General features: G+C 43.0%; 3 protein-coding genes, 1 long non-coding RNA gene and 4 other non-coding genes across 11 annotated transcripts; 2 read left to right on the top strand and 6 right to left on the bottom strand.

Annotated features, from left to right (window-relative positions):
* Positions 1-10516: 10516 nt before the first annotated feature.
* Positions 10517-11460, bottom strand: LOC139364112 (inactive ribonuclease-like protein 9). Its single transcript, XM_071099426.1, has one exon. It carries the CDS (start codon positions 11449-11451, stop codon positions 10837-10839), a length of 615 nt encoding a protein of 204 aa, XP_070955527.1. The 5' UTR covers positions 11452-11460; the 3' UTR covers positions 10517-10836.
* A 26241-nt stretch (positions 11461-37701) lies between these two features.
* Positions 37702-64606, bottom strand: LOC105496542 (ribonuclease A family member 11 (inactive)). Of its 3 annotated transcripts, XM_071100525.1 has the most exons (3): positions 64467-64511; positions 64143-64232; positions 37702-39320 (listed from the first exon to the last, which is right to left on the bottom strand). In XM_071100525.1, the coding sequence occupies exon 3, from the start codon at positions 39296-39298 to the stop codon at positions 38699-38701; it is 600 nt and encodes a 199-aa protein (XP_070956626.1). In that variant the 5' UTR covers positions 39299-39320; positions 64143-64232; positions 64467-64511; the 3' UTR covers positions 37702-38698. The 3 variants fall into 3 exon arrangements, with proteins under 3 accessions (XP_070956626.1, XP_011765348.2, XP_011765349.2); XM_011767046.3 differs by lacking the exon at positions 64143-64232 and having other exon boundaries at positions 64467-64606; XM_011767047.3 differs by lacking the exons at positions 64143-64232; positions 64467-64511 and adding an exon at positions 45010-45114.
* LOC139364354 (ribonuclease A family member 12 (inactive)) lies at positions 45129-64606 on the bottom strand. Of its 2 annotated transcripts, XM_071100526.1 has the most exons (3): positions 64467-64500; positions 64143-64232; positions 45129-45611 (listed from the first exon to the last, which is right to left on the bottom strand). In XM_071100526.1, the coding sequence occupies exons 2-3, from the start codon at positions 64162-64164 to the stop codon at positions 45130-45132; spliced, it is 504 nt and encodes a 167-aa protein (XP_070956627.1). In that variant the 5' UTR covers positions 64165-64232; positions 64467-64500; the 3' UTR covers position 45129. The 2 variants fall into 2 exon arrangements, with proteins under 2 accessions (XP_070956627.1, XP_070956628.1); XM_071100527.1 differs by lacking the exon at positions 64143-64232 and having other exon boundaries at positions 64467-64606.
* LOC139364355 (uncharacterized) lies at positions 45443-63169 on the top strand. The gene is made up of 3 exons (XR_011626039.1): positions 45443-45578; positions 57760-57944; positions 60920-63169. It is a non-coding gene; the product is annotated as an uncharacterized lncRNA (long non-coding RNA).
* On the bottom strand, positions 64256-64327 carry TRNAP-AGG (transfer RNA proline (anticodon AGG)). The gene has a single exon. It is a non-coding gene; the product is annotated as a tRNA-Pro (tRNA).
* A 419-nt stretch (positions 64607-65025) lies between the features above and the next one.
* On the top strand, positions 65026-65107 carry TRNAL-AAG (transfer RNA leucine (anticodon AAG)). The gene has a single exon. It is a non-coding gene; the product is annotated as a tRNA-Leu (tRNA).
* Positions 65108-68620: 3513 nt separating this feature from the next.
* TRNAP-AGG (transfer RNA proline (anticodon AGG)) lies at positions 68621-68692 on the bottom strand. The gene has a single exon. It is a non-coding gene; the product is annotated as a tRNA-Pro (tRNA).
* A 322-nt stretch (positions 68693-69014) lies between these two features.
* On the bottom strand, positions 69015-69087 carry TRNAT-UGU (transfer RNA threonine (anticodon UGU)). Its single transcript has one exon. It is a non-coding gene; the product is annotated as a tRNA-Thr (tRNA).
* Between the last annotated feature and the right edge of the window lie 1959 nt (positions 69088-71046).

The following is a 71046-nucleotide window of genomic DNA, read 5'->3' as shown; positions in this document are numbered from 1 at the left end:
CAATAAGAGAAGGCGGTCACAGGAATTTTTTCTGGCCCAAAAGTATTATAATAATCTTGAAAACAATCTCCTACTCTACGCCATCTTTTAATATCAATAGTTCCTTCCTGTGGGAACCAAGGGCAGGTGTCTTTTACAAAGTCAAAAAATTTAAACAAATCATTACCTTTAACCTTTACTCCTCATGTCTTTAAAGCCTCTTTTCATTGTCCTACATAGATTTGATGTTGACTTAATTCTTGTCCCATTTCGGGCGCGTTACTTACCTTCGACCTTGACGCAGCAGGTTCCTGCGGTGATCGGAGGAGTTTAGTTTCACCTTGACAGTCGACCGTTCTTTCGCGTCCTCTTCCTCACAGAATCCCTCGTTTCCGGGCCCCACGTTGAGGTGCCACGTGTCCCATCCTGCGGGATCATCAATGTAGACTCTAGAAGAGGGAGTGGGAACTCGGGGGGACAAGAGACACGAGAAATGGAGACAAGACAGTAAACTGATCAAGTCTTGTTTATTGCTGGCAGCATAATGCGGAGGTTGGGCCAGGGCGATGACGGTGGCCCTACGGTGGGCGTGGCCACGTAGGTTTCGGTTTCTTCGGTCGGAGGTCATGTTGCACCTGCACCGTCGGTTGGTAATTTTCCCAGGCGCGGAATGGCGCCTGCGCTGTAAGTTCATCATCTTCCCGGGCACGGGAAGATGGGTGGTGAAGAAGCCATAAGTATGCCATTTTGTAGTGGCGTATGAGATATCAGTACAGGGAAGAAAGTAAATCTAGGGAGGAGGCATAGAGTAGAAACTTATAGAGCTCAGGCATCAGTTGTCAATTATTATTGCTATGGCCGGGCCACGTGGCTCCAGACAATATTGAACCTCTTTCATCATGGAAAGGGAAAAGGTTTGTCCTCACTGGGATAGACAATTACTCCCTATATGGATTTGCCTATCCTGCATGCAATGCTTCTGCCAAGACTGCCATCTGTGGACTCCAAGAATGCCTTATTCACTGTCATGGCATTCCACACAGCATTGCCTATGACCAAGGCAATCACTTCATGGCTGAAACAGTGTGGCAGTGGGCTTATTCTCATGGATTTCACTGGTCTTACAATGTTCCCCATATCCTGAAGCATCTTGATTGATAGAATGGCGGAATGGCCTTTTGAAGTCACAATTACAATGCCAACTAGGTGACAATACTTTGGAGGGCTGGGGCAAAGTTCTCCAGAAGGCCATGTATGCTTTGAATCAGTTTCCAAAATATGGTACTGTTTCTCCCATAGCCAGGATTCACGGGTCCAGGAATCAACAGGTGGAAGTGGAAGTGGCACCATTCACCATCAACCATAGTGATTCACTAGCAAAATATTTGCTTCCTGTTCCCACAACATTACATTCCGTTGGCCTAGACGTCTTAGTTCCAGAGGGAGGAACACTGTCACCAGGAGACACACAATGATTCCATTAAAGTGGAAGTTAAGATTGGCTTTGGGCTCCTCCTATCTTTAAGCCTAAGAAGGCTAAGAAGGGAGTTATAGTGTTGACTGGGGTGGTTGACTCCGGCTATCAAGATGAAATCGGTCTACTACTCCACAACAGAGGTAAGGAAAGAGTATACATGGAATACAGGAGATTCATTAGGAAGTCTCTTAGTATTACCATGCCCTGTGATTAAGGTCAATGAAAAATCACAACAGCACAATTCAGGCAGGACTACAAATGGCCCAGACTCCTCAGGAATGAAGGTTTGGGTCACTCCACCAGGAAAAAAAACCACGACCTGCTGAGGTGCTTGCTGAAGGCAAAGGGAATAGAGAATGGGTAGTAGAAGGTCATCAATACCAGCTAAGACCACGTGACCAGCTGCAGAAACGAGGACTGAAACTGTCATGAGTATTTCCTCCTTCTTTTGTTAGATGCATGTTTGTGCATGTATGCACTATTACTAGGAAAATATCTTCATTTTATTTCCTTTTCCGTTATCATGTGACATAAGATTGATTGACTTCATATCAGCATGTAAGTATTGTTAACTTTATGTAATAGTATTTAGATTGGGGATTGGTGCGTTTCCGGTTGTACGAAGGATAGTTGTATTATGTCAGGCGTAATTATAACCTTATTATTGTCTTCATTTGAAGATTATGTGTGTTCTCAGGAGATGTGTATGGGTTCAAGTTGACAAGGGGTGGACTTGTGACGGTTAATACTGAGTGCCAACTTGATTGGATTGAAGGATGCAAAGTATTGATCCTGGGTGTTGTCAAAGGAAAATGACTTTTGAGTCAGTGGGCTGTAGGGGGGCAGACTCACCCTTAATCTGGTGGTCACAATCTAATCAGCAGACAGAAAAATGTGAAAAGGAGAGACTGGCCTAGGCTCCCAGCCTACATCTTTCTCCCATGCTGGATGCTTCCTGCCCTCGGGCATCAGACTCCAGGCTCTTCAGTTTTGAGATTCAGACTGGCTTTCCTTGCTGCTCAAGCTTGCAGACAGCCTATTGTGGGATCTTGTGATCATGTTAGTTAATACTTAATAAACCGTTAATTGTCTGTGACACATTAAAAAAAATACAGACGGCTAGGTCTTACCCACACATAGTGAATTAAATCTCCAGGAGTGGGCCTGAGCTTTGGCATTTTTGTTAAAAGTTTTACAGGAGACTCTGGTTAATGAGGCGAAGTTGAGAACCAGTGAACCAAGCCTTTGCAGTCAGGTTTCAGCAGCCACTCTCAGCAGAAATTGTTGGCAATGGATTCTGTACTTCTGTTGCAGTTGACTGGGATAAGACCTTGCAAAAGTAGCCAAGACTCTATGTCTCACTAGCAGCCTTACATAGAGCTGCACAGACTAGGAGGCAGTAGAGTAGTGAGTGTGTTCCCAGAATTCCTGCAGAGGTCTAGAGTGGGTCTAGGCAGATGCTTAAAGCTGAATAACAAACAATAAGAAAAAAAAATTTCAGCCAGGCATGGTGGCTCATGCCTGTAATCCCAGCACTTTGGGAGACCAAGGTGGGTGGGTCACCTGAGGTCAGGAGTTTCAGACCAGCCTGACGAACGTGGTGAAACCCCATCTCCATTAAATTCAAAAAATTAGCCAGGCGTGGTGGCACATGCCCATAATCCCAACTACGTGGAAGGCTGAGGCAAGAGAATCACTTGAACCCAGGAAGTGGAGGTTGCAGTGAGCCAAGATTGTGTCACTATAGTCCAGCCTGGGCAACAAGAGTGAAACTTCGTGTAAAAAAAAAAAAAAAAAATTTTATTAGGTAAGATGAAATGTTTGACAGACTGGTAATTGTTTCCCAGGATACATATTCTTCCTTCTAGAACCAGACTGAATTTCCCAAACTCCCTACCTTAAACATGTCCATGTCACTATGCTCTGGCCAGGTTGATGTGAGTTGAAAAAATGTGAGCAAATTCTTAGCTATGTCTTCTTTAGAGAAATGTGGTTTTCCTCTACTTTACTTTTTCTTATTCCCATGCACTGAAAGGCAGATAGATCTGTGGTGAGCTGGCTTCAACCAACCAGACCAAGATACACTTCAGAACTGGGAAATGGTAGAATCACGACCTTGATAAACCCCAGTTCCTCAATGATCACATGGAGAAAAGCCAGCTTCCCACCATGACAGATTGCCTTTCCCTGGATTGTTATGTAAGGGAGAAATAAACTTCTTTTTTTTTTTTTTTTTTTGAGACAGAATTTCCCAGGCTGGAGTGCAGTGGCATGATCTTGGCTGACTTACAACCTCTGCCTCCTAGTTTCAAGTGATTCTCCTGCCTCAGCCTTCTGACTAGCTGGAACTACAGGCACACACCACCATGCCCAGCTAATTTTTGTATATTTAGTAGAGACGGGGTTTCACCATGTTGGCCAGGCTGGTCTTGAACTCCTGACCCCAGGTGATCCACGCGCCATGGCCTCCCAAAGTACTGAGATTACAGGCGTGAGCCACTGGGCCTGCTGATAAATAAACTCCTCTTTATTTCAACTACTGTGTTTTGGAATCATTGTTGCATTAATTTTTTCTACATCTTAATTACTACAAGCTACGGGACAAGTAGTCTCAGATCTTCACTTACTTGTTGAACTTCTTTCAATAGAAACTTCTCCAAATGCTGGGCTCAAAATTTCAACAAATGATTCACTAATATGCTTTCGATGTCCAGTTTTCTAAAGATGCAACCTATATCTTAAGTTGGAATAGATTACGGCAACTATTAAGTTTTCCGTGCCCCACCAAAAATTAACAAGTGGGCATGTGTGCTATTGGAACACAGGCCTAGGACTTTCTTTCTCCCTCTGCCCTCCCCTGTGACCTCCACATTCTCCGTTCAGAAAGGGGCAGGAGGTGTGAAAGCGCAGACATTGGGTAACACTTACTATTGCCTTAGTTCCCATGTACTAGCAGTGCCCCTTTACTGACCTTACTCTTCTTCCTGTCATAAACATCTCTTTAGAGGTCTTTTCATGTCCTACCCTTGGTCATCTTCCATCCTGTTTCTCAAGCAGGGTAAAATCCCTCATTTTCTTACTCTCATTTTCTCTTGAAATTCCTCCCTTTCATATTCTTAATGTTCCCTCCTCCTTAGAAGCCCACTTTCTATTTTGACGTTTGCTGCACAGGTTGCTAGACCAATATGGAAAATCCAAAAATGTGCTGCTCTTCCCTTTGTTGATCTCTAACCTGAACAATGAACACAATGCATGCTGTGGAATATGTGTAAAAATTAGTTCATCAAAATGTTTATACAATTGAAAATTCTATATTATATGTAATGTATTCATTCATTTTAAAATACTTATTGAATATCAAGTGGCAGACACTAGGCATTGAAGATAGAAAAGAATGAGAGAATGCCAAAATATTATGCGTTTCACTATGGAAATACTCCGGCATTATTACACTAGGTTATATATTGAAGTGATGAGTCGCTGGTACCCACTTGTAATGAACATATTTTAAAAACAGAAGGAAGAAAATCTTTGACAGTGGAATAACATCAAATATTTGATTTTCTGAATTAAGTAAGGCACCATGTTGTATATATACCCATCACTGCGAATATTCTTGTTCACTTGAAGTTATAATCTAGTGGTTGGAAAACATGTAAGTGTCATCATTCTATCTTATGGGACATGCCCCTGAATTTAAAATCTCACTTGGTTAAAGACTAATTTACCTTCAGTTCGATAGGACTCGAGGCACGCTCCAGAGGCTCCAGCTTGCTGCAGGTATCTCCTTTGATCTTTTAAGAAGAACTTGATATTGATGACTAGCTCTTGTAACCTTTCAACTATGGAAAATTAGGTGGAATATTTCTTCTTGTACTCAATGCAAATGATGCAACGAATGCATCAAATGTGATGAGGAGGGGATGGGCCATTGCTTCCTTGTGTTTCCAAAAATATGACAGTTCACAGATGTCATGATCTTATGTCAGAGACATGTGAGAAAGATCCATCTTAGAGAGAGAAAGAAAAGAAAGATTTGCATAAAATACGTGATTTCATTTTTTATCCTTGTTTGTTGTGAGACCGGAAAAACAGGAAACAGTGGACAGAGAATATGACCCCCTTACTTGTGACACAAGAAGTAATGATGAAAACTCAAAGGGTGTATAAAAAAACTTCAAAAATTTTATATCATAAAGAAGATACAGCGTGAGGTATTGTGACTGCTACATATATATATACACACACATATATATACACATATATATACACACATATATATATATGAATAAAAGTTATTGGCTCTGAATTTATCAGGAATATGAATTCAACCTTGTACCAAAATATTACAGGGCAAATGAATAGGATTCAATTTAGTGTCATCGATTTTCAAGGAGCAGCACAGGGACAGTTACTAGCTTTGGTTTTATTCTTTTCCTAATGTCATCTAAGAATATTGTGCTAGAATAGAAAGGTGTGAATGGTTAAATTAGGTGTCAGCTTGATTGTGTTGAAGGATGCCTAGATGGCTGGAGAAGCATTGTTTCTGGGGATGGCTGTGGAGGTGTTTCCAGAGGAGATTGGCAGGTGAGGCAGTTTCCAGAGGAGACTGGCAGATAAGACTGAGAGAGGAAGACCTGCCCTCAATGTGGGCAGGCACCATCCAATTGGCTGCTTGCTCCCCACAACCTCCCCACCCTGTGGCAGCTCTGAGACCTTCAGCCTCAGACAAGCTTCTCTAACAGCCTGGCTTGCTACCAGCTTCTATGATTCTCTAGCTTGCATATGGCCCGTCAGCCTATTGTGGGACTTCGCTTTTAATCATGTGAGCCCATTCTCCCTAATAAATTCCCTTGCATATATCTATCCTATTCATTCTGTTCCCCTGGAGAATCCTGTCAACTAAAGAAAAAAAAATCCAACTTTTAAAAAATTAACGTTAGTTTTATACAGAAGTCTTACTGAGGTCTGCAGACTGGGAGGCCTATAGCTCAGCATCAGCTCTTTAGAGTTGCTCTATCAGAAGGCTCCAATGCAGTATTTTAGTTCACAATTTATAGGAGGTAAAGATTCAATATATGCAAAATCACATCAAAGTTGCTCAGAAGTTACATTAAAGCAGAATCACATCAAGATTTGGATGTAAGAGTACAGCTGGTTATAGATTACAGAAGTATAATCACTAACCTGGTCAGACCTTATTTTATGAGTAAGAAAACACAAGGACTGGTGTCATTTTCATTGAAATGCCTAAGTGAATAAGGTACCATCCAACTTTTAGAAATCTCCATGACACCTTCTGAAATCCAACCTTTTGTACATGAGCTGAAGAAATTCTGCACATGGGCTAGCCTGGCTATGTTCTACAGTCCATAGGAATATAGTGAGTTAGGTAAACAGATATGGAGCATGGGGACCGTGTGCTCTATTCTGAAGTATCTTCAAACATTCTTCTCAAAGAGCTGCAGGTTGTCATAGAGTGAGGGGCTTTGTGAAATTACGCTGGCGTGCAGAAATGAGCCAACACGGCATTTACTACTTTCTCTCGCAACTTCCACTAACACAAGGGGATAGGAACGACTGGGCTGTCCGTTCATTGGACTAGACTTTTCTCCTATTTATTTATTCAATAACAGCATGTACATTAGAAATGTTCAAAGAGAATACCAGTTGGGTTTATTTTGGTTAGGAAACAAAATGCTGTGTTGATAGTTTCTCTTACTCTTGGGAATGCTTTGCCTACATTCTTTCACTGAGTAAGTATAATTTAAAATTAATATTGCATCACCACTTCATTGAAATTCCTATTATATATATATAAAAGAAGTATTGAGGGTTTCAAGAAACTGGAACCGTAGGGCACTGCTGATTGGAATGTAAAATGGTTCAGTCACTGTGGAAAACAGTATAGTAGTTTCTTAAAAAAAAAAAAAATAGAATTACCATATGATCCAGCAATTCCACTTACGCATACATACACCAAAAAAAAAAAGAAAGCAAGGACTCAAACAGATATTTGTATGTTGTCAATGTTCATAGCAGCAACATTTACAGTAGCCAAATGGTGAAAACAACTTAAGCATTCTCAGTGGATGAATGGATAAAAAAATGTGTTATATACATACAAGGGAATATTATTGAGCCTTTAAAAAGAAGAAAATTACGACACATGAGTAAAACCTGGAGACATCAGGCCAAGTGAAATAAGCAAGTCATAAAAAGACAAATGCTGTATGAGTCTACTTATATGAGGTATCCCCGGAGCAGTCAAATTCATAGAGACAGAAAGGAGAATGGTGGTTGCCAGAACCTGGTGGAAAGGTTGAAAGGGGAATTATTATTTAAATGAGCAGAGAGTTTTAGTTTTGCAAGATGAAAAAAGTTCTGGAGATGGATCATGGTGATGGTTGCACAACAATGTGAATATACCTAATGCTATTGAGCTGCACACTTAACATGATTAAAGTGGCCAGTTTATGTCAGGTATATTTTACTACAATTGAAATAATTAATGGGATATCATCTCAAGGAATGCTAGCATAAATAATAAATTGTCATGTGAGTCAAACTCATGTACGATGTTCAATTTAATAATGAAGTTTGATATTATTGAGGATACAGTGTTAATATATGTTGGACAATAACTATTTGAAATATTACAATCAGTGAAGCTGAAATTACGGTTTGGACTTATCATAGGGAATCTGGTGGATACGGGCCAGGATCTTGGTTTATTGTGCAATATTAGACTACAGGGGAAATCTGTGCAAATGAGCCTTATTCTATTTCTACGATTCTAATTCTAAAATGCATTTGGATCAGATTTTCTATTCTGGAGAAAGAAAAGTTCATCGTGATTGTTTTCATGTCTTAGTTATTGTACTATACCATATTCTTTCTTTCTTTCTTTCTTTTTTTTAGGGGGGGTGGACAGAGTCTCTCTCTGTCACCCAGACTGGAGTGCAGTGACACAATCATGGCTTACTGCAACCTTTGCCTCCTGGGTTCAAGTGATTCTCCTGTCTCAGCCTCCTGAGTAGCTGGGATTACAGGCATGGGCCACCACGCCTAGCTACTTTTGTATTTTTAGTAGAGACAGGGTTTCGCCATTTTGGCCAGGCTGGTCTTGAACTCCTGACCTCAGGTGATCTGCCCGCCTCAGCCTCCCAAAGTGCTGGAATTACAGGCATGAGCCACTGTGCCTGGCTGTATTCTTATAAATATATTTTATGTTGTATAACCTCCAAGATCAATGAGATGAGCATGACCCAGAGAGACGGTCTGTAGAACACAGCCAGGCTAGCCCATGTGTAGAATTTCTTCAGCTCATGTACAAAAGGTTGAGTTTTAGAAGCTGTCATGGAGATTTCTAAAAGTTGGATGGTACCTTATTCACTCAGACATTTCAGTGAAAAGCCATGTGCCTCCAAATGAAGACTGGTGTTGTATCAGTCATGGTTCTCCAGAGAAAAAGAACCAATAGAGCATATATCGATACACGGAAAGAGATTTATCATGTGGAATTGGCCCACACAATTATTGAGGCTGAGAAACCCCACAATTTGCCAACTGCAAGTTGGGAAGCTGGCGATGGAGTTCCAGTCCAAACCCAAAGGTTCGAGAATCTGGAGAACCAATGTCATAAGTTCTAGTCTGAATATAAAGGCCCAAAAACCAGAAGCACTGATGTCCAAGAGCAGGAGAAAGTGGATGTCTCAGTTCAAGCAGAGAGAGTCCATTTGCCCTTGCTCTGCCTTTTTGTTCCATTTAGGCCCTTAACAGATAGGACGATGCCCACCTGCATGGGTGAGAGAGACCTTTATTCAGTCTATGGATTAAATGCTAACCTTTTCCAGAAACACTCTCACAAACTCAGAAAAAAACGTTTATGTGAGCATCCCCTAACCCAATCAAGTTGACACATAAAATCAACCATCACAAGTGCCTAGAAGCTTGAATTCCTGTGTTCCTCCCTTAGACACTAAAATGGGGTCTAGCAGTCCTTAGTTCTAGGCCCTTACTTACATCAACTTATTGATAAATTAGGAGCTCAGCTCTGAGTGTAAAGACAGGGGTAAGGAATGGGAGGAGACTAACAGACTGGACTTGGGTAAAGCGTGCAAAGAGCAATGGACACCTCCCTACCATCCCCCATCACTACTATTTATCCCTGTTTCAGAAAGTTTTAAGCAATAATAGTAACATGATGTTAAGAAGTTTGAAGAAGGCCAGGCGCGGTGGCTCATGCCTATAATCCCAGCACTTTGGGAGGCCGAGGTGGGTGTATCACCTGAAGTCGGGAGTTCGAGACCAGCCTGACTAACATGGAGAAACCCCATTTCTACTAAAAATACAAAGTTAAGCAGGCGTGGTGGCACATGCCTGTAATCCCAGCTACTAGGGAGGCTGAGGCAGGAGAATCGCTTGAACCTGGGAGGCAGAGGTTGCAGTGAGCCAAGATAGAGCCATTGCACTCTAGCCTGGGCAACAAGAGCGAAACTCCATCTCAAAAAAAAAAAAAGAAAAGAAAGAAAGAAAGTTGAAGAAAAGGAGATAATTTTCTCCTTTTCTTTCATCAGACTGATCCTCCAGCGGCTCCCTTGAGGTGATGTATTCTCAGAGGCAGCCACATCTACTAGAAAGTGAGGAAAATAATTGTAGATAATTGTGACTCTTTCTAAAAGTGAGAAACTGTTTGTAATTTTGTAAACACAAATATCTAAGCTAATTAAAGTAAAGATGTGGGAATTCACACAAATAACACTGGACGACAGAAATGTCCTTTGGGGAATTTGCCTTCCTAAATATAGAAAGGCTTTATCCTGAGCTGCCCACATCGGAATCTACGTATTGCCCTGTAAGAAAGAAAAAGACAAGTGAAAGCGCCACACACACAGCCCTAGAAAGATGTATTACATAAATGGCTGAAAGGGATTTGAGTTCTGTTGGTGCCAAATTGTGTTACAAGGAAGAAAGTTCCAAACTGAGAAACCCCACATCACCATCCCAGAGCCACTGCACTAGATTGAAGCACTTTTTATTCTTTCTGCTGAACTAGAGAATCACATGGATGTGTCTTCGGAACACATTTCAGGCAACCATTTCCTTTTCCTCTTGGTGCCAGTCATCCTTCCACTGCAGGCATCTGTATCCATAACACATTCAAGTCATGCTAACTTATGGGACCTGCATGAGACCACATCTCAGAGCACTGTCTGTGAACCGAGGCTATGGTGCTTTTGTGAGGTGTTGGGAAAGGAAGAAAGGAAAGTGGGTGATTAAAGTGAATGGAAACAAAATTACCATTCTCAACTTTGATCTATAAGGATCGGTATGGAGAGGATTATTCCTCCCACCCTAAGCTCTCAGAGAACACTCTGCTAGGGCGGTATGACAAAGACACCATCCTCATTGAGGAAACTTCTGTGTTTAGGTGGCTCCACGAGATCATTTATAGTATGAGGAATAAGTTTGTGTATTTCATTTTGCCATGCACAGGTGATAAGGACATAGCCCCTCCTATAAAATGACTTATATTTACACCTCGGTATTTTAAAAGCTTCTGTTAAATTACAATACACTCCTTCTACAAGACCCTTGCTCCTGTTGCATTTCCTAACTCCATTCTTACATGGCACAAATCTGTTGTAACAGATTTTTTCCAGCTCGTCATATTGCATAAGGAGAAAGTAATGTTCTGTCACACAACGCTGTTTGTGGTAAATATTTTTTCTCATGATTTCTTCATTACAGTAGTCCCTATGATATAATGGCATTCCAGGTTCAATAATGACACGTCTTTCGACTTTTTCTTTGGTAGGTGGTCTGGTGGGCCCTGTCCTACGAAATTCTTCCAAATACTCTCGAAATTCTTCCATTTTATCTTCTGGGGAATCAAAATCTGTATCCACCACTTGAAACTGCACTGGCTGCAGCAGCTGCTGCAGCAATAGAAGCAGGAGCAGTGGGTGTGTGGTGATCGGAGTTCTCATCATTTTTCCTGTAGACACTAAAAGAGATAAGGAGATATGTTCTATTGTGATAATGTGCTTGCTTCACATTTCCTGTGAGGGGCACATTTATGCCACATATTGCTGTTCTGGGCTCTAAGATTTTGGATCATTTTTAAATCGCCAACTCATAATCGATCTGAATACTTCTAAATTGTTCACAGAAATGACCTTACTAGGCCTGCAGTTCAGCCTAGAGCTGTGGTAAGAGAAGAAAAGGTGAAGGGAGGAGAATGAGAAAGGGAGAGAGATAAAAGTAAGGAGGATGAAAAGGAAACAAGGAAGAAATGGAGCAAGAGAGAGACTAAAGGCCAGGCGCGGTGGCTCACGCCTGTAAACCCAGCACTTTGGGAGGCCGAAACGGGCGGATCACGAGGTCAAGAGATTGAGACCATCCTGGCTAACATGGTGAAACCCCGCCTCTACTAAAAATACAAAAAATTAGCCGGGCGAGGTGGCGGGCGTCTGTCGTTCCAGCTACTAGGGAGGCTGAGGCAGGAGAATGGTGTGAACCCGGGAGGCGGAGCTTGCAGTGAGCGGAGATCGTGCCACTGCACTCCAGCCTGGGCGGCAAAGCAAGACTCCGCCTCAAAAAAAAAAAAGAGAGATTAAAGAGAGAAGGAAGGAGAAAGGAAATCAAGACAGCAGTGAGGAGAAAGGGAGGGAGGCAGAGAGGAGGCTCACATGCTTCTTCCGTCTGAAACAAATGCATCTTTTCCCTTTCCAGGAGTTGAGAACTTGCTCTGAAAAGAGCCACCCTCCCCTTTCAAACATTCCACTTTGATAAGAAATAAACTCCTTAACCGTGTCTTTCTTTCTCCTCTTGCTCTTTTCTGACCATAGATGCCCTTGGGAAAGGGATCAAGGAAGGTTCAATTTTGAGCAGCTGGGATAAAAATACATTCTTGAAGTCACCCTAAACTAAAAACAATGATACACAGTAATAGCTAGCATAATGAGGAGTTAAGTGCCAAGCACTAGACTAAGCACTTTAAGTATATTATCACCATCATCCAAACAACCCTATAATAAATATATTATTTTTAGTATTGTTGTTGTTATAACAATGAATGTTGCAAAAAGAAGGTAAAGTTATTAATATCTCTCTGTGAAGGGAAGTTGCTTAAAATCTTACATTAGATCTGGCAGACTCCTGGTTCAAGCCTATTTTTGTCTAATTTCCACACATCTGTTCTTAGCTGGTATTCTATGGCCTCTATCAGTCTGGTTTCCCTTCCTAAGGCTAGACTGTATCTCCTTCTCCAGGCTGTCAAACACAGTGACTACTGAAATGGCCAATCTTAAAACTGAATTTGAGCCCCTAGAGTGCTTTGACAAATTGGTCCACACTCCATGAAGAACCAACTGTTTTATTGCAGAAGCAATCTCCTGACTTTTCTTACCTTACCAAGCTCTTTGTAAAAGAAGTCCTACTTGGTGGCAACCTGAGTGATTCTCTAACAGTCGTTCCCTGGAGACCTTGATCTATCAGTGATGGAGATGGACAACCTCCTGTTCTAGGCTCGATACTGAGTTTGTTCATATGTGTGTAGAAAGGTTAGAGAATGATGGAATTAAAGAAAGGTGGATGTTGGGGGACACATCAGAAAGTGGAGACAATACGAAAGTTGAGCATAGGAGTGCAAAGAATGGAAAAGAAAAGAAAAAGCTGCGTAAAATAGTGATGTGAGAATGGGCACTCTGGGGTGGCCGTGTGCCATACTGTCCCTCCCCTCCCTGCTTTTCCTCCCATCCCTGCTTTCACACTCTCATCAGTGTCCTCCAGGAAGTCTCTTCAGAAGAGTGATCCCATGGTGACAGGCCAGAGAGCTCAGAACACACTCTCACGAGAACGTGGAGCCTCTGCAACATCTTGATCTGGAGAGAACATGGACAGTACACGTGTGAGAAGCAGAATTCAGGCAGCTGTGGCCCTGCCCTTTCTACTGCCCGAGAACATGCATAGGGCCTGTCCAGAATACTGTCTTGTTCTTTAAATCTGCAACCTTCTTCACTCTTGATTTATGAATTCAATTGTGGTTTCGTTCTTCTCAAAATCCTTTCTCATCTCAAAGTATGTGTATTTTTTTTTGTACTCCATTCTGTTACTCTTACAGATTCTTGGAAATCTTTCAACCACCTGGAATTTATTTTAATGCATAGTAAGAAGTTAGTGTGGTCTTTTTTCACATGATTCATACATAATCTCAGCATCAATTATTTGGGAAAAAAGCTATTGTCGCATCTCTAATTTTATTTATTTATTTATTTATTTATTTATTTATTTATTTATTTGAGACGGACTCTGGCTCTGTCGCCCAGGCTAGAGTGCAGTGGCCGGATGTCAGCTCGCTGCAAGCTCCGACTCCCAGGTTCACGCCATTCTCCTGCCTCAGCCTCCCAAGTAGCTGGGACTACAGGTGCCCGCCACCTCGCCCGGCTACTTTTTTGTATTTTTTTTGTAGAGACGGGGTTTCACCGTGTTAGCCAGGATGGTCTCGATCTCCTGACCTCGTGATCCGCCCGTCTCGGCCTCCCAAAGTGCTGGGATTACAGGCTTGAGCCACTGCGCCCGGCCTCATCTCTAATTTTAAAAGCTACTTTCTATATTTCGTAATTCTGTTTCTGAACACTTTTTTCTGTTTTGATGTGCCATAATATGCTGTTTTACTTATTATAATTTTACTGGTTTTTTTTTTAAGAGTCACAGTCTCACAATGTTGCCTGGGTTGACTCAGAACTCCTGGGTTCAAGGAATCCTCCCACAGCCTACCAAGTAGCTTGGACTACCGGTGCACTCCACTGTGCCTGTACTTATTATCATTTTGTGAAACATTTTGATATCTCATAAAGCAATCTACACTCATTCCTCTTCTTATTCAAATGTTCACTATGGAGACAAACAGAAAGTAGATTATAGGGTGCCTGGGACAGGTGGTAGAAATGAGGATTAACAGTAAATGGGAGAAAGAGAGACAGAGGAGAGAGACAGAGAGAGAGACAGGGTAGCAGTGAGGGAGGGAGGGAGAACACAGAATAAATAGTGTTGAAACAAGATCACTCAGTGTTTCTGAAGTTTTTGCCTGGTAATCTCACACAGCAGAAAATCCTGGCCTACCTGGGGAATATAGGCGTCTTGGTTTTTCCTGGGTTCTCACTAATTGAAATTTCTGTCGATGAATCCAGAAATTTGCATTTTAAACAAATTTAAAGGTGATTCTTAGTTCACTAAAGTTGAAGGAGGAATTTCTTAATATGCATTAAAATGAACTTGTGAAAAAGAAAACATCAGAAAACAGTAGGGAAAATGTTTGGCCTTTTCAGCAAATGTTCTTGGAAGAAGAATGGGATGAGTCGCTTCCTCCTTTGGGCTATTGTGAATCATGTTGCTATGAACATGGGCACACAAATACCTGTTCAAGTCCCTGCTTTTCCTCCCTGTTTTTACACTTGCTTGGAAGGTTTATTGCAACTTAGATTTGCAGACTGAGAAAGGCCTTGGAAAGGTTGTCTATCTAGTTTCTCTTCCTAAAATCTGAGCCCCAGATCAGAACTCTGTATTTAAACACACACATAAGAAGTTTACAGTAAAAAGAAAAGACTGGAATAAGTAATGGGCTTGTAGGTGGACCAATGTATTTCAGAAGGATTATTAAGTGGTATTTTAAATTTTTAAATTTAAAATTAAAATGTAAATTTAAAACTGATTTAAATTAAATTAATTTTTTAAAAAATTTTTGAACACTTTATATAATGAAGCATCAATAAATCATGATCATATAATAATTATATAGCCTTAATCACAAAAGGAAAAACTAAATTAAATCTTTTAAATTGACAATAAATATAATAACTTACAAACTCAGTGCTGATGAAAGTGTGATGAGATGTTTCTGTCAAAAAGAAATTGTTATAATTTTTTGGAAAATTTGAGAAATACAATAAAAAGAATAGCTGATACTTTCCTCTAGCATTTCAATAGCTAGAATTCTAAGTTGCAATAATTTATATTGAAAGACAAACAGCAAATTTTACTTAAAAGGGGAAAAAACTGAAATTTTAAAATACAAATACCCAAAAAGGTGGGAAAGGAAAAGGTTAAAATGAGTCTGATGTATTTATAGAAATGACAATAAACATTGCAACAATAATTATTATTATAAGAGCTAATATTTATTGAGGCACTGAGTATTTTATGTGCATAGAATTGTATATTCTTAGAATGGGCTATTTTCCAGAATTTACAAATTTATTAATCAATAAAATTTTAGATCATCTGAGAAACAAAGAGAATAGAAAAAAGAAAAAAATTAAAAATTTAGAGATATTAAATATTTTGTGATATAATATTATAGTAGTAGGACTCCCTGGTTGACAGTGAGAAAAATTCCAAACAAATTACCTTAAATGCAAGGGGCACTGTATTGACTCACAGAACTTGGAAGTCCAAGAGGTAGGGCAGGAGACAGAAATCAAATTCTTGACTAGACTCTTGTTCCTACTCTCTCCCACTCTACTCTCCTTTGTACATTCACTTTATTCTCGTGTAGGGTCTCTCCATGTAATGAGAGACCCTACGCAGTCATTACATGGAGAGACACTGCCCCTTTGTGGCCTTATATTTAGGGTCACAGTAGGAAGTGCCATTTTCTCACACCTTCACCCAACATGGAAAATAACTTTTCTGATTGGCCGTGCTTCTGCCACATGAATAAATCCAGGGATGTGGGGCACTCTGATTGGCTACCTGAAACACATGTCCTCTTTCAGAAGTAAAGGCAAAACTACACAATTAAAACCCAACAGAATTCCAATTGTCGACAGAAGGGCTGTTCCCTATTACACAAAAAAGGAATAGAGACCGAATCTGAAAGTAATAAACGTGCTTTGCTGTTTAGCTGGGGGAAAATCAAAACTCTCCATCTATAGCATGTTCCCAATTAACAGAAATATAGATTACATGGGAAAGAAAAGAAAAAAAATAGAAAATAAGTTGTTATTTCTGAATGATATATTTCTGGGTAATTTTTTATTCTAATCTTTAAAAGAGACAATTTTACAAATTCAAAAAAATAACAAAATGTCATTGAAGAAGTGAGGTTTTAAGAACTGGATTGGGCATGTTCTTAAATATTAAGTGCTATTTTTCCAGACTCCCACATGTTTATATCAGTAAACTCAATTTTCTTCAGCATCAGGAAAATCTATGCCTTAGTTTGAGTGGTTGAGAAAAGACAGATTATAAAACTTCAAAACTTAGAATTAGACTAACCTTTGTGAATAAATCCCAGGGTGTCTCTTAGTTAAATCCGGTAGAAAAAATATATGTTTTAACAGCTTTAAATTTTCACAAACATTTTGAGGCAATATTTATGTCTCAAACCTTTACACCCATGATTGAACTGAGAATGGTACCTGTCATGCGCGTCCGTGTGAAGAGACCACCAAACAGGCTTTGTGTGAGCAATAAAGCTTTTCATCACCTGGGTGCAGGCAGGCTGAGTTGGAAAAGAGAGTCAGCGAAGGGAGATAAGGGTGGGGCCGTTTTATAGGATTTGGGTAGGTAAAGGAAAATTACAGTCAAAGGGAGGTTGTTCTCTGGCGGGCAGAAGTGGGGGTTACAAGGTGCTCAGTGGAGGAGATTTTTGAGCCAGATTGAGCCAGGAAAAGGACTTTCACAAGATAATATCATAGCTTAAGGCAAGGACCGGCCATTTTCACTTCTTTTGTGGTGGAATGTCATCAGTTAAGGCGGGGCAGGGCATTTGCACTTCTTTTGTGATTCTTCAGTTACCTCAGGCCATCTGGGCGTATAAGTGCAAGTCACAGGGGATGCGATGGCTCAGCTCTGGCTCTGAGGCCTGACATTATTCATAGTTTTTGAGTAAATAAAAGATGTTCTTATTTTAAAAAAAAAAAAAAAGAGCACATTCACAAAGAAAATTACTGAAATACTTGATTACACACACATAAACTGAATCGCATACCACATACATGAGTGCATAGAAAATTTCACCATAAACAAAAAACAATATAAGAATCTCTAAAGACACCAAATATAAGATTCAAAGACCACAAATAGTTTAAAAATACTTTCTAAACATGTGCAGTGTGAATGAGCTTCTCAAACTCAGGTGTAAATAAAATGTTAATTCCTTCTCTAATTCCAACATATCTGTACCGAAACCCCAACTATTGAAGGTGGCAGCAAAATGTAGCTCTCAGTTATTACTCTAGGTGCCTTCCACCTTTCTTACCGAATCAGAGAAGCCCAGGAATCTGCAGTTGTCCTAGTACAAAAAGTTCAGTACCTTATATGTGAGTGCTGATTGGCATTATCAAAGTTTCTCTTTCTGTTATAAATGGCCTAAAGATTGAGCAGAGGTTTTCCTCTGTCTTTCAGGTATCCAAGAATGTAATGCTAATGCTATTAACTTCCACTTGAACCATCAAGGCCCAAAGATATGACAACTTCTTGTGTTGTAGAAACAAAGAAGTTCTCCCTTTCTTTTCCAGTCTTCTACAGCAATAAAAGCTAAATGCCAATCTATAACATATGACAAGGTAGAAAATGTCACTTTAAGAGGGCTGCATAATATAGTTCATATTATGCTCACTGCCAGTCTTTATTCAGATTGTATTCAATGTGAGCCAGTCACTCTAGTCTCTTCCTTCCTTCCTCTGGGTCCTTATGTCTGTGAAGAGAAACTAATAGGTTCCAGTCTGGTATAGCCTCAAGCAACACCTGAGGCTCCCTATACTTTTAGAGAACTAAAATACTTTAGACATGGCTTTGAAAAACAAGAGAGAGCAAGAAAGTTAGCAAAGTGGTAGAGTAGAAGATTCTCTGGCATGACTGCCTACCAAAAAATATAACTAGAAAATACTCAAAGACAAAAATACCACCCTGAATCCCTGAATGCAACAGAACTTGGGGGAGAAGTGGCAAAATCCCCTTGGTCCACAGAATCAAAACAAGCCACCACCAGTAAGAGAAATAGCCATTTTAGACTCTGCCAACCCTTCCCAAGCAGCCAAGCCTTCCCCAACCCTTCCTCTTCCATGGAGCGTTTCTGTGGCCGGCCACTTCTCCCTGACAATCACACAGACAGGCCTGCATGACAGTCACACAGACAGGCCTGCATAGCACTCCACTTATATAGACAAATTTCCACAGAGCTACCTTAACATTGAGCAAATAGTTAAACCTAGGGAAATCGGTGCCCAGACATCAAGGAAATGAAACATATGGTGAGTAGGAGCCTTGCATGAGCTTCTCCCTAACCTGGAGCAAGTCAAAATAATAGGGACAGCCTTATATTCTTAGTGCCAGGACCCATCTCGGGTCCTGAGATGAGTCAAGGTAACAGAGGCAGCTGTTTGAATAGTTTTATTGGAGAGTCTAGGGCAGCTCTCCAGACCAAGCTGTAAAGGAGATAAGATAGAAATAATCACTCTGGTACCACAGTAGACAGGACTTTAAGGCACTGGGGTGCTCACAGCTTAATCAGACTTATCAAGCTTTTTTTGTTTGTTGGTTGGTATTTTTGCCTCTGACCTTCTAGTTGAAACAAAATTAGTTATCAATAGACTTAGACAAATGCTATACTGCATGTAGGCACATAACCCCAATCTATAGAAGAAAATTGCAACACTTTGAGTTGGTCTGATGGAATTATCTCCAGCCTTCTCCCTGTACCCTGTAACAGCAATAAATTCCCTTCTTTTCTAGTTTGTCTGCTTCTTTTTATTGAGCCACAAGAAAAAGCAGCTGAACCTGGCTTATATCCAGGAATGTTTCCTTACACACATGGTTGCTGAGGTGAGAGGAGAGAATTGGAGGTGAACATCCGATCCCACCACTAATCTGGGAGTTTTCATGGGAAGCCCCATTCTGGTCCCTTCCCACAGGAACTATTGGGAGTGCCAGGAGGACCAGACCACCTGGGGTGAATTGAGGTGCTGACTGCAGTGACTGGCACATGAATCATGGTGTCTACTCAGTGCTCCAAACAGTGAGGATACCCCACTGAAGAGATTGGCTGGCATCATAGCACCACAGGGGGCACAATCTGTGGGAAGGCCCAAATTCCTAGCCAGGTTTTTCACAAAGCCCAAGTGCTCACATGGAACCTTTCTCTGGCCTGGAAACAACTAAAAGATCAGGATTAAGTTGCAGTGCTTGCTTATGTCTTTCTCAGACTGGGAAACAATGACTGGACAGTGATTTCTTTCTAGAGCAGTGTTTAAGTTCCAGTGTTCTCTGTAAATCTTCCCCCAACTAGAAAACAACGCCAGGGCAACAAGTTAGTTCTAGTGGAGTGTTTTAATTCTGGTGCTCTCTGTAAGTCTCTCCCAGAACCAGAAGCAACAACAAGCCAGGTCTTTAAAAAGTGCTACATTTTTAGTTAATCTCTTCAGGATTGAGAGAGCATGGAAGAAAAAGATCTAGTTATGTTAATAGAGATTCTTTACAAATGCAGATTTTCCCCCACGAAGGACACTTTGCAGGGCCATTTCAGAGAAACATGTTGTGATGGTTAATACTGAGGGTCAATATGATTGGATTGAAGGATGCAAAGTATTGATGTTGGGTGTGTCTGTGAGGATGTTGCCGAAGAAGATTAACATTTGAGTCAGTGGGCTGGGGAAGGCAGATTCACCCTTAATCTGGTGGGCACAATCTAATCAGCTGCCAGTGAATATAAAACAGCCAGAAAAATGTGAAAATGTGAGACTGGCCTAGCCTCCCAGCCTACATCTTTCTCCCGTGCTGGATGCTTCCTGCCGTTGAACATCAGACTCCAAGTTCTTTGGTTTTGAAACTCCAACTGGCTCTCCTTGCTGCTCAAGCTTGCAGACAGCCTATTGTGGGACCTTGCGATCATGCAAGTTAATACTTAATAAACTCCCCTTTATATATAAGCATCTATCCTATTCATTCTGTCCCTCTAGGGAACTCTGACTAATACAAATTTTGGTACCGGGAGTGGTTCTAGTGGAAGAGAATATTAAGGATCGAATTCTTTTATTGGTTTTGGGGATTCTGGAGTTAGCTGCTTAATATGGTTAGACCCCATAATGCTAAGGACTGTACTTCTAATAGTATGGAAAACACTGATAGGCCTTGGCATTAACTGTTTAGAGACTTATGCAAAATAAATGCACTTGACACTCCTGATTCACCACTCAGGAGAGGCAAGGAGTTTAGTGACTCTATACATAATACCTTTGATTATATGTGGAGAACCAAGGAACTTAATGAAGCTGTTAGTTGTTCCTAAGTTCAGTGAACAAAGTGATGAAAGATAATCATGAACTCAGGGATTCGGTCTCCCAGCTTCAGAAGCAGGTACTGAGCTTCAAATCTGCTAAGATTGCTTTGAGCGAGAGGCTTCTCTCCCGTAGAAAAGGAGCTGAAATTGTGGAAAAACAGACACAGATTTTTATCACACAAGTGATTGACCTGCAACAAAAGGGGCACGCACAGCCTTGCCAGGTATCTACTGTTAAAGTGAGGGCATTGACTGGAATGGGACCCTGCAACTTGGAATGGGGATGTGTGGGAGGACCCTGATGAAGCTGGGGACACTGAGTTTGTAAACTGTGATGAAACTTTTCTGCCAGAATAAACAGCTTTCCCATCCCTAGTAGTGGTAACATCCCCTCCCCAACCCATGCTGCCATCAGCCTTTCCACTTTTGTCTGAGGAGATAAACCCTGTGCTGTCTGAGACAACAGTGATGGCTCCCCATAAGGCAGTTGCCAGACTAAATAATGTGGATTCACCTCAGGAGCCACCCTTAACACTCCTGTCTGCTTCTAGACCTATAACTAGACTAAAGTACCAGAGGGCCCCTAGAGGTGATGTTGAGAGTGTGACCCATGAGGAGGTATGCTATACTTGAAAAGAACTGCTTGAGTTCTCTTATTTTTATAAACAGCCACCTGGAGGGAATGGGAATGGATATTAAGGGTATGGGATAACGGTGGAAAGAAACATAGAGCTGGATCAGGCTGAATTTATTGATTTGGGCCCACTAAGTAGGGACTGTGCATTTAACATTGCAGCTCAGGGTGTTAAAAAGAGTTCTAATAGCTTATTTGCTTGGTTAGCTGAAATACAGATTAAAAGATGGCCCACTGTGAGCAAACTGGAAATGCATGATCTCCCTTGGTTTAACATAGAGGAAGGAATCCAAAGGCTTAGGGAGATTGGGATGGTGGAGTGGATTCATCACTTTAGACCTACTCATCCCAGCTGGGAGGGTCCAGGAGATATACCCTTGATCAATGCCTTGCAAAATAGATTTGTAAGGGCAGCACCTGCATCTTTGAAGAACCCTGTACTTGCTCTTCTCTGTATGTCAGGTCTAACAGTGGGAACCACAGTCACTCAACTACAAAATGTAAATACAGTGGGAATAATTGGATCCTGAGGTGGCAGAAGCCAAGTGGCATCACTCAACCATCAAAGGCACGGTGGGTGTAGCTATCATAAAGGACAGCAGAGACAAAGCAACAATAAGAATAGTCTGACTCATGTAGAGCTCTGGCATTGGCTAATTAATCACAGTGTTCCTAGAAATGAAATTGACAGGAATTTGATTCCTACTTAATTTATATAAGGAGAAAACTTCTAGGTCGAATGGACAAAAGACTAATTTGAATTATAAAAACAGAGAGTCACGGCCCCTAAATCAATTTCCATACATGAGCTAGTTTACAGACCCAGAACTTCTTGAATGAAAGGGAGGCTGGGTCCTTTTGAGGGAGGATTTCACTACATTACTGACAATTTATGCAGTGAATCTTTCTCCCATCCTTCCCCAAGAAGACCTCCAGCCTTCTACCAGCGTAACTGTGCATTGGGAAAGTGCAATGATCAGGCATTTTGGGGACTACTGGACACGGGGTCTGAGCTGATGTTTATTCCAGGAGACCCAAAACATCATTGTGGTCCTCCAGTTAAAGTAGGGGCTTATGGAGGTCAGATAAATAATGGAGTTTTAACTCAGGTCCCACTTACAGTGTGTCCCCAGACTCATCCTAGGGTCATTTCCTTAGTGCCAACACGCATAACTGTCATAGGCATACTTAGCAGCTGGGAGAACCCCCACATTGGCTCCCTGACTGGTAGGGCGAGGACTATTATGGTGGGAAAGGCAAAACGGAAGCCGTTAGAGATACCTCTACCTAGAAAAACAGTAAATCAACAATAATATTGTATCCCTGGAAGGAGGGCAGAGATTAGTGCCACCTTCAAGGAATGGAAAGATGCAGGGATGAGGATTCCCATCACATTCGCATTCAGCTCTCTCATTTGGCCTGTGCAGAAGACAGATGGATCTTGAAGAATGACAGTGGATTATTGTAAGCTTCACCAAGTGGTGACTCCAATTGCAGCTGCTGTACCAGATATGGTTTTCTTTCTTGAGCGAATTAGCACATCTCCTGATACCTGGTATGCAGTCATTGACTTGGTAAATGCCTTTTTCTCCATTCCGGTCCATGAGGCCCACCAGAAGCAATTTGCCTTCAGTTGGCAAGGCCAGCAATATACCTTTACTGTCCTACCTCAGGGGTATATCAACCCTCTGTCTTTATGTCATAATCTTATTCAAAGAGACCTTGCTTGCTTTTCACTTCTGCAAGATATCACACTGCTGGTCCACTACATTGATGACATTATGCTGAATGGATCCAGTGAGCAAGAAGTAGCAAATGCACTGGACTTATTGGTGAGACATTTGCATGCCAGAGGATGGGAAATACATCTGACTAAAATTCAGGGAACTTCTACCTCAGTAAAATTTCTAGGGGTCCAGTGGTGTGGGGCCTGTCAAGACACTCCTAAGGTGAAGGATAAGTTGCTGCATTTGGCCCCTCCTACAACTAAGAAAGAGGCACAATGCCTAGTGGGCCAATTTGGATTTTGGAGGCAGCACATTCCTCATTTGGGTGTGTTACTCCAGCCCATTTGTTGAGTGACCCGAAAGGCTGCCAGTTTCGAGTGGGGTCCAGAACAGGAGAAGGCTCTGAAACAGGTCCAGGCTGCTGTGCAAGCTGCTCTGCCATTTGGGCCATATGACCCAGCAGATCTAATGGTGCTTGAAGTGTCAGTGGTAGATAGGGATGCTGTTTGGAACCTTTGGCAGGTCCCCATACATTAATCACAGTGGAGGACTCTAGGATTTTTGGAGCAAGGCCCTGTCATCTTCTGCAGGTAACTACTCTTCTTTTGAGAGACAGCTCTTGGCCCGTTACTGGGCTTTGGTGGAAACTGAAAGTTTGACTATGGGTCATCAAGTCACCATGAGACCTGAACTGCCTATCATGAACTAGGTGTTTTCTGACCCATCTAGCCACAAAGTGGGTCGTGACAGCAGCATTCCATCATCAAATGGAAGTGGTATATATATGATCGGACTCAAGAAGGTCCTGAAGGCACAAGTAAGTTACATGAGAAAGTGGTGCGAATGCCCATGATCTCCACTCCTGCCACCCTGCCTTCTCTCTCCCAGCCTGCACCAATGGCTTCATGGGGGGGTTCCCTGTGATCAGTTGACAGAGGAAGAGAAGACTAGGACCTAGTTCACAGATGGTTCTGCATGATATGCGGGCACCACCCGGAAGTGGACAACTGCAGCACTATAACCCCCTTCTAGGACATCCCTGAAGGACAGTGGTGAAGGGCAATCTTCCCAGTGGGCAGAACTTAAAGGAGGGCACCTGGTTGTGCACTTTGCATGGAAGGAGAAATGGCCAGATGTGTGATTATATACTGATTCATGGGCTGTAGCCAATGGTTTGGCTGGATGGTCAGGGACTTGGAAGAAGCATGATTGGAAAATTGGTGACAAATTTGGGGAAGAGGCATGTGGATGGACCTCTTTGAGTGATCAAAAGCTATAAAGATATTTGCATCCCATGGGAGTGCTCACCAATGAGTGACCTCAGAAGAGGAGGATGTTAATAATCAAGTGAATAAGATGACCCTTTCTGTGGACACCACTCAGCCTCTTTCCCCAGCCACCCCTGTCATCGCCCAATGGCCCATGAACAAAGTGGCCATGGTGGCAGGGACGGAGGTTATGCATAGGCTCAGCAACATAGACCTCCACTCACCAAGGTTTACCTGGCTACAGTCACTGCTGAGTGTCCAATTTGCTAGCAGCGGAGGTCAACACTGAGCCCTCGATATGGCACCATTCTTCAGGGTGATCAGCCAGCTACCTCGTGACGCGTTGATTATATTAAACCTCTTTCATCATGGAAAGGCCAAAGGTTTGTCCTCACTGGGATAGACAATTACTCCCTATATGGATTTGCCTATCCTGCATGCAATGCTGCTGCCAAGACTGCCATCTGTGGACTCCAAGAATGCCTTATTCACTGTCATGGCATTCCACACAGCATTGCTTCTGACCAAGGCAATCACTTCATGGCTGAAACAGTGTGGCAGTGGGCTTATTCTCATGGATTTCACTGGTCTTACAATGTTCCCCATTATCCTGAAGCATCTTGATTGATAGAATGGTGGCATGGCCTTTTGAAGTCACAATTACAATGCCAACTAGGTGACGATACTTTGGAGGGCTGGGGCAAAGTTCTCCAGAAGGCCATGTATGCTTTGAATCAGCTTCCAAAATATGGTACTGTTTCTCCCATAGCCAGGATTCACGGGTCCAGGAATCAACAGGTGGAAATGGAAGTGGCACCATTCACCATCAACCGTAGTGATTCACTACCAAAATATTTGCTTCCTGTTCCCACAACATTACATTCCGTTGGCCTAGAGGTCTTAGTTCCAGAGGGAGGAACACTGTCACCAGGAGACACACAATGATTCCATTAAAGTGGAAGTTAAGATTGACACCTGGGCTTTGGGCACCTCCTACCTTTAAGCCTAAGAAGGCTAAGAAGAGAGTTATAGTGTTGACTGGGGTGATGGACTCCGGCTATCAAGATGAAATCAGTCTACTACTCCACAACAGAGGTAAGGAAAGAGTATACATGGAATACAGGAGATTCATTAGGAAGTCTCTTAATATTACCATGCCCTGTGATTAAGGTCAATGAAAAATCACAATAGCCCAATTCAGGCAGGACTACAAATGGCCCAGACCCCTCAGGAATGAAGGTTTGGGTTACTCCACCAGGAAAAAAAACTGCGACCTGCTGAGGTGCTTGCTGAAGGCAAAGGGAATAGAGAATGGGTAGTAGAAGGTCATCAATACCAGCTACGACCACGTGACCAGCTGCAGAAACAAGGACTGTAACTGTCATGAGTATTTCCTCCTTCTTTTGTTAAATGCAAGTTTGTGCATGTATACACTATTACTAGGAAAATATCTTCATTTTATTTCCTTTTCCGTTATCATGTGACATAAGATTGATTGACTTCATATCAGCATGTAAGTATTGTTAACTTTATGTAATAGTATTTAGATTGGGGATTGGTGCGTTTCCGGTTGTACAAAGGATAGTTGTATTATGTCAGGCATAATTATAACATTGTTGTCTTTATTTGAAGATTATGTGTGTTCTGAGATGTGTATGGGTTCAAGTTGACAAGGGGTGGACTTGTGACGGTTAATACTGAGTGTCAACTTGATTGGATTGAAGGATGCAAAGTATTGATCCTGGGTGTGGTCAAAGGAAAATGACTTTTGAGTCAGTGGGCTGTAGGGGGGCAGATTCACCCTTAATCTGGTGGTCACAATCTAATCAGCAGACAGAAAAATGTGAAAAGGTGAGACTGGCGTTGGCTCCCAACCTACATCTTTCTCCTGTGCTGGATGCTTCATGCCCTCGGGCATCAGACTCCAAGCTCTTCAGTTTTGAGACTCAGACTGGCTTTCCTTGCTGCTCAAGCTTGCAGACTTGTGGGATCTTGTCTGCAAGATTGTGGGATCTTGTGATCATGTTAGTTAATACTTAATAAACTCCCCTTTATATACATACATCTATCCTATTATGTCCCTCTAGGGAATCTTGACTAATACATGTTTTGGGATAAAATATTTTTGTTTTCTTCCTTGTCTCATAATGTTATGCCAGAGTCAGACTGGAAAGTAAGCCACGATATATACAGTTAAATAAAGCCCATTTAATGAGAAATTATGGTTTGTAGGGCATGACTCCCCAGACCTCTTAAATAGGAATTTGGGTAAGATTAAAAAAAAAAATCAGAGCTTAGTCCTCAAATGAGATATTACCTCTCCCTAGTTAACATGGCTATTATCAAAAAGAAAAATGTATAGCAGATTCTGGTGAGGATGTGGAGAAAGGGGGATGTTCATACACTGCTGGTGGGAATATAAATTAGTCTAGCCACTATCCAGAACAGTGTGCATGTGCCTCAAAAAACTAAAAATAAAACTAACATATGATCCAGCAATCCCACTGCTGGGTATATACCCAAAAGAAAGGAAATCAATATGTCAAAGTGGTATCTGCACGCTTATGTTTATTACAACAGTATTCACAATAGCCCAGTTACAGAGTTGACCTAAGTGCCCATCAACTGATTAACAAATAAATATAATGTAATATATATAAATGATGGAATATTATTCAGCCATAAAGAACCAATGAACTTCTGTCATTTGCAGCAACATGGATGGAACTAGAGGTCATTCTGTGATGTGAAATCAGTCAGTCACAGAAAGACAAATATTGCACATTTCATTCATATCCAGGAGCCCAAAAAATTGATCCCATGGAGGCAGAAAGTAGAATGACAGTTACCAGAGATTGGGAAAGGGTGGAAGAGGAAGGTAAGAAAGGCTAGTTAATGGGTAGAAAAATACAGTTAAGTAGAAGGAATAATTTCTAGCATTCAATAGCATAGTAGGGTGACTATAGTTACCAATAATTTATTGTACATTTCAAAATAGCTAGAAGAAAAGACTTGGAATGTTCCCAACACAAAAAAATGATAAATGTTTGAGGTAGTGGATATCCTAGTTACCCTAACTTGATATTACACTTTGTATGCATGTATCAAAGTATCCAGTGTATCTTATAAGTAGATACAATTATTATGTATTAATTAAAAAAGAAAGAAAGGAAAAAACTAGGAACATCTCCAGCCAAGACGGATAATACAGACCTGATTTACTTCCCCACCCAAAAGTATAAAAAACAAAAAGCATTAAAACTTATTTTCAAGACACTGAACCTGAGGCAACAAAACACACTCATCATTGAGAGAGAGAACCAAACAAGGTGAGCCCTACGATCACTCAGCTTACTGTCTATAGAGATTTTAGGCAAAAGTGAAGGAAGAGTAAACTTAGAGTTTTCAGACTACCTCAGTTCAGGACATGCAACTGAGAGGCCAATGAAACTTGAACCTCTAGGATAGAATATGTGAAATGAGAAAGCTGCATCAAGACATAACCTTAGAGATCTGCACAGAGCTCCTGTGACGGTTAATACTGAGTGTCAACTTGACTGGATTGAAAGATGTAAATTATTGATCTTGGGTGTGTCTATGAGGGTGTTGGCAACGGAGATTAACATTTGAGTCAGTGGGCTGGGAAAGGCAGACCCACCCTTAATCTGGGTAGGCACCATCTAATCAGCTGCCAGCGGGGCTAAAATATAAAACAGGCAGAAAAAAAATGTGAAAAGGCTAGACTGGCCGAGCCTCCCAGCCTACATCTTTCTCCCATGCTGGATGCTTCCTGCCCTCAAACATCAGACTCCAGATTTTCAATTTTGAGACTCAGACTGGATCTTCTTGCTCCTCAGCTTGCAGATGGCCTATTGTGGAATCTTGTGTGATTGTGTCAGTTAATACTTAATAAACTCCCCTTTATATATCTATCTATCCTATTAGTTCAGTCCCTCTAGAGAACCCTGACTAATACAGCTCCCCTCAGGCATTCAGCAGTGGACTATTGATCGCATGTGGAAGATAATCACCAGAGACTGGGGAAAGAACCATCTAAAAGGATCAGAGGGAATAGTGGCTATTCCTACCAGCCATACTAGAAAAAGTAAAATGTAATAGGGCATTAGGCAGAGTACTCAGGAAGGTCTCTCCTTAGTAGTGGTTGATAATTAGCTCCAGACTAAGTGCTTCTTCAGAGCTACCTAACAAATCATAAAATCAAGATCCAAAAAGATCCAAGTGGTTCCAAGTAGCTTAAACGTATCCTTAAACAACACTCAAGAAGATTTATAGGAATATACAAATATTCCTACAAGGTAAGCCAACAATGTAGAATTCAAAACATCTGAAATCCAATCAAAATTACCAAGCATATAAAAAAGCAGGAAAACACAAACCTTTATGAGGAGAACAATCAGTCAATGGAAACCGAACCAGAGCAATTACAAATTTCAGAATTAACAGAGAAACAGTTACCACATAGGCAAAAGAATGGGTTGAGTTCTACATAGGCAAAAGAATGGGTTGAGTTTTAGATGACTGAAAAAAAAAAATCAAACTTTTAGAGACAAAAACTACAATGTGTGGAATTAAAAAAAAAATACACTGGTTGTGATTAGTGGCAGATTAGAAATTGCGTGAGAAAAAATAGTATACAATAAATGCAAGTAGCCCTAGAGTCTCTAAAGGGGAGAACTGGGGAAATTAAAATTTTTTGAAGATATAATGGCCTAAAGCTTTCAAAACTTGATGAAAAGTATACATTCACAGATGCAAAAATCTCAGCAAGTCACAAGAACAAAACATGAAGGAAATACATCAAGGTATATCGTGCTCCAAGTGAGAGGGGGAGAAAACAGTGATAGGGAAAACCTTAGAACCGATCTTACAAATAAAAGACATATTATGGTCAGCGCCAGGCATGATGGTTCACACCTGTAATCCCAGTACTTTGGGAGGCCAAGGCAGGTGGATCACTTGAGGTCAGGAGTTTGAGACCAGCCTGGCCAACATGGTGAAACCTCATCTATACTAAAAATACAAAAATTAGCAGGGCATAGTGGAGCATGCCTGTAGTCCCAGCTACTCTGGAGGCTGAGGTGAACAAATGGCTTGAGCCCAGGAGGTGGAAGTTGTAGTGAGCCAAGATAGTACCACTGCACTCCAGCCTGGGCAACAGAGCAAGACTCTGTCTCAAAAAAAAAAAAAAAAAAAAGAAGAAGAAGAAGAAGAAGAAGAAGACATGTTATGATCAGAGAAACAAGGATAAACTTGACATTAGATTTTTCATCTGAAATAATATTAGAAAGAATACAATGCAAAAGCATCATTAAAGTTCTGAAAGTATGAAAAATGAAATTCCTGCAAATTCTATACTTTGCAAAAATATCTTTCAAAAACTCAGGCAAAATAAACACAAAACAAAGAATTTATCACCAGCAAATCCACACTGCAAGATGTATTTTAAAAAATTATACAGGCAGGAAGAAAATGGATTTCTGCATCTATACAAGGGAAGAAAGAATGTTACAAATGGTAACTATGTGTGATTTTTCTCATTATTTAAATTTATTTAAAATATAATTGACTTAAAAATAGCAGTTATTGGCGAGGTGCAGTGGCTCACACCTGTAATCCCAGCACTTTGGGACACCGAGATGGGTGGATCACCTGAGGTCAAGAGTTTTAGACCAGCCAGGCCAACACAGTGAAATCCCATCTCTACTAAAAATACAAAAATTAGTGGGGCATGGTGGTGGGCGCCTGTAATCCCAGCTACTGGGGAGGCTGAGGCAGGAGAATCACTTGAACCTGAGAGGCAGAGGTTGCAGTGAGCTGAGATTGCACCTCTGCACTACAGGCTGAGTGACAGAGCAAGACTCCATCTCAGAGGAAAAAAAAAAAGCAATTATTATATATGGTGTAATGTGGTTTACATCATATATAAAAGTAAAATACATGACAATATCAGCACAAAATTTGACAGGAGAGAAATAGAAGTATATTATTGTAAGGTTCTTATGCTGTAGAAGTAGTATATCAGTTGGGGGCCAGGTACAGTGGCTCAGGCCTGTAATCCAGCACTTTGGGAGGCTGAGGCAGGTGGATCACCTGAGGTCAGGAGTTTGAGACCAGCCCGGTCAATAGCGTGAAACCCCATCTCTACTAAAAATACAAAAATTAGCCAGGCATGATGGCTGATGCCTATAATCCCAGCTACTCAGGATGCTGAGACAGGAGAATTGCTTGAACCCAGGAGGTGGAGGTTGCAGTGAGCCAAGATCATGCCATTGCACTCCAGCCTGAGCAACAAGAGCAAAACTCCATCTCTTTAAAAAATAAATAAAATAAATAGTAATATAGGTTGAAAGTAGGCTGTGGTAAGTTACAGATAAGACTCAACTATACACTATCTACAAGAAATGTACATTATATGAAGACACAAAGAAATTAACAGTAAAAGGATATGAAAACATACACCTTGGCCGGGCGCGGTGGCTCAAGCCTGTAATCCCAGCACTTTGGGAGGCCGAGACGGGCGGATCACGAGGTCAGGAGATCAAGACCATCCTGGCTAACACGGTGAAACCCCGTCTCTACTAAAAAATACAAAAAACTAGCCGGGCGAGGTGGCAGCGCCTGTAGTCCCAGCTACTCGGCAGGCTGAGGCAGGAGAATGGCGTAAACTCGGGCGGCGGAGCTCGCAGTGAGCTGAAATCCGGCCACTGCACTCCAGCTTGGGCGACAGAGCGAGACTCCGTCTCAAAAAAAAAAAAAAAAAGAAAAAGAAAACATACACCTTGCTAATGCTGGTCAAAGGAAAACTGGAGTGGCTATATTAATATTAGACTATATGGATTTCAGAAGGAAGAATATTACCCGGGCTCAAGAGAGTCATTTTCAAATGATAATGGGATCCATTAATCAACAGGACAGAACAATTCTAAATGCTCAAGCCACTGAAAACATGGCTTCAAATTACATGAAGCAAACATGGAAAGAACTGAAAGGGGAAATGGACAAATCCATAATTGCAGCCTGAGGTTTCAATATCTATTGTCAATAACTGGTAAATCAGGAAGGCAGAAAATCAGCAAGAATATTGAAGACTTGAACAACATTATCAATCAACCTCCCCTAACTGACACTTAAAGAACACACAATGATAGCAGAGAACACATTCCTTTAAAGTGCACATGGAACATCCACCAGGATATACCACATTTTCTGCCAAAACATAGATCAAACAAAAAACCAAAAGGGAAGTTAGAACATATTTTGATCTGAATGAAAACAATAATAGCATAGCAAAACTTGTGGGATGCTGTTAAAGCAGCATTGACGAGAAAACTGGTATATACTACACATCTATCTTAGATGCAAAGCATGTATCTGTGATAAAAGACTATTATCCAGAAAACTCAACAATAAAAATACAAATAATGCGATTTAAAAATAGGCAAAATATTTTAACAGACATTTCAAAAAAGAAGGTGTATGAATGGCAAACACATTTTAAAAGATGCTCAAAAATCATTAGTCTTTAGGGAAATGCAACTTAAAATCACAATGTGATACCAATAGACACCTATCAGAATGTCTAAAATTAAAATGACTAACTTTAATAAGTATTGGTAAGAATGTTGAGGAACTGAATTTCTCCTAGATTGCTGGTAGAATTGTAAATTACAAATCATTTACATGGTTTGCATGTGAATGAAGTCCCTCCCAGCAGGAGACTTTCCAGAGCTGGGCACAGTGGGGACACCACTCAGAAGGGGATCAGGATTAGAGAACTACCAGAGGGAAAGGGGAATCAGAGAGGGCGATTATGGGTCTAGATGATGTCGCTCAGCGAAACAGTTTAGGCCCCCATGTTCCACAAGCCCTGCATTAGTGTGTGGACTGCTCCCACAGGGGCTGAAACCAAGACATATTGAATATCGGCCTTTAAATGAAAGTCTTATAATTGGCCTGCCTCCAGAAATCTGTCCAACTTGTCACTTTATACAAACAGTGAGTGTGAATGCAAGACACACAGAAAAGAACACATAAAATTGAACAGTGCAAAGCCTAAAAGGAAAATAGAATACAAAAGTCATGGCAGTATGCAAAAGGGAGCTGTGTATTGAGGGCACAAGCTAGTCAAGAGAAGAGAGCATGGAAGTTGGAGGAGGAAGGGATATAAAAGGGTAAAAGGGGAAAGGTGACATTAGCTATATGTAGTGGTGCATGCCTGTGGTCCCAGCTACTTGAAGGGCTGAGGTGGGAGGATCACCTGAGCATGGGGTGGAGCCTGCAATGAGCTGTGTTCACACCACTGCACTCCAGCCTGGGTGGCAAAGTGAGACCCTGTCTCAAAAAAAAAAAAGAAAAGAAAAGAAACAAGAAGGTGAGAGGTATAAAGAAGGGGCAAGGCCGGGCGCGGTGGCTCAAGCCTGTAATCCCAGCACTTTGGGAGGCCGAGACGGGCGGATCACGAGGTCAGGAGATCGAGACCATCCTGGCGAACACGGTGAAACCCCGTCTCTACTAAAAAAAAAAATACAAAAAACTAGCCGGGCGAGGTGGCGGGCGCCTGTAGTCCCAGCTACACAGGAGGCTGAGGCAGGAGAATGGCGTAAACCCGGGAGGCGGAGCTTGCAGTGAGCTGAGATCCGGCCACTGCGCTCCAGCCCCCGGCGACAGAGCGAGACTCCGTCTCAAAAAAAAAAAAAAAAAAAAAAAAAAAGAAGGGGCAAGTGATCACACTTTGTGTGGGCAGGGTCAAGGCTTTATCTTCGCAACCCTGCCTCCCACCTCATATTCCTCCTCTAACAGGCATCTGTTTCCTGTACCCAGAAGAGATCGCTGAAGGGACATTTAATATGACAGGTCAGACAGCTCAGCCCACATTCTCACAGAGAACATGGGGTTCCTGGAACAGCCTGAGCTGGGGAGGACAAGGGGAACACATGCATAGCAGCAGAGCCTGGAAGCTCGGCCAGCTCTTGTGGCCATGCCCTTTGACCCTATGTGAGACAAACCTCAGGGCCTGTTCAAGCCTCTAATGAGGACGCCACCTCAAAGACCACCTCGGCCAGAGCTGACTGAGGCAAGTCTCTTACCTAAAGAGGTTTAAGAGGAGAGGGGAGTGTCAACAAGGAAGCAAAGTAGCCAAATGTGCAGAGGGCCTGGAAACTGGAATGGTGCTTAGCTCACATTGCTAAGCCCCATTAACTGTCCTGAAAGACAGCAAATGCATCTATTTGCTTTCCTGGGAGGACTGCATGAGAATGTCCCCTTCCTGTACCAGTGCCCCCACTACATTATATTTTTACTCTTATTTGTGTGGATTGGGTAGGTAAACTATCATAGCCCCTTATTTAATTTGTATTACATTTACATCTTTTTCTTATTAAACTGATGACCTCTTTATGTATTAAAGATATCAATCCTTTTGATATATCAAATTTTTTTCAATTATCTACTTAGCACAGTGTCCTTATCTAATCATAATTAAATTAATCATTTAATCCACAAAACAATCCTGTGAAGAGAATTTTTTTCAGGAAACATTCTACCTTTATCTTTCTGTATGGTTATAAGCAAGTTTGCTTTTTTCCATCAAATAAAGATGAGTGGCTAAAAGCGTGGCCTACAGAATCAGACTATCCTCGTTTGCTCCTGGGGGACCACCTATTACACAGGTGACCTTTGTACATTGCCTAAAGTCTTTGTGCTTCTGTTTCTTCATCACTAAAGGGGGAATAATAATAGTATTTGCCTCCTGGGCGTTGTTCTGAGAATAAAAAGTAAATAAACTAGCACCTAGCACATCATAAAAGCTCCATTGTTATTATTATTATTACCATTAAACATCTTTGTAATGATTGTTGTATATGATTTCGAATAAGTTTAGCATATTTTGAAACCTGAAGGATTAAGGATTTAAAACAGCCATCTTATCCCAAACCAGCCAGTCCTCTGGTTGCTGGAGTGAAAAGGAGGCATTTCATGTGTGTGACACCTCTTTTAACTTGTCACTGTTTTGGAAACATGAGTTCCTCTTACAGTGATCTTGCCTTTGCCCACAGATGTATCCTATAGTGAAGGACTTTCAGTATAAAAGGACTGCCTTGCTAGTTCTGGGAGACTGTGTAGGAGGTGGAAGCTCTTTGAGTTAAATTGAATTATTTTGCCTCAGTGTTGTCTTCAAAAGCTCTGAATATATAGCCAGTAACCTTTTTTCCTTCATCAGGACTAGAATGTCCTATGATTAAAAAGAAAACTTTTACTTCATCTAATCCAGTAGTGTTCAAACTTTGCAGCACATCAACAAACCTAATGCATTTAGAAAAGACCACATGCTATAGTCCTATCTTTGAATCCAAATTTCTGGGATTAGGGCCCAGGGAGTTGTATTTATAATAACTCCAGAAGCTATTGAATTTGTTAGAATAAGGCTAAACTCATGGAATGAAATATCAGAGTATAGTGGATAAAATATATATCAATATTTTAATCTCATATAACAGTCCCCAAATGAGCAATCCAGGCTAGCAAAATAACTGTGCTTAACAATTCTTCAGGGATGTGGCCTCCTTGCATGTTACTGTTCAGGCCATTTCTAGGACATTACCATTATCTGCATGATTAAAGTTGGGGCACACTTCTGTCCATTTTGGCAATCTAGCTGTTGAGAAGAAAAAAATCACCGAGGAGGCCAGTCCTGTGTTGTAAGACCTGAACTCGGAAGCAGCATGAATTACTTCTGCTCACAGAGACTGGGAAGGTCAGTCTGGCTGGGCATCCTGTGCCTCACTGCATCCTTTTGCCTTGGGAGCAAGGTGGGTTGATTTGGATGGGCAACCTGAAAGCTTTGCCACGGTGATCCCGATGCACATCTAAGCCTAAGAATCCAGACCTAATCCAGTTTCCTCCTTGTGTAGATAAGAAAATTGAATCTCAATGAGTGGAAATGACTTTCTTGGAAGGCATGATGAACCCCGCCCATAGAACATATGAAGACTTACTGGTGATGTGGCAAAGGTCCTCCTTCCCTCAGTACCATCTTGGGTACTTGAGGCCAGGGTCTTGTTTCCTCATAATTGTTGCTTAAGAGATATTTAGTACACTTTATTTTGGGAAAACAGAGGGAATGGTTAGAGACAAGAAGGGTACTCCTTTTAGGCTAAACAACCGCTGTTGGTGTCTTTCACACACCTCTGTATCCTTCCATCCTCTGTCCATCCTCAGCTTCCTTCTCCTACCTGACTCTCCCTTGTATGACCCTTTTAAAATTGGGTCCGTCTCCTTTATCATCCCATCTCATGCTCTCTAATGTTTTCTTTCAGCTAAGGGATGTAACACTTATTCACTTCTCAGTTATTTTTTTTCTTTTCTTTCTTTCTTTGTTTTTTTTTTTTGTTTGTTTTTGTTTTTTGTTTTTTTTTTTTTTTGAGACGGAGTCTCGCTCTGTCTGTCGCCCAGGCTGGAGTGCAGTGGCCGGATCTCAGCTCACTGCAAGCTCCGCCTCCCGGGTTCACACCATTCTCCTGCCTCAGCCTCCCGAGTAGCTGGGACTACAGGTGCCCGCCACCTCGCCCAGCTAGTTTTTTGTATTTTTTTTAGTAGAGACAGGGTTTCACCGTGTTAGCCAGGATGGTCTTGATCTCCTGACCTCGTGATCCGCCCGTCTCGGCCTCCCAAAGTGCTGGGATTACAGGCTTGAGCCACCGCACCCGGCCATTTTTTTTTTTTTTTTTTTTTTTTTTTTGAGACAGTCTGGCTCTGTCTCCCAGGGTGGAGTGCAGTGGTGTGATCTTGGCTCACCATAACCTCTGCCTCCTAGGTTCAGGTGATTCTCCCACCTCAGCCCCCTGAATAGCTGGGATTACAGGTGTGCACCACCACATCTGGCTAAGTTTTGTGATTTTTGTTTAGTTGAGACTGGGTTTCACCATGTTGGCCAGGCTGGCCTCAAACTCCTGGCCTCAAGTGATCCACCTGCCTTGACCTCCCAACGTGTTGGGATAGGTGTGAGCCACTGCATCCAGCCCACTTCTCAGTTACTTTTCTAAAATGTGCAAGGAACATTTGTTTGACTATATCTAGTCAGGTGGAGTTTGTGCAATTGAGTGGACTGAGATGACAGACTGAGAAAGGGAGAAGGAAGCACGTGGAGATAAACTGGCATAGGAGTGAAGACAAGGATACACCAGCTCTGTAGACTCAGAACAGCAGAGATAGGACAGGTACTGGAGACAGGCTAGGTCAGATGAGAATGGAGTACTGGGGGCCTGGAAAGTCAGCCTGAGAAACAGGTGTGAAGCTACAAGAAAAAAAGGAGCTCTCTGCGGTTTGGGAGCAGAAAAGGGACGTTATAAAAACTGAGTACTTTAAAATCTGAAAACTCATGCCCATCATACTCATGAAGGATCTGAGGATGTACAGGATGTCGAAAGTGTAACACGCTTCCAGGATGAGAGGTGCTGGCCCTCGGGAGCACCGACTCCCCATGCACTCCACATTCGGCCTTGCTCAGGCCTCATTGTATGATGACGACACAGATCCTGGTACATCAGGGCACCAAAGGACTGGAACCCAGAGCTCCCGCTTCATTCAGAGAAGTGGAAGCGTTTGGTCTTAACTAAGCCTCTTTAAAGGATGCTCCTGGCCCAAAATGAGCCAGCTATTCTGGGTCTTTGTTTTCTCTTCTGGTGAGGGATGCTATGAGTACTCAGTTTGAAGCAGGCAGCATTTACTTTTTCTTACACATTACAGAAAACTCTCCCAGAGTTTAAATAGTTGGGCTCTGAGGCTGACATACCTCTCAGACAGAGTTGGAAATCTACTGTAGGAAAGAAGTTATTCAAATCTGAACTAAATTTGAACAAGAGGAGACTTCTTAGACTGCTCTACTGTGAATGGAGTCCACCCTTTTTTTTGATGAGTAGGTGGTAGTGTCAGACTTGCTATGTGGAGCTACCCCTGGGATGGAACTTAGTAAGCACATCTTCCTTTCTGGGTCCTGAGTCCTCCTCCTACAGAGAAGAGAACTTTGGGACCCAAGCATTTTGCTTTATTACTCTGTCCTTTGGCTGCCGAATGCAAACTGAGTCCTAATTATATACCTCTTTGGCCAAACCCACATTGATTAAACAACGGCTACACTGACAAGGGAAAGCCAGCTAAAAGGTACAAAAATGTTGCTGTAATGCTGCATATTGGGTGATTGTAAATGTTTTACAGTTCCAGTATATTGAGAATTCTGCACCAAATATAATAAAGTTTGGGGAAAATGACATATAGAGAATCATGTACAAGAAAGAAGTTACCATAACATAACATTCATTTACATACATTTATTTAAAATTAGAACATTAAGAAAGAGGGGTCTCAGGATGGAGGGAGGATTTAAGGAGAGGAATAGAAGCATATGGCCACACATCAGTGAAGAAGATAACTGCCCATACTTTATGCAGAATGAACCACGAACGCTTACAAACAAATAGCTGGTAGTGAACAAAATTAACTACAGTATCATAAGACATCAAGGTTGAAGACCAGTCCTGCCTGGTACTTGGCACAGACTTTCTATTCCCATCTTTCTTTCTGCCTCCTCTATTCTTCCATGGCTTGCCATTCCTCTCCCACAGTCCCAGGGTATCAAGACTTTGCTTGAATAAAGATTACAATCAGAATTTTCTTCTCTTTACTGCAACCTGTGAAATAGAGATGGGGGTGGAAGAGTGGAGATTGCATAGGGCTGGAACTATTGACACTGAGAGCAACAGCTAAGCCAAAGGATCTTTTTCCTCTGGCATCTCCTAAAGGACAGGCAGACCCTTTGTTGTGTGCATACATCAGTTCACACATGTGTGAGCACATACCCTTTGAAGAGAGTAGTGATAATAATATATGTCACACTCATCACTATTTTTCTGAATAGTATCATTGGCAGTACAATTAGTTTTTAATTGTCCATAATGGCTTTAGGCCTTCTTTCCTTAATTCTGCCTAGTTAGGTGGACTCTTGTTTCTTGGCTTTATAGCTGAACTAGGATGAAATTCAGTTTGTTTCAGACACCCCCCGACCCCACCACCCCCCTCACACACACATATACACACAGAGAGAGAGAGAGAGAGAGAGAAGAATCTGCACGCCAGTATCAGTTATAAATTTTAATTGAATTATCCACAATTCTGAATTTTTCACTCCTCCAGTTAGAATAAATAATCAAGAGTTTACTATAGTGCTAAAGAGTAGATATTAAGGAAAGAAACAAGAATGAACATGAAGAGGTCCTTCTTTAGTAAGACCCTAGTCTTAAAGCTCTGTGGGATTTACAACTTAGAGCCACAAACTAACCAGCTCATCAGAGAATGACCTGTCAATACTGTCAATATTTTCTCTAATGAGGTAACACTATGGTATTGGCACCTGGGAAATTGTTTGTCTGCAGTGAGCTGACACACTGTATTTTCCAGTTCTGGGCTCTCACGGCAGCTTATGCCAGGATTCTGTACAAACTTGCAGCTGGGGGCCTTGTGGACCCCGTGCATCACTTCTGTGGAGTCATGGATGAAGTTATTGCTCCACTTGCACGATCTGTTTGCTTCTGAAACTTTTCTCCAGACTATCATGTCATTGCAACACTCTTTGTCATTACCTGAACTGTTTCCCTTGGGGTCATTATAATGTAACCTTCTGAATGTCAGTAATGAGGAAGACATATCATCCTTGGACATGCTGAGGCTGGTATTTTTAACTAACAGGATCGAGTTCATTAATATCTCAATGGTCTGTATTCCTTGGCCACTTTTTGCCATGTCATATTGCATCTCTTCCTCTGTAAATTCTTCTTTAATTATCTTCATTGTGCTTTCTGATGCTTCTGCAAGAACCAGCCCCAGGCTGAGCAGCAGCAGAGGAAAGGTCTCCATCTCAGATGTAGTGTAATCTCTTCTGCAGTAAAGACAATAAATGAAAGATAAAATAAGAAGAAGATTAAAGAGGTAGTTCTTTCTTCCTCCTGACAGTTATTCCTGGGAGTAACCCCTACATGTAGGTTAAAATTTTTATATCTGTGAATGGAACTACGATATAATAGAAACACAATCAGCTGTGGAGTCTGAAAACTCATGTTCAAATCCCTGCTTTTCTGCTTATAATTTATTCTACCTTATTTAACCCCAGTTTCCCCATCTGAAAAAAAAATGGTGAGAATTACGTAAAGTGATATGTTTAAAGATCTACAACGAAGTATTTGTTTCTTATCCATTTCCCTTGGTCTATCGTCTCATTGGTGGGGCGTATAATCTCCATGGTGGGTCACAATTCTCACTCAACTCATCCCTCACCATTACCGTATCTCCTATGGCCTCATATATATAGAACCTGGCACATGGTAGCCACTTGAAAATGAAATAAAACACACATCGCCATTTCCCTATCTCTCATTTCTTTTTCCACCCATTCTCAGTCATAAGAGTTCTGTCTTGACAAGTTCCTTCAGCAAGTGGATCCTGTAGAGTTAGATTCCACTTTGTTGCAGAGCTGGAAGTGAAATTATGTTTGTTTCCTGGGAGTTTCTGCTGTTGTGTCCAACTGAGGGAAGGAGGGGCAACAGAGGGGTAGACAGGATTGTATGAGATTAATGCAGGACACCATGTGGAATCAAGGAAGCTCAGGGAGAACTGAACAAAGTGTCCATTTGGCAGTCGGAATCTCAATGGCCTGGGCAGCACCATTGCTTCTTATTCTGTGAAATCTTTTCTGTCTATTTATACCAAAACCCAGCCATGACTTTTTTGTTTTCTGAAACCCTACAGCACAGATTAAGTTGCACTTCATTTTATATGATCTTTTTCATTTTTCTAGTTAGTCAATTAATGTTAATCTTTTCTCCCTCTTGTTAGGCTAAAAATTCCTTGAGCCTGAAACACAGTTTCTGATTATTTATACTTTTATTCATACAGAATCAAATAATGAACTGTAGATCAATAAAGAATCTGCACTCCAGGATCAGTTATAAATTTTAATGGAATTATCCACAGTTTTGGGTTCTTCACTCCTCCAGTTAGTATAAACAATCAAGAGTTTACCATAGTGCTAAAGAGTAGATGTTAAGGAAACAGGAAGAAGAGCAGAGCAGAAATTCTCAGTCTTTCTGAATCATGTAATTCAAGTGGGCAGCATTCATAGCTGCCTGGGTTTTATTCAGTGTGTGTAATTACTGCACACACACTAATTTCTCAACACTATTTGTTAACAACATAACATGACTTTACTAGTATATGAAATCCTTTACTTGAGGTCAGTCCTGGAAAATCCCGAAAGAATGGTTATTTAAGTTAATAATTCTTTCTCTCTCTTTAGAATGATTCTATTTTCCTCTTTTTTATCTTCCACCTCTATAGCCTCCATCCCTTCTACATTGATCTCCTACATTATTACCCTTACTTCCCTCCTAATCACCCCTTCTTGACCCTCCAATTTCTTCTATACACTACTTTTCTAAAAACATAACTTGCAATGACACTCAGAATTTTTGAAACATTCCTCTTTGCTCACAGTAGGAAGTCTGATCCCCTGAGCCCAGTAGCCAATGCTCTACTTGCTCTAATCTCAATCTGCCTATCAGGATTTATTTTCCATTATTTTGCTACACAAACCTGCCTTAGTCAATCAGTGTGACTCTCTTTTTTTTTTAATATCCCCTATGCCATCTTTCCCACTTAGCTTCTTTCTTGAATGGCTATACTTTTCTGTCTCTTGAAATCCTTCAAAGCCCAGTTCAGATCTCATTCTTTATTTTACACATTTCATCACTGCTTAAGTCTACTAAACCCATTTCCAACTTCTCTGAACTTCTAATCATTCCCTTCTTATACTACTCATTTGATGTTATTATGTATGAACTTTTAAAATATTATATTTGAATTTAAAATGTATGTGTGAGAAACTAGAGCAAAAACCTAGCACCAAGAATACATAAGCCTTAATTGGGTTAATGGATTATTGATAGATTATTAATAATTAAGTATATGCATCCAGGTGTGTGTGCCCAAGGATGACTTGACCAAAGACCTGATGCATTTTGAAGGGAGAAAGAATGAGGGATTTATAGGGAATTTATTTTGTTTCCTAAACTTCTATATCCTATGCCATTGACATCAGTAGTAAGGTGATAACAGGGAAACAGAAAGACCAGGAGGAGAAAAAAAAAAACAGGAGGAAGAGCAGGGCAGAAATTTCCAGTCTTTCTGAGACATGTATTTCAAGTGGGCAGCATTCACAGCTGCCTAGGGTTTATCTGAAACTGCTAAGAGGTGCCCATTAAAAAAATATACCTGGCCAGGCACAGTCACCTATGCCTGTGGTCTCATTGCTTTGGGAGGTCAATGCAAGAGGATCACTTGAGGCCAGAAGTTCAAGACTAGCCTAGGCAACATAATGAGAATTCATCTCTACAACAACAACAACAACAACAAAAAGCCAGTTGTGGTGGCACATGCCTATAGTCCCAGCCACTAGGGAGGCTGAGGGGAGAGATTTCTTGAGCCCAAAAGTCTGAGACTGCAGTAAGCATTGATCATACCACTGCACTCCATCCTGGGCAACAGAGTGAGACTCTGATTCTATGTATCTGTATAATATATATATATGTATATACATATTTAGATACAGATGGATAAATATAGATACACACACACCCAAACTACAAATGTCTAAAATGTCATAATTCATTTGAATTTGGTGTTGATCCCTGTTGAATGAAATTACTCTGAGGATAGATCCTATCGGTTCATCTCAGTTATACTTTTATCTGCAAGATATTTTTAATTAGAAAAGAGGAAGTTTGGTGAGGAAGGGGAGAAAAAGCACTGAAAAGGAAGGAAAAGACAATGAAACCTAGGAGAGGGATAGGAAAAGGACTCAGAATTCAGAAAATAGATGTAGGAACCTAAAGGATGCATTTCATCCACTTCAGAGTTTTGCCCAGAAAATGATGCTACCAAGACCCAACAAATCACATGCTAGGGACCACCTACCTGTTCCTGTTAAGTTTCTATTCAGATGCTGAGGACTCTGTTTACCTGGTGACACCCAAAATTATATGGAGACAACAATGACAACAGAATTACCACAGAGAACTAGAAAATAAAACTCAGCTGAAAAACAGCCACCTAAGATGGAAGAAGCCATGAGATGAGTAAGCGTTGCCTGCTCACAAGGTTGCAAACTGTCCTTCACTTACGATTATCCCCCACCTCCCCCTCCTAAATCTAATCAATCACATAGAACTTGATGGTTACAAGAGACAGAGCTAACAACTAGCATAAGTGCACCTTCTTCTTTGATATGACCTTGAACTAAGTCCAAATGAGCAATGAACAGCTGAAGTCTCTCAACTGAAAAGATCAGGACAGAGAGTGCTCTCCAAAGCCTGTGACCCACTCATGCCTGCTCTAGGTCACTGCATGAGTCTCTAGCTCTCACATACAGGATTGAAATGCCATAGCTCAGAATTAGTGGCAACATAATCTGGCCTTTATTTGCCAATCGCCCCTTATTTCTTACTACCTCACAATACAAATTCTCCCCTCCAACAATGGCTATAATATAGCCATTTTCTATACTACCTAAGAAATAGAATTATAGACTAATAGACTTGGAAAGAACTTGAAACGTTATCTAATTCAAGATCCTCGCTTTACAGACAGGGAAACTAATGAATAGAGAAGAAGAGGACTTCATGAAATCCCCAGAATTAGAAGCCTCTCTTTCTCTTCCTTCTCCTTCCAGCTGTAAGGATACTACGCCTATAGCTGAATGTGGGGAAACTAAGCAGTAAGTCCAACTGTAAGAACTGAAAAGAGAAAAGAGTTAGTAGTCTGGCTCAAAGTCCGCTTTGTTCCTTCTGGAGATGCAAAGAGGAGATCACTGAGCTCTGAGAGTCGCAATCGCTTCCTGGGAAATCCTTATCTGTGTCTCTCTAAAGTCTTTAAGGGAAATGGTTTCAGATCAGTCAGGCTCCTTTCTTTATTTGAAGCCAAAAAGGGAGCTGCTGAACAGAAACAGATGCTCCTTGAGTTGTATATGCTATCTTTAAAAAAACCCTAAGAGGTGACCTCTGTTGCTTCTACAGCTAGCAGTAGGGCTAGGATTAGGCTGAGGTTAATGAGACACTCACTCTAAGACCAAAATTTAAGAGGGTGCCAAAATACTCAATAATCAAGATAAATAATATTTTAATGCACCAATTTTAGAAAATATTTAATTAATTAATTAACTTATTTATTTATTTTTGAGACAGAGTCTTGCTCTGTTGCCCAGGCTGGAGTGCAATGGCATGATTTCGGCTCACTGCAACCCCCACCTCCCAGGTTCAAGCACTCCTCCTGTGTCAGCTTCCCAAGTAGCTGGGGTTACAGGCATGCACCACCACAACCGACCAACTTTTGTATTTTTAGTGGAGACAAGGTTTCGCCATGTTGGCCAGGCTGGTCTCAAACCCTTGACCTCAAGTGATCCACCTGCCTCAGCCTCCCAAAGTGCTGGGATTACAGGTGTGAGCCAACGCACCTGGCCAGAAAATAAATTTAATGCAAAATAATCCCTGATGAACAAATGTTAAAATTGTAAATACCAGGATCTGACCCTGCACTACATGTTACTCATATAACTCATCTGACCCTAATCTTAGCCTTGTCAGATTGGATCTTCAAAATTTTGTGATAGATATTTTGAGCATCCAAGATTTTTGCATTAAGTTTGATTTTTTTTAAATACTGAAATCAAGGCTAGGCGCGGTGGCTCACACCTGTAATCCCAGCACTTTGAGAGGCCGAGGTGGGCGAATCACCTGAGTTCGGGAGCTTGAGACCAGCCTGACCAACATGGAGAAACCTCATCTCTACTAAAAATACAAAATCAGCCGGGCGCAGTGGCACACGCCTGTGATCCCAGCTACTTGGTAGGCTGAGGCAGGAGAATCGCTTGAACCCGGGAGGCGGAGGGTGCGGTGAGCCGAGATCACGCCATCGTACTCCTGCCTGGCAACAAGAAAAAGAAGAAGAAAATACTGAAATCGGCCGGGCGCATGGCTCAAGCCTGTAATCCCAGCACTTTGGGAGGCCGAGACGGGCGGATCACGAGGTCAGGAGATCGAGACCATCCTGGCTAACACGGTGAAACCCCGTCTCTATTAAGAAATACAAAAAACTAGCCGGGCGAGGTGGCGGGCGCCTGTAGTCCCAGCTACTTGGGAGGCTGAGGCCGGAGAATGGCGTGAACCCGGGAGGCGGAGCTTGCAGTGAGCTGAGATCCGGCCACTGCACTTCTGCCTGGGTGACAGAGCGAGACTCCGTCTCAAAAAAAAAAAGAAAAAAAGAAAATACTGACATCAAATATATTCATCTAGGTTACTAGGTTTTTGGTCTTTTGGTGCCCTCTTAAATTTTGCATCTAAAGTGAGTGGCTCATTCACTTTATCTTAATCTCAGTCTTGTCTCTCATCAAACGACCCAGAGATAAGGGACAAAAAATTGAAACACATGTAGAATTTATGGTTTAATTCAATAAAGATTCTTTTATTGAAGCAGAATAAAACAATCCCAACTAAGCAATACAGGAAGGATAAATTAATTACCAGTGGCTTCCCCTTCCACTCAAGGCATTGCCCCATGTCCACGGTTCAGGTCTGCCTCAGGTACAGCCAGCTCCAATGCCATTGAGAGAAGAGATCTCAGACTCGGGAGCTGATCTTGAGTTATTTAACATAGCCCAGGAAAGTATCTGGCCTCAAGTCATCACAAGTGACAAGAACAAACCCCTCTGTGGTGAAATAGTGGTACCTGCAGGCAGGGTATCTTGTGCCCTCAGTGAGCTGACAGACTGTCATTTTGAACTTTGTCTCACTCTGAAAGCAGAAAATGGCCGAAAGGTTTTGGCAAGCTACCTTCTTGGGAGAAGTGCAAATACCATTGATTTTTCGAGGCCTCTCATGGATGAAGACGTGCTCCTTTTTACAAGTGTGGTCAGGTTCCCTGATGATTCTTTGTATGATCATGTGGTTGCAGTACCTTGCAGGAACGGGAACATCATTCTGAGGGTAGTCCACATGCAAGTGTTCTAAGGTTGACGTCACTACTTCATCGTTCACCTCATTTTCCCAGAACAGAAGCACCAAGAAAATTATCACCATTATTATCATCAGAGGTAAGAGTGACTTCACATCTTTGGCTTTAACTGCTGTTGAGTAAGGGAAGATAGAAAGTAGCAAAGGACAGTCAGATTCCTCCTGCTGCAACCCCTGGCTGCTCCCCCATCCTTGGAATATTTTATTTCCTTCTCTCCACTAATTAAAATCACACTGACCTTGCAAGATCCAGCTGGAGGCATAGTTCCCCAAGAAAGCCTTTTCTGACCATGTCAGCTCTCAGAGTTTGGTATTGAGCAGTTCTCTAAATTATTCCTGTTGTATTTGTTTTGTTTCTACAAGTTCTTTGACAGCATCTTTGACCACATCTCCTAGTTCTCAAATCCTTCAAAGTGCTCAGCACAGAGCTGGACATATAGAAGGTGGTCAAGGTTATTCATATTGCTGAATAACCTTCTTTCCTGTAATTTCTCAACCTTAACTCCACCCAATTGCACATGATTTTAGTACCTTCTTCTCATCTATTCTTCCCAGTTCCTTCCAAGTCCCTCCCTCTGTCAGTCCTGCTTGGCTCTGTGCTAGCTCCTCTCACCTGTCACTTTTCTGGTCGTTCTCACAGGTAACATAGCCTTTTGATCGTGGATTTGAGAAAATCGCTTGTGTCTTGCTGTTCCCTGACAATAACTGATAGAGAGCCTGTTGAATGTGGGGAGGGCCAAAGTAGAAAAAGGGAGGGACCTGCGGAGGGTGTGCTTGGGCACCGCTGGGGAGGAAGAGAAGTTACCTTCAGCAAGAGAGTCAGGTAAGGCAGGTCCCGAATGTGTCCTCATTAAACAAGTGAGGACTTTTCAGAACATTTAGTGAAGGCCAGTGTGTACCAGCCACAGTACTGCCTCCTTTCTAAATTTTCAATCAGTCCTTATGACAAATATATGAAATTTTTCATTTCATTGACAAATAAATGAGTTGCAGAAAGGTTAAGGTAGAGATAGGAAGTGGGAAGGAAAGCAAGAGTCCCATCCTGTCAGTGCCAAACACTTGAATTTCAGTTTTAGCAAGCTTCATTTCCACGTGGTGTCTAGCACAGGACAAAAACAATTCCCTGGCAATAACATTAATCTTGATAAATACCTGGGCTCTTGAGGAGTATGGAGATAGTTCCCAAACTGCTGAACAGTAGAATCAACGGGAGATTTAAAAAAATATTGGCTTCCACCTTGATACATTCTGCTTTAATTGATATTGTGTGTGATCTGGGATGGGGACTCCTAAAGGATCCCCAAGTGATTCTAATATATAGCAAAACTTGGGAACCACTGAACCATGGTATACATGGGAAACCTACATGGGAGATTAGTGGATAAGGGTTTAGTAAAAAGATAGTGGTTCAAAGTATTGAGACCAGAGAATTCTTTTTGTTGCTATCATCTCCCAGTGAGTTGATATAGGAATGGGCAAATGGACTTAGTTTTACTACTTCATGCCCTGAAGTCATTTCTCTTTTGGAGAGACAGGTACAAAATCTCCTCTGTGCATATCTGTGTCTTTCTAATTGGCAGGAAGAAAATGATTGCTGAGTAAAAAATTATCTAGGAAAAACAGAATACTGGAGAAGCCTTCAAAAAATGCTTCTCTCTCTATACAAAAACGAAAGCCAAATTTCAAATTGTGACAATGAGCAACCAGGAGAATATATTTACTTTCCAAAAATGTCCATTCTGGGTGTCCTTTCAGAATTCGAACTATCCTGTTTTGGATACGTGTTACCCAATGTCACAAAGATATAAGTGCATGCTTAATTTTTGACACAATTTTCAGTTAACAAAATTTGATTTTGTACATCTTGCAGAAATAATTCCAATGTATACAGAGAAGTATATCTATGTACTGTAACGCGTTCGTTATTTCCTGCCAGAACTTCCAAGTAGCTGAAGTACAGATACTTCACTAAGTGTACAGGCAGAGAAGCAATCCCTGTTACAAAGATTTTCCCCAAAGGAGACAACTAAACCTATCCCCAGAGTATTACACTGCAAAAGGAGTTGAGGCTGAGTCCAAATGTTAACTAGTGTGGCAGCCTGGAAGAAAATATTTGTAATGCCTAAAACCCCATAAGGATTAGCATCTACGTATAAGGAACTCCTTCCTGTCAGCCCTAAAAAGACAGAAAACCCCTGGGGGAGAAAAAATTGTCAGAGAAAAGCCAATTTCAGAAGATGAAGTCAAAATGGGTAAGAAGCAATGCTCCACTTCATTAGTAAGCAAAGAAATGAAAGCTAAAATAACAAAAGAAATAGTTTATAACCATCAGATTATCAAAAATGGTTATCAAGAATTAGAAAAACAGATAATATCAAGTGCTGGTAAAAACATTGCTGGGCATAAAAATTGGCGTGGCAATACTAGAAAGTAATCTGAAAATGTTTGGTAAAATTAAGGGTTTTTGACCTGAGACCTTTTAATCCCACTCCTGGGTGTAGACTCTAACAAAATATCACAGTATTGCTTCTATATCAAATTAACACTAATTGAGAATGGGCGCAGTAGCTAATGCCTGTAATCCCAGCACTTTGGGAGGCCGAGGCAGGCAGATCGATTGAGGCCGGGAGTTTGAGACCAGCCTGGGCAACATGGTGTGAACCCGGGAGGCGGAGCTCTATAAAAACACAAAAATTAGTGGGGCGTGGTGGTGTGCACGCCTGTAGTCCCAGCTACTTGGGAGGTTGAGGTGGGAGGATCACCTGAACCCAGGAGGTAGAGGCTGCAGTGAGCCAAGATTGTGCCACTGCACTCCAGCCTGGGTGACAGAGTGAGATTCTATCCCCCACCAGAAAAAAAAAGAAAGAAAGAAAGAAAGAAAAATTAAATCTAATTCTGAGTCTTTTGGCTTAGAATTAATTCTCACTGGGGAGAATTTCAACTCATGCCATTATAAAGTTCCCTCTTCCTCCCCAGATTTCCAAGGGAATCTGGACAGCGTATTGTTCTTATTCCTTCTTTTTTCTGTGGCACCTGTAGTGGCCAACGGCATTAACTAAGGGACAAACATTCTCATTCACTTCTCTGGTAAAAACACCTAGAATACAGAGTTCAGATCCAGAATCTTGACCCTTTGTTGTAGTAAGACGTGACTTTTTTCAAACACCTACTATATAAAGGATTTTTGTCACCTATTGTAAGGGTCTTTTATCATTCACGTATTATTTAACTCAACATATATTTATTAAACACTATCTGTGCCAGGCACTCTTTGAGGCCCTTGGGACACACCAGTGAAAAGACAAATGTCCCTGTCCCCACTACTGGCTCTAATCAGTACCTCAGTATGAAAATGGGTAATGAAAATAGAAGAACTGCACATTTATTCTGCCGTTCCTTCAGGAACTACATTCCTGGGCAACCAAATCACTTCCATGTGCTGTGGAAAAGCTCTTCTTTAGAGAACAATGACAACGAATAAACATGTAAAGAATAATAAAATGAGAAAATCGCCATTTTATAATCATTAATGAAATTATTAAGCCAGGCAAAAAGCATTTGCTGAGTGGTAAAATTATTAAAAGAGAGCCTATATAAGGCTGGGCACAGTGGCTCACGCCTGTAATCCTAGCACTTTGGGAGGCTGAAGCAGGCGGATCATGAGGTCAGGAGATCGAGACCATCCTGGCTAACGTGGTGAAACCCCGCCTCTATTAAAAATACAAAAAGTTAGCAGGGCGTGGTGGCGGGCGCCTGTAGTCCCAGCTACTTGGGAGGCTGAGGCAGGAGAATGGTGTGAACCCGGGAGGCGGAGCTTGCAGTGAGCTGAGATCACGCCACTGTACTCCAACCTGGGTGACAGAGCAAGACTCCATCTCAAAAACAAAACAAAAAACAAACAAACAAAACACACACACACACACACACACACACACACAAAGAGAGGCTATGGGGAACTTTGCAATGGAAGATCTGGTTGCCACCACCCAAACAGAAGTAAAAGGTGAGTTATGATGTGCCACCTAATATGGTACCATAGCAAGTGCGCAGCACTGTTTACCCAGTAATATTGCCAAAGAATTGAGCAGATTAGTTTATTAAGCCTTAGATTTAACTTCCAGATTATAGGAAATTTAGGGAAAAGAGGCACAAGCTATATAATACTACAAGAAAGCAATAAGACAGGCCCAGATTATGTGACATTCTACCAGTTTCTTCACAAAGTCTATCACACAAAAACAAAGAGGGATAAACTGTTACAGATTAAAAGAATATTCAGATTTTGAATCTTACTTGAATGTGAATATGGACTGGGCATCAGATTATGTTAAGAACATAATTTTACTTTTATAAGATATAATAATTATAATTATGTAGAAAATGTCTTTATTTTTTGGAGATAATATTCAAAAGTTCGAAGAGTGAAATAACATGATATCAAGTATTTTCTTCCAAGAAATAAAGAGAAAAGAAAGGAAGGAAGAAAAAGGAAGGAGGAAAACAGGAAGAGAGAAAAAAAATCAGTGTGGCAAATTTTTCATAATTGTTGCTTTTAGGAGGAAAAGTGTAATAGGATCTATTATTCCATTCTTTCTACTTTTATGTATATTCGCAAATAAGTATTTTCTAAAAATTAAATTCCTGCTCTCATGGAATTTACATCTGGTGGAAGGAGATAGACAATGAAAAATAAACATGATCAATACTTTAGTGTTTTAGTGGATAATAAGTGTTGTGCACTTTTTTTTTTTTGAGACAGAGTCTCACTCTGTTGCCCAGGCTGGAGTGTAGTAGCACAATCTCGGCTCACTGCAACCTCAGCCTCCCAGGCTTAAGCGATTCTCATGCCTCAGCCTCCTGAGTAGCCGGAATCACAGGTGTGCACAACTGTGCCTGGCTAATTTTTGTATTTTTGTAGAGATGGGGTTTAGCTATGTTGCCCAGGCTGGTCTGGAACGCTTGGATTCAAGCAAGTCACCCATCTTGGCCTCCAAAAGTGCTGGGATTTCAGGCGTGAGCCACTGCACCCAGCTGGTGTTGTGCAAATTTAAATAGGATGATCAGAGCAGTCCTAGCCATTATAGGTTTTCCCTTTCTGCCTTTCTGACGAAGCGCTAATATTGTTTGAGAATCTACCAGTTCCCCATATAACCATGAGCTTCAAGGGAACCTGCTGGGGATCTGGGTGTGAATCTGCTGGGCCCTGAATCAATCAAGGTAATCCCATTCATGTGGGGCCAGTGAGAAGGAAAGGATGCACAGCTGGAAGCTTTTGGGAAGAGTGCACAGGGTAAGGATAAGCTGCTGTAAGAAAGACATCATCAGGCCGGGCGCAGTGGCTCATGCCTGTAATCCCAGCATTTTGGGAGGCCGAGGCAGGTGGATCACTTGAGGTCAGGAGTTGGAGACCAGCCTGGCCAACAGGGTGAAACCCTGTCTCTACTAAAAATACAAAAAGTAGCCGGGCATGGTGGCGTGTGCCTGTAATCCCAGGTACTCCGGAGGCCAAGGCAGGAGAATAACTTGAACCCAGGAGGCAGAGGTTGCAGGGAGCCGGGATGGTGCCATTGCACTCCAGCCTGGGCAACACAGTGAGGCTCCATCTCAAAAAAAAACAAAAACAAAACAAGAAAACAAAGCCATCATCAGTAATCCAGTGACTTAAAGAAGTTAGACAGTGATTTCTTCTTGGCTTAACAGTTCAAGGTGAGCACTTCAAATTCCATTCACACTATCTTTCAGAAACAGAATTATTCATATATACTTTTCTGAAAACATAAAACACTTTAGGGACTAATTCAACTATATTATGGAGTGGAAACCTACCAGGTTATCTACTCAGACTTTTTTTTTTAATTTAGATTTTTATTTTTAATTGACGAATAATAATTATATATATTTATGAGGTTCAGTGTGAAGTTTTGATATATATAGTACATTGTGGGATGATAATATCAAGCAAATCAACATATCCATTACTTTTTTAATAGTGCAGATCCTTTTTTAATAGTGAGAACATTTAAAACCTACTCTTTGAATACTTTTGAAATCTACAAAATGGCAGCATGGCCCAGGAGAGTGACTGGCAGTGAAGGAGCTGGGAAGACCTTGGATGCAGGAAGGTCATTTAAAGCAAAAGGTGCTCCCCTAACTCCACGAATTTTCTGGCCTTTTCCTACTTCTCTATCACCCAGAAGCTACCTTTGAGCACCTCTCTTAAGACTAAAGGGTTGAAAATGCCTCTGAATTGGGACCCGATTTCTTTCCTTTTCTGTTTATTTTCACTAAGGAGCCCCCCGAACCGTTTTCATCTCCTACTCTGGTGATGAAAAGAGTCAGATGATATCCTGAGTTTCTAGCAGTGGAAGTAGGCCTTGCTCATGAGGAAATCTAGGCTGGTTCACACACACTCTTAGTCACCCACTGTAAGTTCACATATCGAGAAATATTTCTAAGAGCAATGCAAAGGCCGTGGGACTTTATCAGTCCCTCCAGGAACCCTTTCTTAAGCTAACCACCCACCTCTCTTCCTTGAGTATCTACAAGAAGCTTTTCTGTGTGGTTCCAGCACATAACTTCCTATGTGGTGCTACAGGAGGTTTATCTGGCCTTCTCCTTACATGGTGCGGCCTCTGGAGAGCAAGAGGAATGTGCTTGTTCTCTCTAGCACACTGCCTGGTGTTTCTGAAGAGATCAAAAAATGTTTGTGGAGTGGATGAATGGGTGAAAGATGTCAGATGTTCCCCCTCTTCTGCCAGTGAGTAGCGGTGTGATCATGGGAAAGTCATGTCACTGCTCAGGGTCTGCATTGCTTCAGCTCTAAAATGGGGGTAATAAAAAAGAATAAAGGAAGAATTTGACTATTTATAAGATCTCACTCTGCTTTTACAAACTAAAGTTCTGAGCTAAATTAAAATGAACTCAATGACCGTTCTCCTAAGATAACAATGCTCTGGGCCGGGCGCAGTGGCTCAAGCCTGTAATCCCAGCACTTTGGGAGGCCGAGACGGGCGGATCACGAGGTCAGGAGATCAAGACCATCCTGGCTAACACGGTGAAGCCCCGTCTCTACTAAAAAATACAAAAACCTAGCCGGACGAGGTGGCAGGCGCCTGTAGTCCCAGCTACTTGGGAGGCTGAGGCAGGAGAATGGCGTGAACCCGGGAGGCGGAGCTTGCAGTGAGCTGAGATCCGGCCACTGCACTCCAGCCTGGGCGACAGAGCGAGACTCCGCCTCAAAAACAACAACAACAAAAAAAAAAAAAAACAATGCTCTGGCTACAAGTTTTATTTTCCCCTACCCTGAGGGAATATGAGGTGGTCTCTGCCTCCCAGCCTGGAGTGCAGGGGAGCAGTAGCAACCTGGAAGCTGGAACCTGAGTACCAGACCCTGAAGGGGGAGCTCTGACTCAGGAGTGTGGTGGAGCAGTTCTGTGAACTTGCCTAGGAATTGGCATTCGGTCGAAGGGACACCTTCCTAAATCGGGAACACTTACTACTGGGGAAAAAAGGCACGAGACACCCCTACTCTGGAGGGTTCATTGTCTACTTTTGGCAATTGTAGAGCTGTTTTCTTGACAAGGTGTGAAATGAAGGATTTGTGCGGTACCCTCATAAGCCCCTGGGCACTATTCCAAACCCCGTCCTACTACCTCACCTGTCCCCTTGTCCAGGTGAAGTAGACAGACTGGGGCCTGTACGTGTCCAGAACAAGCTGCTCCTGATCATGGGCAGGACATGTTCTGACGAAGCCATCAATCTCAGCCCTGCAGTGACAGCCCTGTACTATGCACATGTTTCCCTTGCGGAAAAACAAGTCATTTTTTGCTTTATAACTTTCCTTGTGTCTCTGAAATGATTGCCACCAGGCAGTAGCCCAAGGAAGACCAGGCTAAGGGAAAGTTGCCTAAGCCTGTCTTTCTAACAGCTTCTGGGTAGGACCCTGCCTTCAGTTTTCCACTTCTGAGAATGCTTTGATCACAGCTTATCTGGCTTCTCCTGTGTGTTCCCAGGCTGAGCCCTCAACAGTTCCCTTTGAATTCTCCTTGAGGAAGGACCATTAGCCAGCCTTCCCGTATGGCACCTCCCGGACATTCATATCTTTCATAGCACTCCCAGGCTTGAAATAACATAATTGTCCCCTGACCCCAAATAATCATGAAGGCCCTAAAGAACCCAGATGTGGTAAAAACAGAAACTCCCACGGTGAAACCCCGCCTCTACTAAAAATATAAAAAAATTAGCGGGTGTGGTGCCGTGCACCTGTAGTCCCAGCTACTCAGGAGGCCGAGGCAGGAGAATCACTTGAACCCAGGAGGTGGAGGTTGTAGTGAGCCAAGATTGTGCTACTGCACTCCAGCCTGGGTGACAGAGTGAGACTCCGTCTCGAAGAAAAACAAAAAAAACCCAGAAACTCCCTTTTCATAACCACCTAACTAGAGCAGAATAAGCAGTGAGCCAAGAGTTGTGAAAGCTAGATTCCTGGCTTGACACGGGCCCTGCCACTAACTAGCTCTGTGACCCTGAGCTTCATTCCATGGGTCTCACTGGCCTCCTTTGAAAGTGACCAGGAGTTGGCAGAATTGGTGAGATGGAGGAGGTGAAAACAACGCAGTTTTAGAGGTGAAAAGCACCTGAGACTACACCGTTCTCTGAAGCAGGGCCCTATGCTTGTGTATTGGAAAGCTGAAACGTAGCTCCCAGGGGCTCAGCCACGTTTCCAGCAGCTTGTTCTGGACACGTACAAGCCCCAGTCTGTCTACTTCACCTGGACAAGGGGACAGCTGAGGTAGTAGCAGGGGGTTTGGAATAGTGCCCAGGGGCTTATGAGGGTGCCATACAAATCCTTCATTTCACACCTTGTCAACGCTACTGCACCACGGTAACCTTTTTTAAACACAAATCCAGTTACGTGATATCCACTTTCTCCATCTAAAATGTGTCAATGGCTTTTCATTAGTCTTAAGATAATGACCACAGTCCTCACCTCTGCCTACCAGGCCTTGAATAGATGGCCTCTCCTCAAACCACTCTCTCTCTATCTTCAGATTCCTGCCATGCACTCCTCTTTTTAGTTCCCTCAACTCTTTGGGCTTTCTTCCAACTCAAGGTTTTTGTTTGTTTGTTGTTGTTCTCGTTGTTTGTTGTTTTGAGATGGTGTCTTGCTTTATTGCCCAGGCTGGAGTGCAGTGGTGCGATCTCAGCTCACTGCAACCTCTGCCTCCTCAGATCAAGCGATCCTCCCGCCTCAGCCTCCCAAGTAGCTGGGATTTCAAGCGTGCACCACCATGCCTGGCTAATTTTTGTATTTTCAGTAGAGACAAGGTTTCACCATGTTGGCCAGGCTAGTCTCAAACTCCTGACCTCAAGTGATCCTCCTGCCTCGGCCTCCCAAAAGTGCTGGGATTACAGGCATGAGCCACCAGGCCCAGCCCAACTCAAGGTTTGTTTTTTTTTATTGTTGTTGTTGGTTCTACTAAAGTAACCGTCAAAAAGATGAATGAGCTTTATAAAGAAAAGCTCTCTGATATTATGAAGAGCAAAATATAGCTCTTTTTGGCTATGAAAATATATTATTTCATTTACTCAATATTTATTGAGCAAATAGTTGTTGAACATTTATTGTATTCCAGGCACTGTGCTTAGAACAGAGATTTCTACAGGAAAGCAGACAGATGTTGTCTCTGCCCTCATGAAACAGTCAGACAATTTTTTAAAGCTAAGAAATATAATAAATGTATTATGTTAATGATAAGGACCACAAGGGAAATTGCAAGGTTTTATGCAAGCAAAACAGACTACTTCACTTATTCTGGGTTTTCTGGGAAGGCTTGTCTAAGGAAATGAAGGATGCCTAGGTTCACTAGGCAGAATGGGGAAGGTGAGTGGAGTAAGGAACACTCCATAGTGAGAGAACCAGACTATGTGGCCGCAGCATGAGCTGTGGTACCCGGTGGCAGAGGCGCTGCTTGGATGGGCCCCAGTGGAAACATGGGAGGCAATGAACGGGTCTCCTGCGAGTGTGAAGAAGGCACTGAAGCAATTGGAAGCTCACAGCACCAAGAAGGGATGCACCTTCGCCAGCAGAGTTGGATGGGCATTGCTGACTGTACTACATGAAGTATAGGCTCAGTCCCTGCGGGACACGGCACAGCTAAAGCACCTTCAGGCGTAAGTTGGGTTCCTGGGGGCCCAAATGCACAGCTTGGAGCAAAACCTGGAGGTAAAGGACCTCCAGGTGCAAGCAGGGCACTTAGAGGCTCAGATAAACAGCCTGGAGCAGGAGCAGGAAACAGCTGTTGGCATGACCTTGAGCCCGTCCTCCAGGCGGGACACTCCCCGCTTGGTCTGATCCTGAGGAGGAGGCTCCTCTGCTGCGGGCTTGTCCAGTGATCCATCAGAAGGTAGAACATGAGCAGCTGATGGGACCCGAGGGGAGAGCCCAGAGGCCCCCCCACAGTGGTGGAATACACCTCTTATAGTGCTTATACTCCCACTGAGTTGCAGGAGTTAGGTAAGCAATGCAGGGAGCACCCAGCGGAGCCCCTCCTTGCCTGTCTATCCCATTTTGGGGATGAGGGGGCTGACAGCATTTCTCGCTCTGCCTCCGAGATGGAGAAGCTGGCTTCTATCATAATCACCCCTCGCTTCATCAGTGGCTGCAGCTGTGCCGACAGTTGGCACAAGGGCAAGGTGAACGCATGTTAATCAAGTGGCTGATGGCCGCCATATGGACTGTTAGGAATGATGCCGGAGAGATACCGGAAATTGTGAGTAAATGGCCATCATATGCTGATTTGGTACAAGTATCCTTGGAGATGGGTATGCGGCAGGCTATGTTTGATCTGAATACCTAGAAGCTAGATGATGAACATTTTATCTCCCAGATGAGGGATCTTGTGCTGGGCTGGCAGCCTCCAAGTGCTTTTGGCTGTCTAGCTGCTGTTCTTACTCCATATGTGGGGTGCCACATAGAGGAAGTGACTACTGCTATGGCAGCCCTCGAGGAGGCAGAAGGCCATCAGCGGGACTGGGGAATCCGCGCTATAAAGAAGGGGAAGATGCCCCCTGCACAGGTAACCACCCCGCGAAATAAAAAGGGACCCCAGCGGGTGACCCGTATGCAGATGTGGCTGGATTTACTTGCAGCTGGGCTTGCTGGGAAGAAACTGACAGGAAACCCAATGGAATGCTGTTGGCTCTGTGGAGGCAATTGTCCCCCCAGCAGCAATTACGGATAATAGCCGAGGGGGCAAAATACTGTTGCTCAGCCCAGCCCCGCCCGGACACGGCAGCTCAAGGACTATTTGCAGATGGGTGAAGAGACCGGGCCCTTCCTGTTTGATTAGGAACTGGCTGAAGTGCTTGGCTTGGTGGGGGGGCCGGACGACTGGCGGCCTCATGTGGAACTGGCAATCCACTAATCCCCCACCAATGTACAGCAGATCCTAGCACTGGTAGATACTGATGCAGACTGCAGTCTTGTTTATGGGAACACAGGTAAGTTTCGGGGAAAAGCTGCATTCATTGATGGTTATGGGGGCCAGTCAGTGAAAGTGAAACCTGTGTCTCTGCAGCTTGGCTTCCAGCCTGTACACTATATATGTTTCTCCTATACCTGAATATATTCTGGGGATGGACATTTTGCATGGTCTGGACTTACACACCATGGCCAGAGAATTCAGACTCCAGGTTCATGTAGTAAGGCCGGTACTGCGTAGGCTTATACACGTCACCAGCCCCAAGTTCTGCCACAACCCCAACAGGTTATCACCATTCATCAATACCATTTGTCAGAGGGGTATACAGAGATAACTGAGATGATTAAGAAGTTAGAGGAGGTGCAAATAGTGTGGGACATCCATACCCCCTACAGTTCCCTGGTATGTCCAGTTGGAAAGCCTGATGGGACTTGGAGGATGAGAGTGGATTACCAGGAGTGAATAAGGTGACACCCCCTCTGCATGCAGCTATTCCATGGATTTGAGGGACTACCTGACAGTGGAACTGGGACAGTACCACTTTGTAGTGGACTTAGCTAATGGATTCTTCTCCATCGACATTGCTCCAGAGAGCCAGAAATAGTTGGTCTTCACATGGGAAGGGTGACAATGGACTTTCACTGTGCTGCCACAGGGCTGTGTGCATAGCCCCACCATTTGTCATGGTCTTGTTGCCATGGACTTAGATGCCTGGAAATGTCCCAAAGGGGTCTGTTTCATTACATTGATGATACCATGTTAACCTCTGATTCTCTTGCAGATTAAGAAGCAGCAGTGTCCCTCTTGCGGCAAGAGTTGGCAGCATGCGGTTGGTATGTCAACGAATCCAAGGTCCAAGGGCCTGGATTGTCTGCCAAATTCTTGGGAGTTGTTTGATCAGATAAGACAAACGCCATACCAGAGGCTGTCATTGACAAAATCCAGGCATGCCTCCGACCCACCACGGTGGGGCAACTGCAGACTGTTGTGGGCCTCTTGGGGTATTGGCAGGTATTCGTGCCCCATTTGACTCAAATGATAAAACTGTTGTACCAGTTAACAAAAAAGGGGGCTACCTGGGATTGGGATGATGAGACTGAAACAAGCTTTCCGGCTGCCAAGCAGGCCATTCAGCAAGCACCGGACTTGCAAGGAATTGATCAGGGGTGTCCATTTGAACTTGATGTACATGTAGCCACAGATGGTTTCAGCTGGGCCTACGGCAGTGCATGGAGCTCTTTAGAATGCCAATAGGTTTTTGGTCCCAGCTGTGGAAGGGAGCTGAGCTCCAGTATTCACTGATAGAGAAGCATTTAGCTGCTGTATATGCTGCTGTTCAGGCCTGTGAGAGCTTGACAGGAAGGGTTGCAGTCACTGTGCGGATGACTTACCCAATAGCAGGGTGGGTGCATTCATGGGTAACAACCCCCCAGACTGGGGCAGCACAGACATCCACATTAGCAAAGCGGGGTGCCTTAGAACAGCAGAGTATACTAAGTACAAGTCTATTAGCAGCAGAGTTACAAGAGGTTTTAGGGCCTGTAGTCCTAATGCAAGATAAGGCCATGGGACCTGAGGCACCCCAGACCTTGAGCCATCACCATTTAAAGGGCGCCCTCCCATTCCTGAAGGGGCACGGTATACAAATAGGTCCATCCGGGGTGCTACTGCTGCCTGGACTGCTGTAGCAGTCCAGCCTAGCAGCGATACCATATGGTCTGATAATGGATGCAGACAAAGCAGCCAAAGGGCTGAACTTAGAGTGGTGTGGACGGTGATTACTAAGAAGGAGTCGCCTATAGTACTTTGCACCAATAGCTGAGCAGTCTGTCGAGGTTTAACTTTGTGGCTGACTACCTAGAAGTTACAGAATTGGCTTGTAGGCCATTGGCCCATTTGGGGCCAAACCACGTGGAACGACCTCTGGCAAACAGGTCATTAGAAAGATGTAACTATCTATCGTGTGTCAGGTCATGTGTCTTTGGCCACCTCCGGTAATGATGAGGCAGATGCCTTGGCCAGGGTCTGATGGTGAGAGTCAGCACCTACACAAGATGTAGCCTTGTGGCTACATAGGAAACTGGGACATGCAGGGAGTAAACGAATGCAACAGGTCAGTAGGCACTGGAGTCTGTCTTTGCCGTTGCAGGACACTTTGGAGTCCTGCTGGAAGTGCCCAGCGTGTGCTCAGGCATACCCCAAACAGAGGCACTGCCCAGTGTAACACAGCAACTAGGCCAGATGCCCTTAACCAGATGGGAAACAGATTCCAGTGGGCCACTGCCAAAATCACAGGGCTACACATATGCCTGTAGATACAGCCACTGGCTTGTTTTTTGCCTACCCTTGCAGGGCGGTTGACCAGCAACACACCATTTGAGCCCTGCAACACTTATGTGCCTTATTTGGCTGTCCCTTGGCTGTTGAAAGTGATAGAACACATTTCACTGGACAGCAGGGACAACAGTGGGCACAGCAGATGGACACACAATGGGGATTTCATGTTTCTTATAACCCACAAGCCGCTGGCATGATTGAGCAATATAACGGATTCCTGAAGAATGGGTTACAGTTGCATGTTGCTCCGCCATCTTTGCAGGGCTGGAGTTCCAGGTTGGACCAGCTACTTAGAAGGAATTGATCATGGGCGCCCATCTGAACCTGATGTACATGTGACTACAGATGGTTTCAGCTGGGGCCTATGGCAGCGCATGGAGCACTTTACGCCAATAGGTTTTTGGTCCCAGCTGCGGAAGGGAGCTGAGCTCCAGTATTCACTGATAGAGAAGCATGTAGCTGCTGTATATGCTGCTCTTCAGGCCTGTGAGAGCTTGACAGAATGGGCTGCGGTCGCTGTGCGAACGACTTACCCAATAGCAGCGTGGGTGCATTCATGGGTAACAACCCCCCAGACTAGGGCAGCACAGACATCCACACCCAGGTTGGACCGATTACTTGCAGGAAATTGATCAGGGGCCAGTGCAACACATTTGCCATCTGGTTAAGGGCATCTGCTCTACCATCACTTAAAATTTTGTGTTAAAATTTTGAACGAGCAACCACGAAAAGGTGGCCCAGCCCTGGTGGAGACACTGTTACCCTGGGCCACCATCCCCATCCAGCTACAGATACACACCAAGGATGCCCTCCTCTGACCAGGTATGGGGACAAATGGTAATAATCTATTGTTGCCTGCCCCAGCGCCCCTGAAGGCAGGGGAACAGAAAAGCTGGTGTTGGCCATGGACCCTCCAAGCACCCCACTGCAGATGGTTAGCTATTGTGGCCCCCTGGGGGGAGCATCTGCAGTATGACTTACATGTGACTCCTTGGGTATTTAATGTGTGACCTCCACGATTGACCATTCATAGGGGAACCGGCCAGGGAAGGGACCCTCCTATATATGTACTGTCTATGTGGCCTATTTTGAGTTCCCTGTGACTTTGGCTTGGGTACAAGCCCCAAAAGAACCATGGGGAGCTGAGAAGGTGTGGTGTCATCACCCAGGGCAGAAGCCCTTGGCAGCTGCATTGCTACCCAGAGAAGAAAAGTTAGCCTGTATTGGCCGGGTGCAGTAGCTCATCCCTGTAATCCCAGCACTTTGGGAGGCTGAGACGTGTGGATCACCTGAGGTTAGGAGTTCGAGACCAGCTTGACCAACATGGTGAAACTCCGTCTCTACTAAAAATACAAAAAATTAGCCAGGGGTGGTGGCGCATGTCTGTAATCCCAGCTACTTGGGAAGCTGAGACAGGAGAATTGCTTGAACCCAGGAGTCAGAGGTTGCAGTGAGCCAAGCTCGTGCCACTGCACTCCGGCCTCAGCAACAGAGTGAAACTCTGTCTCAAAAAAACAACAAAAAAGAAACGTTAGCCTGTATTTTGCCTGAGGGACGTGATTTACCCGTTAATACCTGTGCCTGCTTTGTTGTTCTGGCTATAGGCTGACACGCTCCCACAGCACTGTGGGCTGGGCCCACACCTCCGCTGATGTGACCAGTGTCTCCAACGGTTGGATCTGCTCCACCCCTTCCAGCAGCAGCTGCGGACGGTTTGCCCTGGAACGTGTATCCTGCTTCTCTGAAGAACTGGACATGGCTAGAAGCTTGGGGTCCCACGGACAACGGGTGGGATGCCACAGGGCGGGCTTTGGATAGAGGACATCACAAAACCTATGGCAAACCTGCCCCCTGGCTGACTTCTAGTGTCCATGATGGATGGGGCTGGCCAATGGGAGAACACTTCGTGCCCCCATTGCAGGTATCACAATGTATAGAGCAGCACTGGGGTAAAGTCACTGTGGGATGGTTGCCTACTGAGGTTTGTGCAAATATAACATGTGTCACCTCACCAAGGGTGTGGTGGAACAAGCGGCCTTACCAAGGCCAGGCCCGCATGGACTTTGTGCCCCCTGGGAGTTTATGGGTCTGTGGGGACACAGGATGGCCCTATCTGCCAGCCAATTGGACTGGACATTGTACCTGGGGTTGGCCCTATGTGCCTGCCACTGTGCTTCCCACACTGACTAGTCGCGGCGTAACTGGGAGCCACTGTGTTCCAGCTTTTTGCCAGTGCAGCAGGCCCCCTGGTGGTTCTATCTCTTAGCAATGACGATCCCTGGAGCAGGCGTCATTACTGTAGAAAAGCAGGTTGCAGCCTTTGCAGACCACACAGCTCGGGCCTGAGGTGCCCTCCTTTGGTTAACTGATGAAGTTGATCAGATCAGGAAGGTGGCGCTGCAAAACCGGACGGCCTTAGACATAGTCGCAGCTGCCCAAGGTGGCACCTGTGCCCTTGTAGGGACACAATGTTGTACATTTATCCCTGACAATCACCGGAATACAATGGCAGCTTTACAAGGGGTGTCATAGGAGATTAAGGTGACTGAGCACCTTACTGATGACCGCCTGCAGAGACAGTGGGCGTCTTTGGGCTCTGGCCTACATTGGGCTCTCATAATCATAGGTAGCATAGCAGGAATATTAGTGGTAAGTTGTTCCTCTCTGTGTTGTGGCTGTGGCCTATGGGTCCAGGGTGTGTCATATGTGCACGGGTCCCCACCAAAAGGATTCCTAGTCCTAGGGGGTGGAGTGTGAGGAACATGGCTGTGTGCGGTCAAGCAGGCATAGGGCAGCAGGCATAGGCCAAGATAAACAGCCTAGATGACTCATCGGGATTGGGGCACAAGCGCACAGTCCCATATCTTATATAATCATAGCCATGTAGGCACAACATAAGGAAGCTCCCCACCTGGCTCTCAGTCACTATCGTTTGTGTAGTGTATAAATGTAACACTGACCCTGTGAAGGGGCTGCTGAAGAAAGCCATGTCTCATTTACCTGCTGTCTCTTGAGTGTTCTTCCAGCTCCCGGCCACACGTCCACCCACTCCCCTCAGCCCTCAGCTAGGGCTAGAACCTAACCCTGAGCATGACAGAGATGCACAGAGGGTTGTAAGCAGAGAAACAACAAGCTCCTAGGATTTGAAAGAATCATTCTGACTACTTTGTGGAAAATAGATTTGAGGGCACAAGGACAAAACAGAGAGACCTGCTAAAGGGCTGCTGCAATAGGGCAGATGAGAAATGGTGATGGCTTCGACTAGAGCAGTGGTGGTGGAGGAGGTGGTGAGAAATGTTTGAATTCTGAAATAGTCTGATGACAGAGCCAACATCATTCGTTAAGGGATTGAACATGAGTTGTAAGAGAGAGGAATAAAGGATAATTCCAAGATTATTTGTTTCACAGTTCTTCTAAATATCTGAAGAAGTATCAGAAGTTAAATACTCAACAGTGTAGCTAGGAATTAAGTGAAAAATACCTGTGATTTCTAGTTCTTGTTCATCAGATGAGTCAGGACACATCTGGCTGAACTGTAGGATGTAAACACTGAATACCCCACTGGTAGCAGGGGAATAGAGATGAAGAGGGTGTTCTGAGGGTCTAGCTGTTGCACAGACAGTGAAAGCCTCCTTCCCCCCAACACACGCAGCCACATACCCTTCTCAAATAAGCAGAGTGAACCACTAGGCTGTCTTTTCCCTCTTTGAGTTTCTTGCTCATACCACATTCCATTTCTGTGGCTTGTAAAGTAAGGAGGATTGCAGAGGCAAAATAATTTGGCACATGGTTGTACCCAAAAGAAAACGTAACTAGGGAAGATCAAGGACCAGCTAGAAGGGGGTGATTCTGAGGAACGCAGAGTAGGACACAGGGTTCTTATAGAGTAACCCCGCCCTGCATGGTCTCTGGCTGTGGCCTGTAGAGGAACTTGGTAGTATATGTAGCCCCCAGGGCAATTCCAGTTACATCTTGGGAGCTTTTTTCCTGAGAAATAACCATTCCTATGCTGGGCATGGTGGCTCACAATGGTAATCCAAGCACTTTGGGAGACCAAGGCGGGTGGATCACCTGAGGTTAGGAGTTCGAGACCAGCCTGGCCAGAATGGTGAAACCCTGTCTCTACTAAAAATACAAAATATTAGCCAGGTGTGGTGGTGCAGGCCTGTAATCCTTGCTACTTGGGAGGCTGAGGCAGGAGAATCTCTTGAACATGGGAGGTGGAGGTTGCAGCGAGCCCAGATTACACCACTGCACTCCAGCCTGGGCAATAAGAGCAAAACTCCATCGAGAGAGAGAGACAGAGAGAGAGAGAGAGAGAGAGAAAGAAAAAGCTTGACTCAGTAGTGGATGGTTAAAAAAGTTTCACAGGTGACTCTAATATGCAGACACGATTGCAAATCCCTGTGGAGAAATTCATTCCTGAGAGGCTACACCATCGAGTTCCCCACCGCCACGCACACACAGAAGGGTTCAGTGAGCTCAGGCTTGAATGACAGAGCCCAGGCTTTATTATGTGACAAGACCTTCGCCCCATCTGCTGGCCCCTGCGCTTACAAAGTGAGGGTTATGTGAAACTGTTAAAATATGCCTGTCCCGAATGAACAATTCCTGGATAATAACAAAGAACTGCAAAAGTGAAAAGGTGGTTGACTTAAAATAATGCTTATGTAAAAGAAATACTACATGATATGTGGTAGCACCTGGTATGTATCCTCGTAATGCAATACCATGACAAAGAGCATTTTTGCCTAAAGATGAAATACATATATTTGAAATAATGGAGCATTAGATGGTACTCGCATACTAACTTCAGACGGTGCTTACTTTGTGCGATGGTGTTTAACATGAATAAATCCGTGGTTTTATTGGGATGTCCACCGACAGCAGATCTGTGACTTTATGGGGGCCAGCTGACTAGGAGAGAAAAAAAGAACACAGGGCTCGTCCGGGATTTGAACCCGGGACCTCTCGCACCCTAAGCGAGAATCATACCCCTAGACCAACGAGCCACCTGTAAAATTTGTTTGGGTTACTAAACTTCAATAAGGAAAGTTTTAGCCACGTCTACAGTTGGTCACTGTCGTCTTCTATAACCATGGGCATGGGTGACACCTAGTGGATAAAATTAATCACTGCAGGTTTTCTCACCTAAATTCCGGAAGGCGGCGCCTTTTGACTGCAGATCCCTTTTAGAAACAATGTTCAGGCGTCAGCGGGAATAATTTAGCTGCATGTTTTCACTTACGAGCGAGCCAAAGATGCTGTAGAACAGGGAGCGGGCAAATCAGGGACCGTCCCAAGTTATCCGGTGGCCGGAAGGCATCTCGTCCTTAGCAGGTACCGACCGCCGTGCCCGCGACCGGCGAAAGCTGTCGCCGCAGGGCGCCCTTCGTGGAGAGACCCCGAGGCAGAAGAGGGCCGTGACGCTGCCCGGTGACCCGCCTTACCTGGCACGGGGCTGGCGCTCCAAACCGTTAGACCTGACAAGATTACCCTCCCTCTCTCGGGACACCTTTCGAAACATGTATTATAACTCTTTCCACCAATTTCAAATAGTGCGGCTTAAAAGATGAAGGAGAGCTAAACAAACCAGAAAGAAAAGAAAGAAAAAATCCGGTAAAACTACAAATACAGGATCATGAAGTTGGCAGGTGGGGAGGGTAAGAGAGAAAAGGGTAGAGCATATGTTCTCAATTATTTGCCGGCTGGTAGCGTGGCCGAGCGGTCTAAGGCGCTGGATTAAGGCTCCAGTCTCTTCGGGGGCGTGGGTTCGAATCCCACCGCTGCCATGTGGTCTTTTTTTTCCCCTTGGAAAAACATCCGTGTATTCCGATTACTGTACTGGCGCTACCACGTTAACACAGTCTCTTCACCTTTCTTTAGCACCCAATCTCGTATCTCCAGTTGGTAAAGAATGTAGCTGTGCGCTATTTTGGAATGTCTGGTATTTCTGAGTCTTTCATAATGTGAAGTACTTCATAAAGACAGTAAAATCCTCTCAAGATCATAAAGATGCTTTTGAATCCATGGTTTCCCAGAGGAGGGAAAGTGCTAGGACATTAATAACATTCATGTGTAGCCTTTGCTTTGCCTTTAAGTGGACAAGCATATTTTGAGCTCTTTGCCTTTAAGTAGACGAGCGTAATTCGCACTGTTCTAGTTTTTGAGGAGTACAGAAAGATGAATAAAATAATGCCTACCCACAAGGGAAACTCACAGTCTAAACTGGAAAAATAAATCCTACAATTACAAAAAATGCTCTTGAAACACTGTAAAACATCATTGAGTAGAAAACAAATGTGGCATAAGGACAGTAGTGCAGTGACGTGGGAAGGATGCTGAAGGGACCGTGGGCTGGGCTGTTAGAATGCAAGCGGTGGCAATTCTCACATTCCTGACTGTGGAATAGTGACTTGGGCAAGCTGCTTACCTTTTGTGTGCCTCTATTTCCTCATTTGTACAATGGAGATAATACATACTTCTATTATGAAAATTAATAAATATATGTAAGGTGCTTAGCGTCTAGTCTGCAGAGACAAGAAAGCTCAATTTAGGTTTCCATTTGTAACATAATTCCATAGCCATGGCTATTATCCGTAGGAAGATTCCAATCTGACGCTACAGAAACTGGAAATAAATTGCCATTTAATTGTGGCCTCTGGAGATCAGCAGGTGTGCCCAGGAGTGTGGTAATATTCGTCCATCCATTCATCTATTCATTATTAATTGCCAACTATGTATAGTACACATTGCTAAGTGCTGAGTGTACAAAATCGAGCACAACAAAAGATTTGCCTTCCTGGAGCTTATATTCTTGTAGGGGAAACAGAAAGAAAGAAGGAAAAAACTGCATGTAATAATATTAAGTAGTGATAAATGCTGTGAACAGCAATAAATTAGTGTAGGGTATAATGGCAATTGGAGGCTATTTTGGAAAGAGTGGTCAAGGAAGTTGTCTCTAAAGAGGTAACATTTGAGCACAGAAGGAGTGACAGAGAGAGAGGGATACAAATATTTGAGGAAGTGATGTTCTAGGCAAAGGAAACAGTAAATGAAAAGTCCGGAACAAGAAATAAGGCCCATGGATTTGAGGAACAGCGGGAGGGCCAGTATAGCTAGAAGAAAGTGAATGAGAAGGAGGAGGAGGGGGTAAGCAGTTGCTATCAGAGGGACAGACACCACCGGAACACACAAGAGCTCGATCACAGATTCTGTTCTAAATGTGAGAAGTTATTGGCTGCTTTTAAGTGGAGGAGAGTATTGTTTGGCTTACATTTTAATAGGATAACTCTGGCCGTTCTCTAGAATAGGGAGTAGAGAAAAAGTAGGAAGATGAATTAGAAGGCTATCATGGGATTTGTAAGAGTTGAAGGAGAGTTTAAACTAGGGTGATAATGAGTGTGTTGGGAAATAGATGAAGATAGAACAGTGGATTGGATGTGATGTTGGAGAAACCGGATAAATGATGGATCTGTTTCCTGAGATAGGGGTGGTGGTTGGAGAGCAATTGGAAGAGGAGCGGCAGGAAATCAAGGGTATCATTTGAGACAAGTTAATTCTGGGATGCCTGTAACTCGTTCACATGCTGGGGCAAGCAGGTGACTATATCTACAAATCTAGGTCCAGGCTTATGAATAGGAGTCATCAGTATACGATGCTATGTTAAACCTCATGACTTGATAAGTATAGAGAGAGAAACAAAAAAATAGGCAAGGGGAGAGCAAGACAACACTCAAATATTGAGAGGTCAGGAGAGGAGGAGCCATCAAAAGAGAGTGAAAAGTAGCCTCCTGAGATGAGAAATGAAGTAGGACGAAGACTGAAAAGTGACCTTTAGATCTGGAAACATCAAAGTCGTTGGTAACCTTGACAAGAGCCCTTTCAAGTGGAGTGGTGGAGAAAAAAGGCCTGATCATAATTGGTAGAGGACAGCATGAGGGCAGGAAGTTGAGATACATAATGCATAACTTTTAAGAACTTTTATTTTTATCTATGCAGAAGAAAGAGAATTAGGAAGAGTGGTTAAGAAGGCGTTTTTTTTTTAAGGATTGGTGATACTGCAGCTGTTTGGGGTTTGTATGCTAATGGGAATGATTGGCACACTGGGGGAAATAGCTGCTGTGTGTGTTCTTAGGGGCTTGGGGGTGGAGGTGCTGAGGTAATGTTGATTTCAGAAACCAAGTCCTTACCTAAAGGAGAGGAAATGGAAAATTCATCTGATGTGAAACTGAAGGAGCTGTCCTTAAATATGAAAAGTGAAAGATGGGCCTTGAAACAAGACAGAAGACAGAGACGATGAGTGTTGATGTGGGTAAGTTAGTCCATCTGCTTCCAGAAGGGGCTATAGTTCACTTCTAATGGAATCGTTTTATTCTGTAATAGTTATTCACACAATAAAGAAAGTTGCTAAGGGTTCACAAAACATTATTTTTTAAGTTAACATTTCAAAATTTGCCTATGGAGATACACTTTCCCTCATCACTCTATTGCTCCACTGGAGTTCACAGAATTCATTGCCTGCCTCACAGTACAAAACAAACAAACAAAAAGCAGAAAGGGTGGGGAAAAAGGAAAGAAAGGAAAAGGAGAAGAAAAGGCAATATTATGTAATAACATATAAACCCCTTTTTATTTATTTATATATTTTTTTGAGACGGAGTCTCACTCTGTAGCCCAGGCTGGAGTGCAGTGGCACCATCTCAGCTCACTGCAAGCTCCGCCTCCCGGGTTCACGCCATTCTCTTGCCTCAGCCTCCCCGAGTAGCTGGGACTACAGGCGCCCGCCACCACGCCTGGCTTATTTTTTGTATTTTTAGTAGAGACGGGGTTTCACTGTCTTAGCCAGGATGGTCTCGATCTTCTGACCTCGTGATCCACCCGCCTCGGCCTCCCAAAGTGCTGGGATTACAGGAGTGAGCCACCGCGCCCGGCCATAAACCTTTTTTAAAAGATAACACATCATATAGTTACATCTGATGACAATGTTAGTATGTGTCAGCTCCCAATTCATTCCCAGGAAAGAAAGCAGCTCCTTATGTTTAGCAAGGGCTAAAGTTTCCCAGCAACTTTGCATACGCTATTTTATTTGACTTGACAGGATTGCTAGAGGTAGGCAAGGAGAAGAAGATGTGTTATAGTTTGTCAGAGAGAATGAAAAAGACAACCTGGGGCTTTCTCTGCTTTGCTGTTTCACATTCCTGGGGAGTCTTTGGCTGCAATTTTTCAAAGCACAGTACACAGAGAGAGCAAAGTGCAGTCGTGACGTTTTCAACACGACATTCCTTGTTGAGTTGAAAAAGCGAGGGCTCGTCCGGGATTTGAACCCGGGACCTCTCGCACCCTAAGCGAGAATCATACCCCTAGACCAACGAGCCACGGCTTAACGCTGTTTAAATTATGCCCCAAGGCTTATTCAAATCATTAGGCATTTTTCTGATGAACTAGGTTTTTGGGTGCCTTCTATCGGCAGGAATGCATACTTATTTGCACAGCAGAAGTAAACCACATGCCCCAAGTCATTGAGACTGGCAGCTTCTGTAGCAGGCGTGAACCCGCCTCGCCTAAATGACTGCCGAAGCGGCGCCGACTTGAAGTCATGCAGATGTGCCAAGCGACAGCCACTCTGCTGCCGCATTGTCTGACCCCGCTTACCTTCTGATGTGAAAATTGCTGTGGGCAAGAGGGAAAAAAACACACAGGCCCCAGCGAGAATTGAACTCGCGACCCCTGGTTTACAAGACCAGTGCTCTAACCCCTGAGCTATGGAGCCCTCGCTTTCTACCTTTTATCTTATAGATTGTTATTGTGCCTCTAGCATTCTAGCTATTCAATAGGATGTTAGCTTGAGTAAAATTCCAGGATATTCTCCTACAAAATGAGAACATTTTCGTGCTCTGTAAATCCCTCGAAAAGATTCTGCTTTGAGCACAGCAACTACCAGGCTGTCTTCCCGTTCCTCACCCTGATACTCTCTTGAGACGTTGCCTACTGTGCCTCTGTGGTGCATGGAAATGGTGTTGATGTAAGAATTTCAGATCTTTGGGTACAAGGGCGACCCCACACACACACCTCCCCGAAATATGAGGCGTCTACGGAGGGCGTCTGATGGACAAGGAAATTGTAGTGCACTCCTTCGGCTTAATATGGTGGTAAAATCCAGGGACGGAGGTGAGAAGAGATTTTCCACGATTTTTTCCTTTCTCAATCCAGATCCCCAAACCTCTAAACTTGCCTTTCTGGAGTTAATCCCTCACTCTCCAAGGTCCAGAGGTAGAAGCAAACAGGGAAAAGGGGTGTTGAGGAAGAAGAGTTTAATCCTTCCCTAAAGACATACACAGATTTATACACAGTTGGTATGAAAATAATACGACTTTTTAGAAAAGATTGTTTTTAATTTTTAGAAACCTTGTTTATATAAGCTGGTGAACAGAAACTAAGCAATTATTTAACTAAGAAAGATCTCGTACCCATTTCTTATAGCAAGTAAGCCGTAGATGAGAGCATTGAAAAAAAGCACTGATTCATGAAAACCCAAGAAGTGACGCGACTCTACTTAGTAAGATTTAGACCCTCTGACCACAGGTCTGCTTTTTTACTTACAATTTTTTAGTGCTTTCATGTCCAAGATCGCAAAATTTGTAAGAAATCTGTAAGGTTATTATGATTCATTGTCTCCTTTAATTTTCATTATTTAAACGTAAAACACGATGCTGTTGACCTTACACATTTTCAAGGAAGAAAAGTGCTCTATTTAGATAGGCAAAGTAAGGCATTTGTGGCAGATATTCTTGGATTTGGGATGAGTTAGGAAGAGGCCTCACAATGTTGTCCCAAGGTGAGATGAATATGTATCTTCTGTAGCCTGACAAGGGCTGTTCCTTCTAAGACTCCTGGGTGTTTAACCCTCAGTCTTCTGCTCCCAAGAGAACTACAAGGCTTTGTTTTAACTGATTGAATTAAAAATTGAATCGTTATACTCTATTTGCCTACATAAGACACCTCACTGGAGAAAACCTCTAACATGATCTCTTTGGACCTAAAGACACACCACATAGCTTAAGGAAATGGCAAGTTGCCTACCTTTTTTTTTTTTTTTTTTTTAACATCGGGGGACACAAGTAGGCCTACCTTTTTTCTAGAGCAGAAAAGTCAAATTAAAATAAACTTTTGGTCATAGTTGATATGTGATTTTTGGCAGGTATAGACATAGAGTATGTAGTGCAGTGGTTAGAAAAAACCTAAATCGGTTATTTAACTCTGCCAGGTCTCAGTGTCCCTGTTTTAGAAATAGGTGTTTATTATTATAATCATTGTTAGTATTATCTTCATTAGCATTATTTTCAGAGAGACTGGCCATAGGCAAAATTACTAAGCAGTGTAAACTGTCTCTCAAACGGCCTTCTTCCTCTTTGCTGTTTCTCCTCCTCTCTCTTTTTTTTTTTTTTTTTTTTTTTTGAGACGGAGTCTCGCTCTGCCGCCCAGGCTGGAGTGCAGTGGCCGGATCTCAGCTCACTGCAAGCTCCGCCTCCCGGGTTCCCGCCATTCTCCTGCCTCAGCCTCCCGAGTAACTGGGACTACAGGCGCCCGCCACCTCGCCCGGCTAGTTTTCTGTATTTTTTAGTAGAGATGGGGTTTCACCGTGTCGGCCAGGATGGTCTGGATCTCCTGACCTCGTGATCCGCCCGTCTCGGCCTCCCAAAGTGCTGGGATTATACCTCCTCTCTTTGCT

Source organism: Macaca nemestrina, chromosome 7, assembly GCF_043159975.1.
Source record: "Macaca nemestrina isolate mMacNem1 chromosome 7, mMacNem.hap1, whole genome shotgun sequence".
Classification (NCBI taxonomy): domain Eukaryota; kingdom Metazoa; phylum Chordata; class Mammalia; order Primates; family Cercopithecidae; genus Macaca; species Macaca nemestrina.
The sequence above is the reverse complement of the archived record's forward strand: the minus strand, read 5'-3'. Positions and strand labels throughout refer to the sequence as shown.

Excerpts from the sequence above, each read along its gene's own strand:
- LOC139364112 (XM_071099426.1), bottom strand. The coding sequence starts at position 11,451 with ATGATGAGAACTCCGATCACCACACACCCACTGCTCCTGCTTCTATTG.
- LOC105496542 (XM_011767046.3), bottom strand. The coding sequence starts at position 39,298 with ATGGAGACCTTTCCTCTGCTGCTGCTCAGCCTGGGGCTGGTTCTTGCA.
- LOC139364354 (XM_071100526.1), bottom strand. The coding sequence starts at position 64,164 with ATGTTAAACACCATCGCACAAA. Across the intron at positions 45,612-64,142 it reads GTTAAACACCATCGCACAAA|CAGTTAAAGCCAAAGATGTG; the intron begins GTAAGCACCGTC and ends CTTACTCAACAG.